The sequence below is a fragment of the Haliotis cracherodii genome, unplaced genomic scaffold (genome assembly GCF_022045235.1).
Source record: "Haliotis cracherodii isolate W230 unplaced genomic scaffold, xgHalCrac1.p SCAF_8, whole genome shotgun sequence".
In the NCBI taxonomy this organism is placed as follows: Eukaryota; Metazoa; Mollusca; class Gastropoda; order Lepetellida; family Haliotidae; genus Haliotis; species Haliotis cracherodii.
Window position 1 is genome coordinate 46862284 of NW_027266341.1, and position 56613 is coordinate 46918896.

A 56613-nucleotide genomic window follows, 5' to 3' on the forward strand; every position below is an offset into this window, starting at 1 on the left:
GTCTTTGTACTATTGATTCATGAAATTGATCGACCAGCAATTAGGGATAAATAACGTTTTTTCGCCAACCATCTTGGTCCATTTGCATCTATAAACACGTCGACCCATTACTATGAAATGTTTGGCTAATGGTTTCAGCTTCAATCCATGCGTGACATCTTTCTGTGAAGTACATCCAATTTATTAAAAAAGAATTAAAGAAGTATTAAGACACTGATCAAAGTGAAGATGCTCATTTTTTTGTCACGGGTTCCGTGTTTGAATGGAACATAATCCCGAAAAGCATTGTTTATCAAAACTGTATAAACTACCAGTGCATTCTAAAGTATTTACAAATACTGACTTTCTCCATGTGCACCATTTCTTAAGTAAAAATCGGTCTCCAGATGTAACAACCACATCGTTCTTGAATAAAGAAAGTATTTTCAAGTCATCGCAGGCTTTAGGTATTAATGAAGGCATTAGCTTGTCATACGTTTTTAATTTTATCGGCGGTAGGTTTAACGAAAGCTCTTCTTTTACCAGCGGTTTCCGAGGACAGAAGGTTTACAGACGACACTAACAACGAAGCATGCCGGACAAGCAAGCGATGACATACGTTCAGTTGACAAGCCAAATAGATTAGTGTTAATTTGAACATAAAAATACAAATGTTAGTTGTTAAATCGAACTACGAATGTGTTTAAAGATATTTGATAGGGTGGTGTTCGCGAGAGCTGTCTTGTTCCCTCAGACGACCGAGCTCGACCGATCTCTATTTACGATCGTCTGTGTCGCACGTGGCAAACAAAAAACGGGGTGGCACGCCATGCATGGGCCATGTCCGGAGCTGATTTGAAATCAAATCAATTACCCGTGTACACCAGATATTTCGAGGATCATTGCTTGTTCGTGGAACCACCCTCGAAATATATCGTGATACCGTGCACGCTTGGTGTTGTAACTGGCGGGCAGTGTTCAAAATGATGGCATTCGGAGGCATTGACCGTAGGTTAAACGCCGATTGCTTGTTTGATGATATATGGTTAGAATTGTTGATAAAATTATTGCATGATGGAGAAGATACGGGCATTTGTTATGTAAAATAGTATTTTTGTGAAATTTATGTACTCCAAAAGTGAATTTCAAGAATGTGTAGTCCAAGTTGAAATAATATATTTAGTGTATTTACAAATGATGAAGTCAACAACATTGAGATTATAAGATGCAGTATTATGAGTGAGTGAATGAGTTGGGTTTAACGCCGCTTTTAACAGTATTCCAGATATATCACGGCGTGTCAGTTTAATGTGGGTGGAAAGCCCGAAGTGATGCAGGTCTCAGACGTTTACCACTTCGGTGAAACCCGCGAGCACGGGTATGGTGCTGACAAACCTAGAAACATAATTGGGATGAACCGGGATTCGAACCCACAATCATAGGTTTCTGGCGTGCCAAAGGGGCGCAACTCTGCACAGCGAATCGCGGCGCCTTAGACGACTGGGCTACCCGTGCCGCCGGCAGTATTATGAAGTGAATGTTGATGTACAAGGTGATAATGGAGTAGAAAGAATATACCTACTTAAACACTGTACCTTGCTGACACTCGTATTGAATTTGTGTGACGACAAAGTGATGTCACCACGGGGTGGTATACTCGAGGGAGTATAGTTACATGATAGATACCTCACTCTGCGTGCGGCATGACCCAACAGAATCTGTTCGATTATCTGCTAATCACAGTTTGTTACACATTAGTTGTATTGTCTACTATACATTGACTTGTATCTGAAGGATACATATCCTATAACACCCGCGACGATCCGGGTAGAGAATAGGTCTTTAGCAACCCATACTTGCCGGAAGAGGCGACTACGCGTGTCTTAAGAGGCGACTTATGGGATTGTGTGGTCAGACTTGGTTGATGCATGTCATCATATTCCATCTCCGTAGATCGATGCTCGTGATGTCTAACACCAAATTGACAGGGTCGTGATCTATAAAGGTATATTTAAAAAGTCTAACAATATATGTACATCTTGTAACCTTAATGTTGTAGAAAATGAGTATCATTTTATTCTTGTGTGTTAACTCTATCGTCAATTAAGAAACAAGTATATTCCAAAGAAGTTTATAACTTACCCAAATATTAATTTGTTTTGCATACTCATGTCAACTTCAAATAGTACTTTATTACAAAATATTGCATTGTACATACATCATGCATTGTTAGTTAGAAGAAACACCCATACCTTGTAAATACGTTGAACTATGGGCCTCTTGCCTTTCAGTTTGCAATGAATAAAACAATTTTGAAGAATATTGAATATTGTCTGGTCAAGACTTGATAAGTTACATATAGCTGGAAGCTGCTTTATGTCATCAGAAAAAAGGATGAAATGTGAAATTAATACACACAAAAGGCCACTTCTCTGGACTCAAATAACTCAGTCTTGATAAGTACCTATAAGATAAGCTGACTTCAGCAGTTTCTGAGAAAACTTCTTACCATTGCAGACACTAATGTTATATGGCAGGAATTTTGGATTTTATCCTTGATTGTAGCTGTACATATGTTGCATTGCGTCTGTTGAGATTTGGTAGACGCTCATTGCATTGTCCTTTGGACAAATAGAAACACAAATACCAAGGTTACAGTGTCATATTATGAAAGTTACATACGATATACAGTAGTAAATATGATATACTGGCATGCATGACAAGGTTCCATATGACTATCCCATTGTATTGTTATGCTTTTGTCATATTCAAATGAAATGTTAAATTCCCAGGAGTTTTTAGTTAATAATAGCCGTATGGCCCTTTTATAGGCAAACGTGGTTTATAAGTGCAACCGCCTCACCTAATCATGATGATCTTAATTACTTATGTTAGTTTCAATGTTAAATTTACTCTTGGTGATACTCCTAAACCGAACATCAGTTTGAACGGCCGCGTCGGTTTCCCGACGGAATTTTAAAGACAAGAGTCGCTGTCCAGCTGTGCATACAGAAGATTGTTATGTAACAGGTGGTTTGATCTATGTCCATTGTCTATTAGACTGGCGTCGTGGCAACTTATACCTTTGTAGACTAGTGATACCCTCTGCGTATTTAAATGGGAACATCTGTACAATACAAATGACTAGTTATTATCAGTGAGGGGCAAGGGTATCCCTGTCGTTGCGCCATGAACCTATGATCGTGGGTTCGAATTCCGATTCGCCCTAATTATGTTTCCATGTTTACCATCACCATATCCTTGTTCGTGGGTTTCACTAAAGTTGTGAACGTCTGAGACCTGCACCACTTCGGGCTTTCCTCCCACTATCCCTATGATATATCACAACGCTTTATGTTGTTGTTACGAAAAGCATAGTCGCCTTTTACAGCAAGCATGGGTTACTGAAGACATTTTCTTACCCGGATCCCCAAGTGCGTATCCCTTCTCATCAGTCAAACATTGCAAGTGATTCATACTTCAGTGCAAGATAGATTTTGATGTTATGCAAATCGCATTAAACTATTATTGGATTGCTAGTGTTTAATCAGTACTAATAATCAGTTACAAATTTTCTCAAACTAGTTTTTAGTACACCTGTGATTGTTAGTGATAGGTACTGCCCTTTGACAACAGCCTTTTAAATATTACTATTTTAAACTTCTTCATGTCACATTATGTGATCTGGTGTCCCCCGCCGTGATATTGCTGGAATAATGCTAAAAGCGGCGTAAAACCATATTCACTCACTCACATTATGTGACGTACCTTTTTAACTAACTCACTAACGCACTTATGACATAGTTGGGCGAGTTGGGTTTTGCGCCACTTTACAAATATTCATGGCGAGGTACACATGAAATAGGCTTGTACCTTAGTGGGGAATCGAACCCGGGCATTCGGAACACATTCACCACCAGGTCACCCTGCCCCGTAATGACTAAACGACAGTGTCACACGAAACGTACTCATGAGAACTGAAACCTTGGCTGAAGCTGGTATCATTCAGTTGAGTAAAGTCCCGTTTAACTAAGACACACATGAACCAGGCGTCTGATATATACTGCACAACTTGTCAAACCTGTAACGCTTTTCTAAACAACCATTTGCATGCCTAAAAACTTTATACTGTTCCTGATAAACGGCGCAGATGTATTGGTTAAGTTAGACTTGTTATAACTCTTAGTGCAAATAGTTGTATTTAGTTATTTGTTTCCTGCATATATACTCCCACTTTTGATTGAATCATGATACAGCAAATATATTCTTGTAGATTGTCTTTATTACAGTATTATTCTTGATACTTTAGGGACTAGTAGGATGGATACGTTTCACGTTTTGTCGACGATCACGCAATTTCGCGAAGATAGTCAAACCAAGAATGATGAGGAATTCCGCAAGCTCTGTGAGAGTTAGGATGCTGGCTCCGAGACAAATGCCCATCTGACCCCCAAGGTTACCTGGCAACACAACAGGAAGGTCAAGGTGACACATTCACATCTATTGTATGTAGATGTTTCAGCGGACATAATATTTTTTCTGGAGGAATGAAATAATTCCTTTCACGAAAATGAAGTTGTTATTAATGTGAACTTAACTTCAGTATGATGTCTCTCTTAATTGCACATTATGGATATATAATATGGTCCATATTATGGGTGCATACGTATTCGTCTATGAATCATATAGTATACTGGGGTAGACATTGAACTGCTCACCTATGATGGTCTCTATTGTATACTGTGGAGTTTGCACTGTTGACTGAACAATCAGATCTTCATAGAATACCTTTATTTCGAGATAATTGCTTCTGAAATTAAACAGATTGTAGAAGTATGTATTGTATTTTGTGCTGAAACAAAGATTGTCTAAATAAATACATGTAAAGTCACTGATCAGAACACTAGAAACGGACTTGGCATATTTTACGTGACGTGTGAACACTTTAACCATGGGACCAGCCCCGTCGTATTCATGCCATAAAAGCAATGGCAAGAAACTTGATGTTGTAGGTAGATGTTAAACTGAAAATCGCAGACGTTTGGGTGACGTGGAAACATGTTATAATAATGAATTAAGAAAGTCCGAAGAGATGCAAGTCTCAGCGACGGAGTCATCTATTGTTAAAGACCATCTTCGAATTTGACTGGACCAGAAGTGGGCGTTAAACTCATTAATGACCGACTGGTACAGCATAACTTAACGGTCGATCAGACATGTGTGGGTAGATCAGAAAATATGTATTTCCCCATGGTGGTAATGGAGTAAATAATCAAAACCATTTGTTATCCATCATAAAAGGACATGTATACTTGCCTGACATATTCCTTGTCTGGAGACATGGTTTCGTTCATTATCATGTCTACTGAAACATCTGAGGGGTAACTGGCTGATGACACTTTAACAGTATATTTCTCGAACGAACATGGTAGCTGGCAACCACACGATTTATGAATCGTCGCATTCATCATCGACTGTACTGAAATATAAGGGAAATATAAGGTACATTTTCTGTATCGTTGCACCTTGGATGTTTTGGCAACCTTTCCATCGTGAGGTCATGAGGTGACGCACACTATAGACACAAAAGGAGTTAACAAATGGTATGAAAATGAGTCATAATGATATTAATATATGTGTGAGAAAATGATATTTACTAAAAGTTGTGTTTGTCTGTCAGCTCAACGGCAGGGATTCGTGATTATTATGTTGACTATCCACAAAAAGTAGGACATGTTTTGTTTTAAGGTGAAACAAGAGGGGAAATAAAACGATGTCTGGCAATGAAAACAAGTGATGCATGTGACAAGAACTTATCTGAAGAAATCAAGCTTCCAAACGCAACATTTTGACAGTCATGAATCACGTGACCTCGAACAGCACCTTCAAGGGGCGGTGTGCCAGATAACCGCTGCCATGACGACTTCAGCTCTGTTGTGAGCAGACGCATATTGTTTACTGGGAACCAAACGCCCAAAGACACTTTACTGAACTCATTTAATCATAACGGAAGTATCAACATTAATCATAAGACGTTTGCAATGTGCGGAACGTTTACGTGTCACAGGCATGTTGCATATGGGCACACGTTAGGATATTGCTCCACAAACTCTGCTTGATTCTTAATCTGTCATCGGCAGATTGTGGGAACGATATAAAAAAACACATCACATTCGAACTAAAGCAAGAAGTTTACATTTATTCAAGTCAAATAATGGCAGTCTGAAACGGAGTATAGAAATATGCCCACGTGACTCCGTTATGATAATAATAATAATAATAATAATAATAATAATAATAATAATAATAATGATAATAATAATGTAGTCTTCATAAAACATCTGATCCACACACAAATGGCATCATGGAGGTATAGGGGTGGTCTCAAAAACAAAACTGGGACGTAAAAGGATATCAGACAGCTTTGATACAGGACGATTAGGCGTACAGTGTACAAGCTTTATCAGCAGTAGGTAACCCTGACTTGTATTTAATATTTGAGAGGAATTAAAGATACAATTAATGTTAACTGCACTAACTATTGCCCTCCAAGAGATGGATTTCGATACACTGCGCCTGGCGATGACCGAGCACGTTTCAGGGGAAAATATTCCATCCTGTCTATGAGGTCACATTATCTCCGAACCTTTCATACTTATCACAGTCAGGGCGTCCAGATAATGTACCTTGATGAATTATTCCACTGACTACATGTGACTATCGGCAGATGGACAAAAAGTACCCACAGACCATCAGGTAAAGGTAATCGTGTCCTTGTTTTGCACGCTGCAACCCATGATATGGGGCTTATTGATGGATGTGTGCTAATTTTCGAGGCGAAAAAGAAAACTGGTGATTTTCATCACGAAATTATAGGAGATGATGTGTTCATAGACAGGTTGGAACTTCAGCTATTGCCCATTTTAAACACCGTGAATGTCAATGTCATAGATAACGCCAGTTAAAATAACGTCCGGGAATCAGATACTGTCACCCAAACCATGAGTAGTCTGAAGGCGACCATGCAGAAATATATGACATTGTCGACTTCAGACCATACGAATGGAAAGTAGGCTGAATAAGAACCCTGTAAAGTACAGGACATATGTGCGTTGTCTTACGTACACCAGTCAGACATTGTGAGCCCATCTTGACTAAGTGTAAAGGGTTGGTGGCAAGACAACACAACATACAAAAGTACAGAATCATATCAGCGGAGATAAATGCTACCTCAAGAAATCATCTGTAGAACAACAAATACTTCTGGATTCCAAAATTCCTTCCAATGCTCATCCCGTTTCGTAGCTCTTAACTATTCTATCATGTTTCCAAGCAAATATAATGCAGTACGTATATCCTAAATTGCTACCCCATCAACGCATGTCAGTTAAGTACAATAACAGCAATATTTTGAGACCAACTCGGTGACATTTGCACCTGTGAGAATGCACGGGGCAGTGTGAGGTCATCACCTGGGGGCAGGTGTTAGGTAACTACCTCAGGTTATAGGCCATTTTATACATGCATGACAAGACACGAATATTGATCATCATTTTACCTGTAAAAGTACATTTTAAGGGTAATCACAGTGTCAGTTCGGACAGGCTAGATTATGGCAATTTGCGTTATTTTGATATATGCTCTTTTTATAGTCCTATGTTTCGTATTTATTAAATGAAGCAAGAAAACCAGTGTTCCAGTATTTGCGACAGTACTTTAGTCAAAACAACGGTATTAGGAAATCGGTTGCAAACTATCAGACAGATAAAGGACCGGTTCATAGAGTACATGCCAAGGCGGTGATAAATTCTTTGCACAGATTGCAAGTGACCCATCAAGTGAATCATTTATAAGTTTTGAAAGGCTATTAATGTTTATACTAAATAAAGTGACAGATACAATACTGCCCTGTGGGACACCCTGATCCTGATTATAATGGTAGATAGTGTTTGACCCACACGAACTTGAAAACTGTCGGCCTGTTAAAAACTTGGTTACCAACTGAGGCAAACGACCCCTCGGTTACATGTCCTGTGTGGGGCAGGACCGAAGCCCTAGAAACTCAGGAGCCAAGCTTTCGAACATGGTCACCCATCCGACGTTGCTCAACTGCAACAGATTTGTGACCTGCGAGCTGTGCACGTGCCACCACGTCAGTTTAATGTTACAACATCAGCTTATTCCACAATTGGATTAGGTCACAACATGGATTTGTTCAACACTAAGCTTAATGCTCCGACATCGGCTTATTCGTTTGTTAGCTTGAACATGCATAACTCAACAACGATGCATATTAAATTACATTGTAACATAAATTATGAGGTATCCTGAACCATATCATGTCACATTCATATTAATTAAGTGTAGTGTATAAATGTATCCAAATGAAGTTTACAAAAGTCTATAAACATACAGCTCGGCGTTATTGAAGGATAGCTACGAACACTTTGTGGATAGTACTTTACTCCGCATTCGGCAATACAACGGCTTTGTCATGTAATCAATGGAGTCTAAGACGGTTGGAAGTGCCGCTTCAGGAAAAAATAACATAAATTGAATGATAGTTCAGACAAACGTAACCTTGTCCATGCAATTATGGACGATTCATTTTGCCGCGGGTACGTGTTTCGAATTAGAGAAGTGTTGCAGACAGTTTCATTTATCGAATTTGTGTGGATATATTTCATATCGCCTTTCTGAATTCACGGTTTTGACAAAATGTGAAACAGACAAACATTAACAAATACACTGCAAACACGAAAACGTCGTTTTTTTCCGTATATGGTCATTGGACGGAAAAACGACGTTATTTGGACGTTTTCAAACCATCGTTTTTCCGTCCAAATAACGTCGTTATTTGACATCGGAATTTACTGGGAGAGGACGATAGCAATAAGCTCCTCCCTTTCTTGATTGACATTGTCAATCAAGCAACAGCGTCTACCGGTATTTCTACTTCTCAGTTTTCATTGGTCAGTCCCCGCGTGTTAGATTACAGGCCCGCGTTTGACGCTGCACTCGAAGCGCCTAGCGGAAGTACTGAAATCAATCGTTCTGCGCATGCGGATTACTTAATGCCTTGACCAAATTTTCCGTTCTGTGCATGCGCGATTTCGCGTATTGTTTCCTAGATTTAATGTCACCACTATTTGACAATGGTTCATAAACACAGACACGTGAAGATTCGGAATCGTAACGAGTAACTCCATTTAAATTGAAGAGTATCCCCAGTGATATGGGAGATTCCAAGATGAAACTATTCTATGGCTATCTAGGCTGCCACCCAAACCGATCTAAACGGGAACCGATAGCTTATTGTATGCTATATAGTCATATGGAAGTGGACAAGAACTATACATTGTATTCCGGCCGATTGTTCTTGCATTTACTTATAAGTCAGGAAAATGGACTTAAAAGGGGAGTTGTTGAATGTAATTATTTTAATTATTAAATGTTGCCTATACACTAATCTGGACGAACTTCTCATTGTTCTGTTTATGTCATCCTATATACTATTAGTATGTTACCGTTCTAACGTCAACCTCTCACATAACATTATATTGTTCATAGTATCAAAGTTTAATCAACAATATCAAGAGCAGCGATTTAAACCACTGAAACACCCAAACACAAGGACCACCTCCGTGGTCTAGAGGTAGAGCGTCCGCCCGGAGAGTGGAAGGTCCAGGGTTCGATACCGGGCCGCGTCATACAAAAAGACGTTAAAAGATTGTACTTGTTGTTACCCTGTCTGGCGCTCGGCATTAAGGGGCAAGGACTGGTCGGCTCGGAGTCAGTATACTGTGTCTGAGTGGGGTATTCATGTTAAACTGCGGCATGGTATCTCAGTGAGCTAGCACTATAAATCGGCATCAGTCCGGACTAGTACAAGCAGCCACACACACACATACACGTGCATGCACGTCGCTATATAAGTACAATAATCTTGGACGCGACGTTAAACCCAATTTCACCTCACCTCACACCAAACACAAGGCTGTTATCAAGCGCTAGTGCAGACGTGATGCATCGTAAAAACTGTATCGTGATGTCTTCAGAAATTCAATTATACTACGAGATAGTACGGCTAACGCTGACTCACCGGTGGAACAATGACAATATCGCTAATACAGATATAACGTATTTGAATGTTAATACTAAAGACAAACGATCATTATTTTTGCAGTGACGATATAACACGTATACACGTTTATTGTTAACTTTCATCAGTTTTGCTCTTCATTTTAATAACTTTGTTTTCACATATATATGTAGCAATACCCGACAAGCATGTCATACATAATTATGGGGCAGTTTTCTATCTTGTACTGACTTACTCTGGTGTTAATGAGCGAAGTTTATTGGCTTGTGTGTAAAACCCCGTTTTTCTGGTAATCCTATTATTACTTAATGACACCCTGTACTCTGGATCATGGCTCCGTGACTATCAATAACAATTAAGATGAACATTCAGTTCAAGTAAATGAATGAGTTTGTTTTGACGCTACAGTCAGTCGAAAAACCAATGCTGTGAGGTTTGATAACACACTTCTACCAGGTCGAACATCGTGGATCCTCATTTTCTGCCTAAAGAGAATCATAGTTCATATGCTAATCCATCTGCGAATACCCTCCCACTCAAGATGACCTTACTTGTTGCTATATCTATCATCTATCCCCCCAATCTCACCCCCCACGCCCCCCCCCCCCCACCCCCCACCCACCCCGCACGCACGCACGCACGCAAACACGCACAAACGCACACACGCACACGCACACACATAAACAACTGACCTAAATAACCTGGACAGGAAATACTGCTGATAGCCTCTGGTCAACTCAGCCGCGCCACCGCAGAATGTTCGTCCAACTCTGCAGGGGGCATTCTCAGTGGCTTCAAACGCGCTGAAATGTTTTCGCCTTGCATCCAAGATGGTGGACAAGTGAAATCGTATGAAATTTGGTTATTATGTCCTATCTCTTTTTTGATTACCCAATAAAGTCAATTCATAGTTACACGGTTGTGAAGAAGCTTACAACTTTATAAGACTTATTCATCTCATTCCAAAAAAGCTACTCGCGCTCACATAAAGTTGTAGTTATTATGTCACTCTTTTATTTCTTTAAAAATATATTACATGTTCAACAATAACAATTAAGATGAACATTCAATTTCCGATATAAGTAAATGAATAAGTGTGTTTTACGCCACAATCAGTCAAAGACCAACGTTGTCCGGTCTGATGACACACAATCTACCAGGTAACACATTGTGTACACCCTATCCCCATTGAAGTCTCCACTGTGGGTATTCCTGGGGACGAAAAGGCCCCATGTACCTAGGAATTTCATCAATACATTCATGCGCGGCATTCTCTGCCTAAAGAAGATCATATAGTTAACATGCTAATCCAACTCGAACTACCATCCCGCTCAAGATGAATGTTTTATGTAACATCCAACAGGCCCACTTTTACGCACGCACGCGCACACACACATTTTGATTTACCAATCCCTGAATTGAGAAGACGTGCGTTACGAAGCTCCTCCAAGTCATCATCAATATCCGTATATGTCTGTGATATCATTACCCATCCAAAGCCGAATATACATTTATTGTGTTTTCTTGACAACAAATGTTATAATTGGGATAACACTTTCTGAGTAAAGTACAGATTCTCGTACTTTCTTGGGTTGAGTCCCGTCCGGGATTTGAACCAACACTGTGAGTGAGGCACCCAATCGCCGGAACACAAAGTTGGCGATCTAACCCAGCCACCGAACCAAAAATGTTAGTCCAGATGACGTATACTTTGTGTAATCCTCTGACAAGAGAAAAATGGCACGGCTTCTATGACCAAAAACTTTGAACCAACAATGCCCTTAAGAAAGTGGTCAACAGTAACACACATTATATTTGGATACCACTTTCTCAGTAAACTACATGTTTTTAGGGTGGAGATAATAGACGTTGATGGTTGATTATCAATGGACAAATTAAAGCCAAAACTTAACTTATGAATGATTGGTAATGGGAAATGGACAATGGGCAAACGGGAGGCGGGGTAATCAGCGCCATGCCAGTTATCTGTTGGCTTCCCTTGTTGCGTTCCCTTCTTTGCTATCTTTTTACTTTTGTTGTTCTTACAGGTACAAATATATGTTCTCTGCCTCATAGCATTTAATAATATGCACCTGATGAAGGAGAAAGTATATATTCCGAAACGCAGTGTTCCTCCGTTGACATCCATAAATATTTTTCCTTGTGTGTATCAGTTCTTAATGCCCTTCAAAGACTCAACCAGCTTTGTTTTTAAATGTGGTGATATTTGCGTAGAATATAATATGGTCATGCCTATATACATTTGGGTCTTTGTCTACATAAGCATTTAGACATACAATTTAAAGCTAAGGACATTGCTAATTCTGCAGGCATGAAGTACACGTCATAGCAAGCTGTGATCTTTATTCATACTTTAGATATTCGTAATGGAGATCTGTAACTGAAGTTTACCGTAATCTTCCGCAACTCTCACCTCCTGACCAGTTGAACGTCTTAGTGCATTCAGATGCCATTGTAAAATTCCAGGCTGCCCCTTTTTCTGTGATGTTTTGACGGATGAAATCTATTGCGTTATAATAATCTCTGTTTGCTGATATATAATATGTACATGTTGTAAAATATTTACGATATTTTAAACTTGTAATTCGATGCATATGCAATGCAATGTGAACATAAGTGCGGATGCACGAAGGCGGTTATAGTCATAGTTATACTGCGATGGATGTAGGGGAATGGTACGGGGGTGTATGTATGTATGAAAGCACGAATACCGATACATGAGGGCGGATATAGTTATAGTTCGATGGATGTTGGGGAATGGTAGGAGGATGGATTATGTATGAAAGCATGCGCATGGATCCATGATGGCTGACGTAGACATAATGCTGGGGAAAGAAGAAAGTTGTTTGTGTGTGTGTGTGTGTGTGTGCGCGTGCGTGCGTGCGTGCGTGCGTGCGTGCGTGCGTGCGTGCATGCGTGCATGCGTGCATGCGTTGTGATACGAGGGTTGGCGAACATGTTGTCAGATGATTGTGTGAGTAAGTTAAGTGGTTGAGGATGTGGCAGGTATGAGTATTGGTACATGCAGACTTGGGGTTGGGGGACTGGGTGTGCCTGTACTGAGTTTTTTTGTTTCACTAACTTATAGTGTTTTCTTTCACTCAAATACTGTTTTACGCATTTGAATGACTGAAACTGTAGTGACTCAAAGGACATACTGGCCGGGCATTCAACATATCTACCCCAACTACATACGTAGCCATTTTTATGGTGTACAAATCTTCTTCTACCTCACACACACACACACACACACACACACACACACACACACACACACACACGCATTAATTGTTTTATTAAATGTATCTTCGAGAGTCAGTAAGAAACTAGAAATAACTGCCTTTGTTCTGTAAACCTCACCAAGTTTCAGCTTTTGCCTCCTCCTTTGTGGACTGAGGTTTCACATTTGTAAAATGATCTCTCTTATCTGTCTGTACCATCAACTTAACTGCCCTCACCCCCTGCAGTTTTCCCGTCCCATATTGCCAAGCAGGTGACCCACAAGGAGTAATACCGCCCTCCCTCAGTCCAGTGATACTGTGCCTAGCACAATATGTTGGGGATACGTAACCTTGCTGTGGGCAAACATTTTGTAACAATTTGGCAAACTTTGATATGTAAACAGCAAATATTATTCAGTTTTATTTCAACAAAAACGGAAAAAATCGGATCCTACTTATTTTGTGGATACCATAACAATAAATCAAGCCAATAGATCGTTTGAGCTGGCATGAATATAAAAAATAATTAGCAAGTCAATAGTCATAATTCCCTCTGTTGGTCCCACGTGAAATGTTCTTTATGAATAGAATAGATGGCTGATAGACGTTCGACCGAATAATATCATTTGCTAACTTCAACTGTTCATCTAATTTCCATGAATGTATGTTACATAGTTCATATGTTCATGGGCTTCTTCACTGAATGTATAGTGTGGAGGACTACTTCACTTGAGGATAAGTAACATAAATAATGATGATAATTATGATAGTATTGCCATTATTATTCCTTCAGATTATCAAAAAAAAAGTTATTATGTTTACATAGAGAGAGAGAGGTATGGAGATTGTGAGATTATTTTTAGCATCGGAATTGTTAACATAATTCTTAAAGATATTATGTTTTGTTTGTTTGTTGTTAAACCAACTGCACCATTGCGACAACATCAGGAGCATGTTTCATGATTCATCATAATAAATGATATCATTGGATGCTCGCAAAAACGCGAGCTCATTCCGATCCACTAGTGGCACCCGCCACAAACACATCCAAAGGCAAGCCAATTGTTCACCCGAAAAGGCAGAGAATTGCATCTGACATCATTTTTGTCATTGATACGTCAAACCTGGAAATGCCGTCAACACGTCCAACACAAAGCCCAAGCCAGGACCCAAATCCTTCAAACCCGGCCAAAGTTCTGTTAATTACATACATTTCCCCCTATTCTTAAATAATCTATACTAGTTCTGAAGTAAATCGTATTTACTCGTATGAATCGTCTTATGTTATTTATTGCTGATAAACAGAATATGGACACTTTCTGAAAGTACTGTGTGATAAGTCACGCACCAAACATATACTCTCGATATACATGCTACTCTTACTTAAAAAAGAATATTGGGTTAACAAGATACGTATATTAAAGTACCATGCTTTCCTGATGTGCTCTCATTCTAATTTGAAATAATGGCATAAATAGCTACCACTCATCTTTCAATATTTTTCAAGGTTGGGTTAATCACGAACATATTTGAATATGTACAACATCTATACTTACTTATCTTTATACTTAAAGGCATCAGGTTTGTCTGTCATAAGACCCCGAAACAAATATGTCCAACACAGCCCAATATTTGGCTCTTGGCTCCTTGTTCTTATATTTTATAAGAATTGTTTAAACAACTGTTTTTTTCTTTAAAATATGTTCATTTCAGAAGTTAGATGTTATTCTAGCATCAGGTCTGTGGTACGTTTACTGCATCAGCATTACATTAAAACGATATTACATTATATAAATCCACACAGAGGAAATGCTTAACATTTATCTTTTAAGGAAGAGTGCAGGACGACTTGCTTTATACATATAAATGTGGACATATATGTATGGACATTTGGATGATACAGATATACCTCCTTAAAGATAGTGTTCGTAGATGACTGTAGAAAATGGAATAATTATGTGAGTAATCGGGTTAATACCACGTTCAGCAATATTTAGCCATATTGCGATATTGGTTTCCAACATACAAGACGGACCATGAAATTTTGACTTGAATTTGGACCTGGCTTTCTGGTGTGATGTAACACCCCAGAATCTCCGGTAGAAAAAGGGCTCAAAGCACGAATTAAGATCACGAGATGATACTGATGTATGCATCTGGACATATATTTGCGTAGTATTACTACCTTAATTCATCAGTATATATGTATTTTGCATAAAAGGATATTATAGGATCGACGCTGACATGCGCATATAACCTATTCACCAGTGCTGTAATATTTCATTTCTTCTGACACATATCGACCCGAGAAATTATATTTAAATTTAAAAAGAGCCCAAGTGGGATAGAAATTTGAGTCTGAACCTGTTGAACAAGGCTTGTTTCATTTTGGGCTATGGCATTGCCGCAAGGCCTGGGCGGAAGGGAACACCTGTTTGCACCCATCAGATACCAAACACATCTTCTCTCTCCAAACGAAAACAAAATTATCCATCTACTTATACACACTTATTATGGACATATACAGAATTTCATTGTACCTTATTATTTAAAAAAATACCCGTGAAGATCCGGGTTAGAATAGGAATTCAACAACCCATGCTTGTACGAAGGCGACTTGGCTCGCTAACTTGGTTGATGCATGTCATCGTATCCCAAAATGCGTAGATCGGTGCTCTTGATGATAATGACTAAATTGTTTGGTCCAGACTGGATTATTTACGAACCACCGTCATATAGCTGGTATATTGCTGAGTGCGGCGTTAAACAACAAACAATCAAACAAAATCTATATAATTATTAAACACCTTCCAACAATGAGAAATTAAACTTATATTTTCTATATATTCTGTTATATTTATAACATAATTTGATTCATAATTTAATTATTGCGATGCTTTCTTCCCGGTCATTCAATGTGCATGTTCATTTTTCATAAATGGCTACGTTAGTGCGTTGCCTAGATCTCTCGTTACCTATTCACAAGAATAGATTAAAATAATTTGTTTTACTATCATATTTCTGTTTATCTAATTCATAATACGAAATTGTTAATTCATTTATAATAGTATAGATCATATTCGTGTATATCACTATCTGATGCTAAGGTTTTATTTCAGAAAATATAATTAATTCAAAATGTAGAAAGATACACAATTTGCCATTATTTGACTTTTAAACTGTACAAAGTATGATATAATGATCAAAATGCCTGTAACGGGTAGTATTTAAGAAAGAAATATTTGTCGAGAAGTCCCATTTTTCAGATATGCCCTTCAGTAGTATTATTACATATCTCCAGAGAGAGGTTTACATTGTAGTTCTCATTATTTGTGGATAATTCAAAAAGCAACATAGAAAATATATATGCTACCATGACGAAAGAATACAGAGTATACATAACTCGCAATTCTATATATTCAGCAAACAGCCCAAAACCGAAACTCCACAACATATCCGATTACGCTGATTAAGGCTGTCCCAGTTCTCCATGCGATACCGACGCCCGTTCGTCTCCCAGACCATACAGAATAATACATTTAAAAGGAATCCAGCTCAAGTCTAGAACGATTTGGCAAGCCTAGATTGCCTTAATTCTATCCATGAAAGTAAGCATTAATAAAAAAATATTGTTCTTGTCTGCTTCAGATTATATTTTGTAGATACTTATATAACTAGGAAAATTGTACTGACACCGGCGCTGTCCCCTATTGAAGCTATCCACAAGAATTTCGAATTGCCGCCCATTGTTCGATGTCAATACATCGATGACAAGTGAGGATATCATAAAGTAATCCTTGATGCCGCGCTACACTTTGATAAAAATTATAATCAAGTTGACCGGTGTGTACATTACTACAGTGAACATGTACATGATCATGCCCTAATAATCAAATGCCGTAATGTCAAATACTAATTTATTATTGTGTGATGAATTTAACTGGATCAGTGGTAACATGTGATATTAATATTCCATCAATTTCTTTCCTGGTTGGTCCATCCATGTCTACAAAATGAACATAATACAATTAAAATGGAGCATAGAACAATTCTTAGTTTCAGGCTAGGGCTGTGGAAATCTAGACTTTCCCAATCATTATAGACTTGAGTTGGTCTCATGTTTTACATTATTCTCTTGGGTCAACGTCACAGCTCATACCATACACTAACAAGACCAGCTTGCCCCCCGCCGGAGCTCCCGGATTTTGGTTATATCATCTAACATGGCCAACTCTGCTCTTAAGTAAACAAGAACCTAATCAGCGAGGGGTCCTTTATCATCCCTATGTGGCTGCTTATAAAAATCTGATATCTTTTCCCAAAGACCTGGTTAATAATATATTTTCTGCTGAATATTCGAAACAAATAGAGTGAGTTGGTACTACATGTACATATGTATACGGTTCTATTTTAAATGACTGCAGCGCTCCATTATGAAAACAATTTGTTTTAACGCCGCTCTCAGCAGTATTCCAGTGATATATGACGGCGGTCTGTTGTATATGAAATATATGCAAATTGAATCTTGAATCTTGAAAGTTGCAAATAAGTATCACATGCAGTATACAGTATATCAACTGCAATATACTGTATACATCAGTATACAGTGTGTGGCGAGCTCTGCGCGGGGCTGGAGCACACATTTCCTACACCTCTCCCTTCGGCAAACACATCACGAGGGTTGCAACGAGGTCACAGGTCAGGCGTGCACTCGTCAGTTGTCTAATACGGTAAAGAGCAAGATCTTCCGGAAGACCACTGCACTGGAGGTATGTGGATTATTGAGGAGGTACTACGTGTTTGGAACTGGGAGTTGAACACTAAGCACTTTTAGAGAAGAGCTCACAATAAAACGTTATGGACTCGCGGACGGACTTTTGTTTTCATTTCAAGACGTACATTTATCAGGTTGAACTTCCTAACTGTAACAATAACTGAACTTTACGCCTTTTATACACATTTGTGATGGGGCGACAATGCGACAACGAGACATATTTTGACCTTGAAAATGTCGCGTTACGGCATCGTCGCCCTTTTGTAAAATAAAGAAAAGGATTATCAAAGAGCGACAATGCGAACACGCGACAATGCGACAAATGGCCAATTGTCGCGCTTTTGTTAATTTTGACACGTTTTGCTTGTTTTTGTAAAGGCGTCAATGCGACAACGAGACAATGTCCCTTCCATAGTAATCCGTGCAAATAAAACTGAGTAATGAAATAGAAGTCTGACATGACAGTTAAAAGATAGAGTGTTGCAGCTTCTGATTTCATAGATCTTCAAGAAGGGTTATCAATAATGGGATGGGTGATGAGTTCAACTGCATACGCTGTGATTAACAATAATGCTCCGAGTCAATACATTTTGTCAAATGTATGACATGTATTACGTGAATGAACATATTGTTTATACTCGTCCATGTTTTTGACGGACAAAATAATTTACATGCTCGGTAAAACTGAGGACGGGCATCATTATGTGTTTCCGTGCTTTGTTCAGGTGAACAATTGACTTGTCCTTGCATGTGTTTGTGACGGGTGCCACTTGTGTGGCAGGATACGCTCACCTTTTCCCGAACACCCATTGGATGACCTGAACCACTTCGGATTTTTATCCCACATCAGTCTGATACACCATGATATAACTGAAATACTGAAATACTGTACAGTTGAAAATGATGTTTAATGCGATTACCGTAGTGTGTTACTGCAACTGTTCATATTTTGTGCAGTGATGTTATGTAATATGTAAAAGAAAGCATATTCAATTATCCAATTGATTTGAATAGAATATACTTGCGTCAGTGTATTTTATTAACGCCCCAAATCGTAATTTAAACACATAAAATAACAGATCACGCATGGTGCCTTGACTTACTACTAGATTTAATGGGCCACCCCGGAATAAAATAGTTCCCCCCAAAGCGAGGAACATATGTTTTAGTATGTTTACAAGACATATATTCCAAACAATATCCTCATTAGATGAGAAGATCGTTTACAGAATTACCTCAGTAAGTCAATCACAATGACAGAGCGTCGTAATACATTTACATCAAGTACAATACGTCAAAATGGCCGACACGATAAACGTAACGGGAGATATTTTCGAAGTTGTTAATTAACCTGTGGCTATTTCAAGCCTTTTGCATCACTGATCAATTGGCCGATCATTGAAAGGTGATTGTGAAGATGTGTCAAATGGATACTAAGGTAAATTCATAGATTTCTGTAAATGGTCACTGCGATAGTGTGGATTTTTTTTCGTATTTTTTCTCTCTGGGATGGGTTGTAGCGAGGGTATCCTTAAATGGGCTTGCAACCACGCTTCTGTATGAATTCGTACCAGGGAATTCCAAGGGTTTTCCCCAGGAATGTGGAAGTAGTCAGTGTTTACGCCTTTTCAAGAATACAGTCACGTGAAGAACGTCATGTGACCGACCTCGCGTCCAAGTCGTATATCTTGTAAACTTCACATTAAAAAATTAGTTATTGTTATAACCAAATGAAACACAACCCATTATCCGATAGGGGTAACTGTACATAGCCGTTACCACAATAAACTTAGTAACATTGTTTGGTTTGACTTCTTGGCGCGTGTCTGAATTCCATTAACATGTAACATATCCTAAAACTAGCTTATCAGCAACTAGCTTATTGGCCGTTAACAGTTGTACAAGGCGGAGCAAAAAGCATCGTTTTTCCGTCCATTTTACGCTTGAAAAACTCGACCCTTTTCTGGACACTTTCTAGACGCTGACCAATTAATCAATTTTAATGATTTTTTAGTCGTTTTTCCGTCCAATAACCATATACGGAAAAAAACGACGTTTTCGTGTTTGCAGTGATATGCGAATGAAATGTGTGAAATGCCCCGTGTGTCTACACTTCTGAAAGTACAACATGTGTTGTCAGTCCATCTTTAAGGAGGTCATTCTGAGACGATGTCGTATTGGCCAATCCCGTAATACTCATACTCATAATATTTGTTGAAAGGTGAGGATCCTCCGTTTTGTATCTGTTGTGAAACAGTATCACGGTCAAGCAGGTCCTGCTTGACTGTATTGATTTTTCCATCACAAAGGATAAATATTTCAGTGTACAAACAGCCAGGGGCCTTTTTCATTCATGTTAGTTCCCATTTAATATTACGATTTTTAAAAGAAATATAATAATATTAATTCATAAATATTGATGTACAAAGTGTGTTATTTTATGAATATGAATGCGAGCGTGCGCGTGCGTGTGCGTGTGTGTGTGTGTGTGTGTGTGTGTGTTTTGGAGGGTTGGGTTGAATTAGCATACCATTATTCTCCCCGTAAGAGGGTATGTAATTTCCGCGTCATACAAAGAACTTTTTTATGCATGTAAGAATTTTAAAATTAGTATATTTGTCATGTGACATTGATGGCTTAAATTGCATATAATCGCCAGCACCTGAAAGCAGGGAGGAATTCCTGCTGGGGAAACATGCAGGTCGCAGGAGTACTGTAAGTCCCCTAGGTCCCTTTATGGTGGCCGAGCTTTGGGAGTTCGCGATCTATAGCCCCCTTTCATATTTTCCTCTTAGTTGATAGTTTATTCTTTTACTCGCTGTTTTAAAATCTTGGGATAATCTACTTATTGAGTTGTCCTTGAACAACATCCTTTTATAAAATCTAAATATATTTTTTTATAAATGTATGATTTTGTCTTGTCACGGCATAACTGAGATATTGCCGGTGTGGCGTTAATGTTTCACTCACTCGCTCTCTGTCTCCTACTTTTTGGCAAAGCATCTTTTGTTGGAAAAGGTAACAGAGAACAATGGTATCCCCTACTTACCAATTATTGGTGTGAAGCATGTGACGTGGTCTCGAATAGAACAGACTTTTCCCATAGTTTCTGTAAATAGCGAACATGTAATAACTTATTGAAGCTAAATATATATATATCTAATTTAACAATTGTAGGGAGACCATTCTAGTTTATGTAAATACATTATGACGTCACAGTTGTAATTTATGACGTCATCATAAGTATGACGTCATTCATATGTCATTGTCAGTTACAATGAAGAGCTGTCACGAGACAGTAAAAGTACTATGTCTGAAACTGATATGTTGGACTAACGTGGACTTTATTATTTTATTATATATTACATGTACACCGAGTGTACATTACATTGTACACATGTATTTTGGAATAATAGGAATATTTAAACTGCGAGTCTGTGCAAGCAAGCCAGGGCATGCTGTCAACGTCATAAATATTGTTAAGGATTGACTGAGTATTTTTTTACGGTTCATTGAGGTATGAATCGAAAATGCGATGTGCAAACTGTATGAATCCGCGTAGCGGATTCTTACAAAAGTTTGCACATCGGTTTTTCGATTCATACCTCATTGAATCGAAAAAAATATACAGTCAATACTTATAATTAAATTCGACAACTTAAAACATGTTTTATCTACAATAGTTTAACCCAAAACAGTTGCAAACATCAAAACAGACAAAAATGACGACACTGATAAACATTCCAGGTGTAGGAATACATACAGTGGCGTGACATGAATCAGGTGATCGTTTAATTTATGCACATAACTTGACACGCCTACGCCTTGAAAATATACTGAGTCAAATTAAAAACTTCACATTTTAAAAAGTAATCCCATATATGATATAAAACGGACAAATGTATCAGAGAAGGTAATTTTTAATCATTAATGTTCAAAGAAGGATCTTAATTAACGGTGGTAACCATAATTTGTTCCAAGCACCTACGGTATTCGGTAATAACATGAACAGTTTAAATCATAAGTCCCAAGCACGAGAATCTGATGGCACACAAGTCCAGTAGCGTGTATGGCCACCATGTGCGTTGACAACTGCCACACAACGCCTCCGCATGGACTTTGTGATGCTTGTAAACACATGATTGGGAAGACGACGCCATTGTTGCTGCAAAATGGTGCCAAGATCTTGCAAATTCTGTGGTTGGTTCTGGAGAGTGTGGAGACTTCTGCCAAGAGCATCCCAGACGTGTTCGATGGGATTGAGGTCGGGAGACCTTGACGGCCAGTCCATGACGTTGACTCCCGCATTCTGAAGGAAATTCCTTGTCAAAATTGCTGTTTGGGGTCTGTCAGTGTCGTGTTGGAAGATCAAACCCGGTCCGGCAAAAGTTCTGGTGCCAGTACCTGGTCGCGGTAAGCAGCAGCGTTAAGGTTGCCACGGATGACAAGAAGCCTGGAACGTGCATTGCCACAGAAAGCACCCCACACCATGACACTTCCGCTTCGAAATCTGTCAACTTCCTGTACACAACACTGTGCGTAACGTTAATGACGGCGCCTCCACACCCTCGCCCTACCACCAGCAAATCGAAGATTAAATCGGGATTCATCTCTGAAGACGACTTGATTCGAATTCCATCGTAAGTGTCGCTGTGCCCACAATTGACGTTGACGTCTGTGTAATTGAGTCAGAATCGACCCGCAGTATTGCCGTCGTGCTTGAAGGTGAGCAGTTCTCAGACGGTTTCGAACAGTTTGCGCACTCAGTCTACCCCTAAACAGTTCATTTCTGGTTGATGTAGCCGTCAAAAATCGCTTACGGAGGTGACGTAAGACAATCTGACGATCCTCTGCATGTGACGTCACACGTTGTCGACCTGGTACCCGTTTACCCGGTGGTACCCGTTTTCTGTAGACGCGTTTGTAAATCATAAACAGTCCGTCAACTACAACCCATCGTCCTTGCGACTTCAGCTACGGACGTTCCCGTCTGCAACATGCCGATGGCACGTTCACGTTGCACATTTGAAAGGCGTGGCATGACAAATGGCCGTAAAGACTTTTCTTCTCTTGTGTTTTTTCTTTTTTTGTTAATGACTGCTAACAAGTATGGCTGAAAACACATGCGGTATTATGGCCACGTGACCAGTTGCACGTGAAAAACCACTTTTGCCACTTTTGTGCTGTGCACTTGATTTTGATCGATTCACCTGCACAAAAACGGGTATTATCTGAAGACAATACGTGGCCATTACTGTTTAAATACGCAATAAGGGCCCACAATGATAACTGTTCAAAATGTTAAAATTTTAGGATTGTGAAGTTTTTAATTTGGTTCAGTATATAAAGTCAAATTCTTTGTTAGCGCTGCCGTATTATAACAAGCTTTACCTCAATACTTGTTTGTGTTTTTCAGAACAACCAGGGCAACCTGTACCAGGATGTTGTAACACTTGACTAAATACCCTCATATCGTTAAAGGGACCAGGTGCACTTTACACAAGACAGTAAATATAATGATAACAACACCTTTCACATATGATATTTGCATACTTGTGGATAAGAATAACACATTCAAAAAATTATTTACAGTTGAATGATAGATAAGCTTACCATCATCGCCCAATGACACACACTGACATTGGCGGTATGCTATCAATGCAAAACACTCCCTCAGGCAGTTTTCGTATGTGTATATGTCGAAGTACTTCAGGGTGTTGTTAAATGAGGGCGAGGACGTGTCCACACATGTTCGGTTCTTGAAGGCCTGGTAGGGCGGTGGCAAGTACTGGTACTGTTAAAAAGCGACAAGACATCTAATACGATAATTGAAGAGATTATGTATTGACCACTGTAACAAGAAAACGTGTCTGCAATTACTTTCAAATTTATTAAGCAACCTCCACGCTATCATTTCTCAAAGGGCCCAGATACACGACATAGCACCACACATTTCCAGAATGATGCATAAACATTATATATGTCGCATTGCAGCCAGGAATTAATTTCCATTGTAACGACAATATTCCTAATCTGTTGCAAGAAACACATGCTGAGAGAAGTAAAACAAAGTTAACCAGTGCATAATATGTCTTAATTTACAGGCTACATTGATAAGAAAGTTATGACCACATCGCTTGCATCACATATATATATATATATCAATGGTATTGTGTGGATAACTCGTGACCAATGCGAACAAATACAAACCAGAAAGCGCCGTACCTTTAGCTACCTGAGTAAGAATGCTGCACGTACTTTCCGTGTAATTTACGTGACCATCAATTTCACACACTCACTCACTCACTCACTCACTGCTGGGTTTCACCAAAGGAAGCCTACATCGCTTCAGGCTTTCCTCCCACATCAAACTGACTCGCCGTGATGTAACTGGAATACCGTTTTTACAAGCGCCATTAAACCTAACTTACTCATTCACTTCACGCCTCGTTTTATCGTTGCTATAATGCATTAACCGTGTTTCACTTTGAGAGGTAATCTCACCTGCAATATCAGTTGCAAGTATATAAATACCATGTCAGTCTTATTTCAATCCCTGTACCTTTTGTCCATTAACGTCGTACACGTATTTTATTTACATCTATCTGTTAATTAGATTATTTACATCGTTCTATTCATCAGATGGTGTTAAACCGGTACAGAAAGATGTAAGGAATGGAAAAAAGGCAATGGGAAGTTGGACGTTTACGTACTCGCATATCGTGCATGAGTCTTCATTGTGACACTAACAAGTGACGTACCGTTGATCTTTGAACGACCGCGTGTGTTGATGTCCCTGGAGCTGCCAGGAAGGAGGATGCCACTAAATCTGGGTGAATACGGGGATCATGCAGGGTCACCTGCAATCAATGACTCGTATAAAGGGTTGTGATATACCTTGTATTAGAGTTATATGATGTCTTCATTGCATAATACATTAAATTACGCAAAACGCGTTTCCTGTATTTATTCTTCACACCCATGTTTGTCATGAGAAGCGACTAACAGGATCAGTTGTGATTGCGATACTCATGACAACTGGATTCTCTGGACCAGATTCCATTATGTAATGGCCGCCGTCATATACAGTTAACTACGGTTATAACGAACATGCTAATAACGAACTGGCAGATGCCCTACCACCAGACAACGGAGGCGGTCCTGGTGTCTTTCTAATTGTTTCAGTGATATCATAGCGTGTCACCTTAATACAGAAGTAAATCCCTCTTTGGTACATAGTGCTGACGATCTGTGGATAAAAGCCAACAGTTCGGGAAAAGGAACTGCGTTGCCTTGGACTACAGGATTACACATAGAAAACACAGGGCGGCGTGGGAGGCCTTGTGGTAAAGGCGGTCACACGTCACACCGAAGCCTCAGGATCGATGTATCACATTGTTATAATGTGCGAAACCCATTTCTAGTGTCCCTGTGAGGATATGGCTGGCATATTGCTTATAAACATTGTAAATGTTATTGATAAATAACCTGGGTACTAACTGGTTGTTCAAATTCGTTACAGTTTTTAGTGTGACATAAAGACATCGATTAGGCATAGTTTATGTGAGATGAAATAAACGTGGCGATCAAAAAGGACCTTCATTTCGAGAGTGACATAGACATAGTATAGCTCCGCCAAGAAGTACGGTCAGTTCATGTAGCTGCTTCATATCAAGCAATATAAGGTATGTATATGTTGGCTTATCAGACAAATGGACTCTTTAACGAGAACTGTTTTCGAATTAGACACATGTCTATCACTGCGATACAGTCATACCTTTAATCCAGCTGCAAGTTCGCGTATGAGGACATAGTTACCCTGATCAATTCTGGCATACATAACTAGATTTGTATTTGATCCAGTCACTCGCACTTTAGCTACATCAGAAGCATTCCAGTTGAACGTTGCACAAAAGCCAGAGCCTGTATAAATAGGCTTCATTGATAATGCGCATGACACGTACTGAACGCCATCCATCTGACACATGTAGAACATTTCCTCAGGGTTCATGCTCAAGTTTCTCCACCAATCTCGGCTCTGACTATCCTGAAACGCGGAACCGCCATATCCTGGATCCGTCCAGTTTATGGGCATTGGTAATGAACCAGTATGGCTCTGTTTTGTGAAGAACTTCTCAAGATAAGGATCAGCTGCTCTAAGTTTGCTCAGGTTGAACGGACTCATATTGCAGAAGGTGACAGCTGGGAAAGGTAGTTCCTCGAGCACCTCCACCTTCGTGTTGGTGATGACTGGGTATCTGTAGTAGTTCATCAGCTCCTTGGTTACAGAATAGGACATGTACGCTGACATCACCAGGACTGCAACTGCCCATGTCGCACTGTAATGTCAAAAGCTGTCTGTTTTGATACATGATGAGTTTTGTATCGACGTATAAGTAACAAACTGCATTTATTAGTTTCCATTAAAAAGGAAATCTTGTGTATTCCTGATACAGGAGATGTACCACCCAAAACTCACAAGCTTGATAACGTTATTATTTACACAAGACAATTACAAGAGAATTTAATCAATGTTGAAACAACATTATTGTTTTGGAAAATATTAAGGCAAAAGCAGGAAAGCGATGAACCTTTACCTGACAGTGAATTGTTATTTTATTTCTTCAAAAACATAAACGGGTAATCGGCAGGCGATGATTCTGTTCTGATTCCCGATAAGAATATAACGACGAAGAAAGCAAAGTACTTAACAATGCGATAACAAGAGACGAAATAAAGGATTTTGGGTCCACTTTTAGAAGAAAGTACAACAAACTGTTCAAACACGTGGCAATACCCTATGACGTAATTTGTAGTGTTTTGTTGCCAGTCACACCGGCGAAACAATGCCCTGGTGACGTCAGGGGAAATCAAGTGTGCATTAGCTGTTCACAGGGATCTATCATATCGGCACGCAATGTCAATGAATACGCCCAGCGATGTTGAGAGTTTGGAATGTTTGTTTACTAAATAGCGCCTGTGGCGGCGCATTTTATATAGCAAGCACAAGTTTTCAAAGCACTTGTATTTTCAATGTATTATTTTTTCCGTTTTTTTTTTGTAATTCAAGTGGCTTAAATGATTATAAATGGGAACTAGTATACATATATTATTTTTTCGATTTATTAACTTTCATTATTATGCACAGGAATGCAGTTTATTAGGTTTATTATATTGGCACTGAACACATCCAAATGTCGTCGGTGTCGCGACGAACTCTATCCTTAGTCCTTGGATCCCCTTTACGATCAATTACGATCATTAGGATCATTAGGTGCAGGTTCCCGTTTAATGGCTATTAGATTACCAGAACTCTATCATTAGCACTACCCTAGCTTTACGATCATTGGGGTTAGGTACCCGTTTAGTGGTTATTATAGATTATGTAGCGGCTCCTAATATTCTTCAAACATAAACGTCGAGAAAAAAGGATGAAATGGCTTAATGTCGAATATTTTGGCTTCGGGAAACTGTCCTGGAACATTCACACAAGCCAATTTCACCCTCTACATTTATTCAGTTCTAATTCAAAAGCGAACTCACCCTTGCGTCGTCAAGAGCCATGCTTACGCCTCCCTCGTTCCTCCCTCGTCTGACGCCTGACGCCAAGAGTCGCTTTCGGTTCGCGCCATATACCGGTTGAATCCTCACCACTCGGTGATGATTACGGAATGGGACTAAAGTCACGAGACACCGTGCCTACCTGTGACCCGTGTAAATGTCCCTCACCTATTCGACCCTTTTCGTTCAGTTCCGTAACGGCTTAGGCATGACCTGGTAAATTTGAACTTGGTTTTACAGTCTTGACGTAGCTCAGTCGGTTAGCTAACAATCCGAAGGTCGCATCACCTGACCTACGGCAGAGATCGTCCTCACGAGAAGTTGTGGTTCTGTATTCTTAAGGTGCTCCGGAATTTGTCCTTAACGCCCCGGTCACACATTCACGGATCGTCTTGCCGGATCCACTACGGATGGAAACTCATGGATGACCCCGGAAAAGACTATATCAGTGGTCCGCTACGGATGCACCACGGTTTGACTACGGGTTTTTATGGATCAACCAAGGATAATGCAGAAAATGGGCAACTTGACAACGGGGAGTGATACGGATTGCTACGATTCGGTAAGGTTTGGTACGGTTTAGTACGGAATGACACGTTTCACGGCTTATGCACTGCGGATTAACAACGGTTCGCTAAGATTGTAGTACGGGTTACCACGAATTAGAACGGTCTGGCACGGATAAGTACAGACCTGCCACGATAAGCAATCCGTATACATGAATTCCCGCGCTCGCGTGTTCATTCCACAACTTCAAAATGCCACCACGAAAGAGAGGAGCAATGTTTTTTTTCCAATTTTTATTGTTCAAAAATATATTATGTTTCAAATTCACAAAGCGAAAAATAAAGACAGAAATAAAAGGTTGATATAAACATTTGTAAATGATGTTAGTGTATGTTTTTTATGTAAGTACAAATAAAAACATATTCCAAAGTCCAATGATTTTAATAAAACATGATCTGTAAATATCCAAAACAATTCGACCGTTCTGAAGAATGATCTTTTATACCATCCTATTCTGCCATGGCACCGCCCCGACAGGTGAATTGGCATAGTGTCTAAGGTACAGCCTCTGCTGCCTCGCTTCCAAGGTGTCTAAGTTGCCACCCCTGGTGTTCTGCACATCGTCCATGCAAACACCCTCTCTCCAGGCTCCAGGGATGACTTTGTGGTTAACATCCTCTTGATCAATGAGAGGGTTCTGTTCACCAGGATATCTGACCCTCATGATGTTTGTGAAGGCACACACAGGCGAGGACTATGGTATATACTGTATGAGGGTCCTGCAACATGACGGAGAGCAAACACTGGAATCTGTTTGCAAGGATACAAATGAATTTTCGGAAACTCGTCTGGTCCTCGAGAGGCGGTAGTTGAAGATCCTCTCGTCATTGGCAAGACCCCGTCTGGAGAAGGGCTTCATGAGCCAGGTATTCATGCCATATGCATCGTCTGCAATGATATAGTAAGACATCGGTCTGTCATCACCGGGAAGGGGAGCTGCTGGTGGGATGCCGATTACACCCCTTTCAATGTTTTTTTCAGCTCACACTGGTTCCAAATCTGAGCGTCGGAGCAACCACCTTGTGCACCAATATTCGCCCACCGTAAGGCCATCAGAACCACTAGGGCCATCAGAACAATTGAGTGATATCCTTTATAGTTGCAGTATAGGGAGCCACCGTTCTTAGGACACCTTGTGGCAACATGTTTGCCATCTAGAGCTCCGAGAGCATGTGGGAATTGCCATTTTGCAGAAAACTGGTCGACTATTGCCTGTCACTGTTCAGGCTCAGTAGGGGTGTCGATAACATCCCCAGCCTATGTTGCAATTATGGTCTCGCATATGTCCCGAACAATACCGGAGATGGTATTGTGCGCCACCCTGAAATCCATACATCAAGTTCCGGTAGTTGTCCCCCGTAGCCAGGTATCGCAGGGTGACTGCTAGCCTCACTCCAGGTTCGATGGACTGTCTGTACCAGGCAATCTTCTTCATAATCATGCGACCCACTACTTGTAACAGTTCTTGGAACATCTGTAGGTCTATTCTCACAATGTTCTTGAAAGCAGATGGATTTTCCACATGAGTGCTTCATACTGGCCGTAGATGGGTCGTCGGAGGAGCAAGTCCTTGGTCCACCATCTCTTCTGCCTCCGGTCACCTCTCAGTCTGTCCTCAAGCAGCTCCACCATGGCCCTGGCTTTTTGTGCCATATCAATGTCCTGGTCCAGCCAGTTAACTGCCAGCCTCAGTTGTTGGTTGTTCATGTTGGTTGTTGTTAGATGTAGACTTCTTGATGAAACAGATGTGAAGTAGGGCCCTATAACTGGAAGTCTGGTGACAGAACGGGTGTGACATAATCCGTAATAAACTGTAGTGGACCGCAGTAAGCCGTATTATGCCGTGATGTCACGTAGTAACCCGTAGGAATCCTTGAGAAACCTTGGTAATCCCTACCTTTCCCTAATAGAACGTAGTGCGATCGTGCTGATCCGTGACAAATCCGTAACAAACCGTATTGTATCCTTGGCTAATCCGTAGTGTAACCGTACGTAGTTCATCGTAACTAACCTTACCAATCCTTGGCGACTTGAGTTCGGGGATGTACTACGAATAAGTATGGTTTATTACGGACTGCAACAGATAAGTACGTTCTAATATGGATCAGTAAGGATGTACTACGGTTGTCTGATCCGTGGGAAATTTTTGAACATGCTCAAAAATTGTCACGGATATACAAGTACTACTACGATTGACCCAGGATACAATACGGATATCTGGCAAATGCTTCAAAGTTATTCATAACATTTATCAGATTATAAAATCATGTAATGATTTGTAATGAAAATTTTATGAAATTCTTCCCGTCAAAATCAGGTTTAAGGCAAGTAGAAAACTATTTTGTTTGCATTGTATCTGGATAACCTTGAAACATCACTCTTGCAAAGGTGGGGAGTTAAAATCCAATGAATTTTATGAACGAATAGAAGATGTTGCAGTAATGTTGCCGTCAACTGCGAAGAAGTTGCAAAATACGTCAAACTGGAGAGTTAATATGAATATTTCCAACACCAAAGTAGTGAGCTTTGGCGGATCGAAAATAGATTACAAAAACGGTTTCAATGTAGGTGAATATAGTTTAGGAAAAGTGGAATCCTGTCAATAACTAGTGTTATCGTGCAAAAGAATCGCAAATTTACTGGTACGAAGCAAAAGTTAACAGAACAAGGCACTAAATTTAAAAGCAATGTATTATAGCCTATGCCATTGGCGGAAAATGTATTTGTAAATTGGACGTCCACTGGATCACAATGTAGCAAAATACGGGAATTTGAAAATCTTTCTATTACATAAACTACTCACCCTCGTTTTATTAAACACCTTACTTCACTACGAAAGAGTACTGTATCTTATGATATATGGCGAACTTGGAAGATCTCATCTCTCATATTAAAATGATATCTTTTTTGGACAAGAAGGCTATCTCGGAAAACATTTAAATTATCTTTAATAATGTATAAATTATTTTTAATGATAATTCAAGGGGAACCTTGATTAACTTTTTTGTGATATATTGATATAACACAATATTCAAAGTCAAGTCTATCTGAAAACATATTGTTAAAGATAAGTTATGTAAAATAATCATGATAAAGTTCAAACCTTGAAATACTATTTCATAAATATGTACACACACACACACACACACACACACACACACACACACGTGTCACATTGGGAATCTGAGGCAACCTACTTACCATCGGACTCTGTAGTGTCCTGGTCTGAGTTTGTTGACACCGTGAATCCCTGTGTTGTTTGTGAATTCAGTCCACAGATCTACAATGTCATGATCAGTAGATGGATGATCTTTTTTCCAAGCTGTTTTCCTCCCCGCGGGTATCACTGTTGCAGGCATTTTTATGGAAGTTATATACATGGAATCACTGCGTTCTTGCTCTAATAGGGCAGGCAGGCCATTAGTTATCACGGCACATTACTCAAACGCATTATATTGGGTGACTGTATTGGATCCAAGATAAATGTAAGTGGCTTATATAACTTGTTAACGGTTAATCACCCATTGTAATCATTCAGTGTATAAAGACATTGCATAGTCCATTATAAATGACGCTGTTTAGGTATCCATATCCACAGGACATTGTCTATTTGTTTTCCAATGTGCAGTGTGCTTGATCTATTCACAGTATACTGATCAAATTGTACTTTAATAATGTTTCATTTACAGATCAATTAATTCTGGAGACAATAGTGCAGTTGTTGATTAGTTCTAGTGCTTAAACCCATTGTTGTACAATAGATGCTTCTAGTCATCTTACTTCAGTGAAGCCGTATGGAATACACTGCCGATGTGGCCGAGGGGCCTGAGAGCCCAATTCTCAAATAATGAAATCGGCAATGTCACATAGTAAACACGACTTCCCAGCAGTATGGGTCGATGAAATCATACTCTGTCCATGCTTGAAACATGCTCAGATTAATGTTGCTAATATTTTGTATTTTGGCCTTTATGGAATATACTACTACTGGTGTCCGCCAAACAGGTGGGCTCCGATTACAGGAGTTGCCCTGTCAAGGTTTCATTTAATGTATTTATCTTTCGTATTTCGTTGGTATTCATTATATTTTCATATCAAATAAATTCAGGAAAGATACAATAAAAATAATATGAGTCAGTTTAAGAAAGAGACTCTTCATATAACCGCTTGAAATTGAGAGTAATTGGCTAGTTGTGTTGCTTGCAGCACGATTATTTGAAGTATGGTTAGATTAAATCAGTGTATCTTGAATATGAAAGATATATTTCTCCCCAGTGTTTATTTTTGTTTGTTCGGAGGCCACATTCCTTACTGTGTAGGAGGACGTTTGCATTCATAAAGCCAAGTGGAAATTGATTGTTAACTTTAAGATTATCTATTACCGATATACATCTCTCAGTGATACAAATCGACTGTGATATTCTTCTACTTCCCACTGAATATCATCATGTAATCCCCCTTGTATTGTAGGTACGTCTGCTGTATGCACTAACACATTTTACGATACACATCAGTACACACCACACAATTATTCCTTTATAAACTGACGTCTAAAAGAAACTTTACCAACTAAAAATATAAATTTCAGAAAAAGTATTTTTTTTTTTTCGATGAAGTCTATCTAAAACACATAAACCTAAATACAACAATAGTGTATGCTAAAAATGTTAATCGTCTGTTACATGTTTGCGAGATAACACGCGAAAAATTGAAAAACACCAGCACCACTGACAACTGCAAATGCACGTGCGGGTAAGGGTATAAAACGATTGCAACGGCAAATCAGACATCCACTGTGATAAAAAAAACACACAAAAGAAATGCTGTACGACGTTGGCAACGACGTGACTGGCAGAGGGTTGTCTTCACTGACGAAAGTCGATTCTGTACGTTTAGGGCTGATGGAAGACAACGTGTTTACCGCCGAAGGGGTGAACGAACGGCGGCGTGTTGCGTGCAGGAGGTCGTACCATATGGTGGAGGGAGTGTCATGGTGTGGGGAGGGATCTGTGTGCAGGAGAGGACACCGCTGGTCATCGTTGACGGAAACTTGACAGCTCAACGTTACATGGATAATATTCTTCGTCGAATTGTCCTACCATTTCTCCAACAGCAGCCACGTGGTGTCATCATAATACTACGCCATCGACCATACTGCGTATGTTTGTCAACAGCCAAGGGGGGAGTTCTCTAAACCAGACTTCCTGTTACACTCTAGCCACAACAGCACTCAATATTGTATGAGCGTTTAGCCATTTGCAGCCTCTGATAAAGACTACTTATAATTATACCTACAATAATATATACTGCAACATAACACTAATTAGTGCATGTATAAGATACCTAATGTATTACACGGCTACTATTCCAGCCATACTGTAGCGGTGTTAATGCGGAGGTTCAATAAACATTTAGTGCCGATTGAAATCAATCAGAATGTAATCATTAGTAGTGAATGATATTTAATGATGCTCATTGATTACCGTTACAGCAGGATTCTATAAGGCTGTATGTAGGTAGGACCTAACTGTGAGAAACAGTTTAACATTTATGTATTTAAATGTGATACATCGGGGCGTATTTTATGATTATATAACAAAGCATTGCCACCGCGGTATATGACAGTGCTAGTCACAACGTGTCTCTGTTAGGCGAGCCATCACTTGTTCACTCCCTTTTGTCGAACATATGTTCATGAACTGCTTATCGCATGGACTGTCGAAGCTATAGACTCAAATGTATTGTGAAAAATGTATTGGCAATAATGGCAAGGAGAAAATATTTAATAAAAAATATTAACTCGTTAATCAGTCTACAGTCAAGACACAACATACATTGTAACACACACTGATGATATAGACAGTAATTAGCATTTTGTGTTTGACCACCATATTTCAAAATAGCCATTGCAGCAAAATTACACGCGATATAGGTAGCATGATTATCAGATAGTGACAAATTGCTACATTAAGTCGATGTATGAAACTAGGAATAACTATATTACTCACCCCACGAGGTCACACATTCATATCTATGCAAGGTTATTTGTGTTACGCTTACTTTCCCTTTATGTGTAATAGTAACCTACCCCATGATTATTCAGGTATATCCCTTATATGTGCTGGGGAACCATTCTAACAGGTTTCTATGTGTGGTAGAACTAACAGAGTTTTGGGGAAACGAGCCTTATAAGGAACCTCAATTAGCTGTACAGAGTTGCGTCCCTTGTGTGTACCGGAAACAATGTCTGTGGGTTCGAATATAAAGTCGATTAAGTTTCATGGTTTGATTGGTATTGGGTGTGCAAACAAATAACTCCGGACAATCTGATACGATTTCCAAGGTTCCAAGACAATAATCGAGGTACATTTCGTCGTTTAATTTAACAGGGCATGGTTGTGTAAACAAGTTGGTTATTGATCAATTCTCACTTGCTCGAACTGACCATTTCATCAGGTCACACGGTGTATCCTCTCTGTGCAGACAGTGGTAGGTGGGATTACAAAGGGACTTGCTTAGTCACACATAGCGTTGAGACTCAGTGTACACCGCAAACAAGACTTGCGGAATACTATTCACAAATGAACTATGAATCGTTCTTGCTTGTCTGTTGGATTTATAGGCATTGAACCAACAGCTCAAAGAGAACATTGTTTTGATCATATTCACGATAAGTTCATAAACTCAAACGGTTAACACAAACTTGTACGGGAAGGAGAGTTAAAATGATATTGTCACACCGTGACTGTTAACAAATGAATAGATATGACAGGAACCAAACGTTGTAAAACTCATCTGTAATTATAATTTAGCATAGTTGCCATGTATTGTTTTGTAATGCCCTTGATAAGGCTTCCAAAATGTCCATTGTCACTCTCTCCACACACACTCGTTCTTCCATATGTCACGGGTGGCTCAGTCGTCTAAGGCGCCGTGATTTGCTGTGCAGAGTTGCGTCCCATGGGCACGCCAGAAACCTATGGTTGTGGGTTCGAATCCCGGTTCGCCCCGATTATGTTTCTAGGTTTGTCAGCACCATATCAGTGCTCTTGGGTTTCACCGAAGTGGTAAATGTCTGAGACTTGCATCACTTCGGGTTTTCCTCCCACATTAAGCTGACACGCCACGATATAACTCGTTAAACCCAACTCACTTACTCACTCTTCCATATATGAACAATCTCAATGTGTGACTTGCACTACTTGATCCCGGCACTCATGAAGAGCAACCTCCTCATGGTGAGTGCTGGGTAACGGCAATCGATCTTCCCCCGTGTGGAAGCGGGGTAGAATGTGTCCTGAGAACCGCATTGCTGGTCGGACCTGTGAAGATTCTGGGGTAGAATAGGTCTTCAGCAACCCATGCTTGCCGTAAAAGGTGACTATGCTTGTCGTAAAAGGCGACTAGCGGGATCGGGTGGTCAGGCTCGCTGACTTGGTTAATGCATGTCAATTGCATGGATCGATGATCATGATATCAATCACTGGATTGTCTGGTCCAGACTGATTAGTTACAGACCGCCGTCATATAGCTGGAATATTGCTGAGTGCGGCGTTAAACAACAAACAAACAAACAACCAACCATTGATGGTCGTAAAAGGCGACAAAATTGGGCAACCTGTTTGCCGTTGGTTGCGCCCCTGTGTCGGTGGAGGACGAGATTTTGGTGGTCGAGGGCATTGGAGCCAAGAACAGGTGTTCGTTTTGCCCAACACACCACTTCGAACCTTACTTCACCTAGACCGGTGGTAGAATTAGACCGTTTCTATCAATCGGCTGGTCATGCCCTAGCATGGAATACATGGCGATATTAATCAAAATATGATTTCACACTAGACTTTGTGATCAAAACAATTATTTGCTCAAGTTTGCCTGGGGTTTTATGCCAGAAGACGGTGGCTCTTGGGCCAATCTGGAGATAGAGACCTCTGAATTCTGTGTTTCTTAGGAACATTGTTATGGGCCGAACCAGTCTGACACTTATTCTTTATCTCACAGCTTTCCAAGTCTATATTTTCTGGAGTATGACACTTGGCTTTCACTGCGACACCGTCCTTGATGACACTCGATGGCGGGTGGGGAGCAGGGATGCTGAGTAATAAAATAACACCATGGCTCACAACAAATCAGCTGGTTCTTTCAAAACAAATAAACGTCGTCATGTCGATTCTATATCGTTCTTGTCCACGATTCATTGTCACATCATCTGGCAATCCTTTAAAACTAAATCCTTTCGCCATCTCGAAAGGCTTTCAAAGTGTTTGTGGATAGATAACCAATATTACACGTCTTCATTTTGGTTCCACCCTTGTGGAATGTGCACGGAGACAGCAATCTGTCAATCTGCTGGGTCTACAACAGTTTGTTAACACCCAGGTTGTTGTTTCGGTGCACCGGACCCTGAATTCTAGCAGAGGCATTGTCAGAGACCGCGCTCGCTGTCTTTCTGACATGACAGAAGTAGAGATTGCTTCTGAAATGAAAATTCAAGGGGTCACCACTGTTTAATCAGAAGATGGAGTCTTTATCCCAACAAGTACTAATCTTTTCCCTTTTTGCCTTGCCAAAATTCTAAAATCTTTCACAGTCGGTTACTTTAACATCGGATTGGTGGTTTATGTTCCAAACCCACTCCGGTGTTACAAGTGTCAACAGTTTGGACACGGGACCAAAACTGGCACTCGCAAGGCTAGGAGCTTCCGTTGCAGTGGAACTCATAAGGGTTCAGAGAGTACACATGAGATCAACTGCGACGAGGAGCATGTGGTCTCGTCCAAATCTTGTCCTAAGTGATTTCTGAATCAAAAATATTAAAAATAAAGCATACACAAAATATTTCTTAGTCTGATGCCAAACAATAAGTACACATTCCATCTAAATCCCCCTCCAATAAAACCTATCCAGCTGCAGTCTCTTCCTCAACTCCAGTTGTCACAGTCACTACAACTTCTGCTCAGCTCAGAAATATCACACTATGAAATCTGCTTCTTCTTCCCAGACAAAACATCTTACATCATCACCACCTCAGATTCCGCAATCTCAGAACCAGGCAGTGTAAAATACACCCAAAACATCCAGGGCGAAGCGCACCTGACTAAAAAAGAAAAAAAAGAAATTAAAAAAGGTAAGGGCTCTCCAGCACTTGGAGTTGCCTTCTGTAGATGCCACCACTGTAGAGGTTCATAATCCATTTGAGACTCTAGCGATGGAGGTCAGTCAACCACTCTCGGTTCGTGGGAGTGGACCTTCCTCTTGTTCCAGATCTCCAGTTGAACCTCCATGAACGGTTCCAATTATATTATTCAGTGGAATTGCAGAGGGCTAAAGGATAATATTAGTGATTTACAGTTACTTATACAGGATTTTAAGCCATCAGCATTTTGTTTACACGAAACATTTTTTAAAAATAATGCTCAAATCAATTTGAGACAATATAATTCATATAACTAGACCCATTTCATTGACCAGTTGCGTTTGCAAAACCATGGAACGCAGAGTCAACAACAGATTAAAATAGATTACTTGGAATCTAATAGTTTAATTACTAACATTCAGTGTGGATTTCGGAAAAATCGAAGTACTGTTGAATATTTAGTTCGGTTAGTGTCATTTGTGAAAAATGCAATAATTAATAACCGGCATGCAGTGTTTTCGATTTAGAAAAGGCATATGACACTACCTGGAAGCATGGGATTTTAAAAGATTTACATGATGTTGGATTGAGAGGCCGCTTGCCTCAATTTATATCCAAGTTTTTAACTGACAGACAATTTCAAGTCCGTGTGGGTTCCACCTTGTCTGATCATTATAATCAGGATCAGGCAGTATTTTGTCTGTTAAATTATTAAGCATAAAGATAAATAGTTTTTCAATAGTTTTAACTGATTCGATTGACGGATCACTTTTTGTGGATGATTTTAACATTTCCTGTCGTGGTGAAAATATGCGGACTATTGAAAGGCAACTTCAATTATGTTTAAATAAAATTCATAAATGGTCTCTGGAAAATGGTTTTAAGTTTTCAAAAGTCAAGACAAACTGCATTCATTTTTGTAGAAAGAAATAGCCGCATAAGGACCCTGATATATTTTTGGATGGTGCTCCTACCAAAGTTGTAAAAGAAAGTTTCTTGGTATTATTTTTGACCATTACATTACCTTTCTGTCACACATACATTGTTTAAAGACTAAATGCTTAAATGCCTGAATAAAAAAAACTTGATTCTATTCATCATCAGGGCCTGAGGCTTTGCATTGGAGCCTTTAGAACATCTCCGTTTTATAGCCAGGTATCTGGAGGCTGATTAACCATCACTTAAACAACGTCGCATAAAGTTATCTTTACAGTACATTTCTAAATTGCATTCTAATAACTCCAATCCAGCCTTCTGTGGAGTTTTTAACCCCCTCTATGAAGAACTCTACAATAAAAAATCATCTCTTACTCCACCCCTTGGAATCAGAAAAAACTAATATTTCTGTTGCTAAAATATTTCCCGAAAATGTAGCCCCCACAGAAGTTTTGTCTTCTCAGACGTGGCAATTGGTAACGCCAGAGGTGGATCTATCATTAACTAAATTAAAGAAATCTGCAACAAAACAACTTATTTATCAACAAGAATATAATGAATTAAGAAAGAAAGATGATACTTATAAAAATAAGTTTGCAGATGGATCTAAGGACCAGTTTTGGATCCAGGACAATATCTTTGAGACTTCTAGATAACTGTTCCATTTTTACGGCCGAATCCAAGGCCATATTAACAACATTAGAGTACATAAGTAAACAATCCAAACATAAGCAATATATGTTATTTTTAGACTCTCTTTCATGTCTTCAGGCAATTAAAAACAGACAAAAACATCCACTTGTAATTGAAATTATTGAATTATTAATTTTCTTGTTACTGGCCAATGCAACATCGTTTTTTGTTGATTACACAGCCATGTAGGTATCATTGGGAACACAATGGCTGATGCTGCTGCAAAAGCAGCACTCAACAAATCTGTGACCCCACCTTGTATCCCATACAGCCATATCAAACCTGTAATTAGGTGTAAGATCAGAGATCTAATGCAAAAGAAGTGGGACGCCCAGGTAGGTATAAATAAATTACATGAAATTAAACCAAATATCGGTTACACCTACTTGGGCTGTCAGGCCAGATTTGAAGTGGTCATTATGCAACGATCCCGTATTGGCCATAGCAGGTATACAAATGAATATTTATTGAAAGGTGAGGATCCTCCGTTTTGTATCCTTTGTGATGAGAGAATCACGGTCCAGCATGTCCTGCTTGACTGTATTGATTTTCCACCACAAGGGATCAACCTTTCAAAGTTTCATCATTCAAGGATCTTTTTAACATAAACTATCATTCAATTCTTGGATTTTTAAAAGAAATTGAATTAATTGAAAACTTTCGATTTAGAAAGTGATATATTTTATAAATTGGTAGTATATGATTACGAACTGCGATTGTTAGTGGGTACGTAAGCCCACTTCATTCAAAGTATTTTATATATACCAGGTTTTTAATCGTAGATTATTTGTTTGTTTTAATTTTGGCTAAACTCCATAATCACAAGTAACTGAAGGGATGGTGTAGATCCTGCCGAGGTCCATGCAGGTAGCAAAGATACTGTAAGTCTCCATGGTCCCCGGCATGGTGGCCTAACTTTAGGTTGATGGCGATATAAAGCCCAATTTTACGTTGTATTGTGTTGTATTGTATTGTATGAATAATCAAGTTTTATGATATTTTTACTAGTTTTAAACCTACATCTGTGATAATCTTGTTCTTTTACTGTCCTTTGTCGAAAGGTTTGTATTCTAAATTGATGTATTGCATAATTTGATATAGTCACTTTATGGCTGAAATATTGCCGATGTGACTTTAAGTATTAACCTCACACACTCACTCATGACTCTCGCAATACGTATATCATCTCATATTCGCTTCCCATCAATTATTGCTACTGTAATCTGCCGTTATATGTCAGACAAAAAAATGAGAAGTTACATCAGTCCTTTTATACTTATTTATAAATAACGTCATAATATGGGACTGAGCAGAGGCTGAGTTCGATCTTGTTTCCCACCACATACGCCAGAAGCCCTAATTTGTAGTCAAAGGGAAATCTCATGCCATAGGTATTTCAGGAATGATCAGCAAGATTCAAGGTTCATCACAACTGATATCTTGTTTAAAACCAGTATGAGCAAACATCGGTTGTTAAAAGAAGCATGAGGCAAAGAAGTCCTATTCTTTATTAATTCATGAAAGTCGAAAATTTATGCATGTAACTGATGAAAATGTACATCATTTAAGTAATATGTTGAATTATTGCAAGTCGACGAGGCAAATACTCAATCTTAGAAAGGATGCAGTGTGTATATAGTTATGATATACGTGTGCATGTATATACACTTGGGCTTGCAATTGTAGGCAAAACTCTTAATTTGCAAACTTTGTTCTTCAGAAATTACCTGCGCACCTATTCGTTGGATCATCACAATGACGAATAGTTATTGTAATATGGCAATGGTATGTTTCTTCGAAGATAAGGATTGACAATGGACTGCAACACAATAAATGTCACCTTGATCCCTTCAGAAAATGTACAGTCACGTTATCTAAAACTTCTATTGCCAGTCTTGAAAAAAATACACCTTTCCAAATGTTATATGGAGTATCGAGGATGTCTCCTTTATATATTGACATCACAAACTACATACTACACATTGAGTTCTTGGTCCAAACTTGCACGAAGTAAATCTAATAAGTTGGCTAATATTGTATATAAAATGGTGAAATTAAATTAAGAATCTGAACATTATAAACATGAATTGAGTGACTTTGTGAAAAATTACCCGAATAATTTGGGTTTCAGTAATATATGGCAATCCCAAAATGGTTTTACTACGTTCTGGACAAATAATGTTATATTATTTCCTCAAGATTTCATGATTGATATCTACAAGTATTGAGAAACGAAATAGAAATTACTATAAAATTTACTACATACAAAGTATTAATCATTTTTTAATATTCCTATTTTTATGCATATCTTCACATTTTGGATAATTAATATATAATACCTGAACGGAACTGAACTGTGTTTACACTACGGCCGCTATCAGCGGCATCAGAGGTACAACATTATTTCAACAGCATAATACATATACATAAAAATATAGAATATATACAGAAATATCTTGGCCGAGCATGCATGCATATTTATACAGAATTACTATGACCAATAGGTCTTTTTCGAACTTCAAATCATTGACTTCCATTTGAAAAATGCAGATGGAACAAATTACAATTAACAAATAGATTCCGTCCATTATGTGATACAAGAGATATCGGTGATAAGTTTCATTATCAATTAATCTGCCCGTTCCTTAAAGAAGGGAGGAATATCTGTATCCCATTATATTATCGTTAATATCCCAACATTCCGAATTTGCCTTGCAATTTGTCACTAACAGTGCAGAGTAACTTGTGTAAAGTTTTAATGCAAAGATTTAGATAGCATTCTAATATATATCTTGAACTATTATTTACTATGTTGCAAAACTGCGTGTACTTTGAAGTCTGTACTTGTACTGTATATGTATATGTTCTTTTAATGGAACACGGTCTAAAAGTAATAAAGTTCAGTTCAGTTCAGCAATCAAACCCTAAGCTCCATCCTTTGTCATCATTTGTGCCTTTGTTGTTATGGGTCATCTCTAAGTATATATGTAATCTTAGCTTGCCGGTACCAACACTTGAACCGAAACATCGCATTGAAAGAATAAAGGAGTTGCAAGTCAACCCGGTCCGGTCCTCAAGGATATCGTCTAAATGCCACGTATTGTATTTTTTCAGTGTTGAGTAGGTTTGATATGCTTGATTTCGCCCCCATATTTACATCTTCTGAAGAGGGTCAAACAAAGAATGAGGAGGAACTCTCCCAGTTCTGTGAGAGTCAGGATGCTCGCTCCGAGACAGATGCCCATCTGACCTCCCAGGTTACCTGGCAGCACAAAAAAATATCAAGGTAAAGGACTCCTTGCATGATAAGTACGACACTTGCTTATGAATATCTAACATAAACGAATGGACATATTGCGCCTATATTGGTTTACAAGCTGTCTCAACACAGGTACCTCATTTATAGCATATACCATGTACTGGATCATGCCATTGATATATTCCGTTATCGTTGTACTTCCCAGTGCTCACGTGACTGATGTAACTTAGTAATACTGGTAGCAGCACTAAATATGTCGTATGTATACTTACCAATGATAGTCTCAGTTGTGTACTGGGGAGTTTGCTCTGTCGAATGAACCATCAGGTTCTCATAGAAAATCCTAATTTCAAGATAGTTTTCTCTGAAATTATATAATAATTATGTTGGTGATAAAAATAGATAGATTTATCGTAAAACGCTTACGATATATCGTAATCACTTGATACTGGTCTGTCATCTTGGATGTCCAAACGGGCACATAACGTGTCAACTGAAGAGTTGTGGGTCAAAGATGTTCAGTTCACCAGTTTAGATTTGCTCGGTTATTGTTTAACGCCGCACCTTTCAAGATTCCAGCTATATGACGACGGAAAAGGAAGCTGCAGTGAGTTATACAAAACAAATTGACGGATTCCAGATGGCTGGTCAATCTTGTAACACGTTTAAGATGCCTTTCGAAACTCGGCACAGGCGCAAGATTCAATCGATTCAGGCACTCTCAATCATTGCACTGTTAATTACAATGTCAACGTACAGTTATCTCCTAAAACAGACGTTGATGACGGAGTCGACTTGCAAGGTTAAATGGGGTAACGGAAGTTACAGGACGTAATCTATTGTATATCTGCAAGTATCACACGGATATATCTATACTGCCCAACAAAAGTTCATGTGACATTGAATAAGATTTAATGCAAAGTTATGGGTTTTTTTTACAAAATCTGAAACAATTTCGGTTTGCAACAGATAAAAGATTCCTGTAAGTGTTCAAATGGTTTAATTTGCCTTCCTGACTTCAGAAAATGCGTGATTTGATAAAAAATCATGAACATGCCAAAATGTAATTTACAAATCAACAGCGTGTGTGTCCACCTCCTTCGTCTCATGGAATGGACCAGGCGTCGCACAAAGTCCTGTGTGATATCTGTCCTTATCTGCTGGAGCATGTTTAGAAGTTCCTGGAGTGTATGTGGAACACGTGGTTGACGTCGAAGGCGCCGATCAATCTCATCCCACATGTGCTCGATTGGTGAGAGATCAGGGGAGCGAGTCGGCCAGTTGATGACATTCACGTTGTTTAGTTGAAGAGATTCCTGAACAAGTCGAGCAATATGAGATGCGTTGTCAAATTGAAAGGTAATACCTCGGTCATGACGACGCAAAAACGGTAGAACAACAGGGCCGATGATCTCGTCGCGGTAGCGCTGTCCATTGAGATTTCCCTCTACCACTATCAAACGGGTCCTCTCTCTTGCTGTAAACCCACCCCATACCATAACGCTGCCGCACCGATCTTCTTCCATGACACAATGATTGACGTAACGTTCACCTCGACGTCGGTACACTCGAATCCGTCCATCGCTGTGGCTGAGGTGAAAACAAGACTCGTCAGAGAATAGAACTTGTCCCCACTTCATGGCCGTCCAGCGTAGAAGCTATCTGCATCACTGTAGACGTGCTTGATGGTGGTTTCCTGTCAAAATGGGACGTCTGGCGGGTCTTCTGGCGACAATCCCTGCACATCTGAGGCGACGACGTACGGTTTGTGAAGATATTCGTCGAAGGCCAGGGATGCTTCTTGCAGTGATTGTTGCTGGCTGGAATCGATTTCGTAGGTGTGTTGTTCGAATCCAGTTGTCTTGTCGATTATTGGTTACGCGTGGTCTGCAACTCCGATGATGATCTCTGACTGCAATCGTCTGTTGCCAACGTTGCCATAAACACCAAATGGTGTTTCTGTGGACGTTAAGTTGTCTTGCAACATCACGTTGACTCGATCCTGCTTCAAGCATACCCATGGCTCGCAGACGCTCATTTTCGGACAGGCGTGGCATTTTGTAATGTTGAATAATTGCGTAATTTTGTTGTTTTTCTGAGTGATTGTTGTCAGGAAGATGCACATGTTTTTGTACCCATTCTTGGGTAGTGAAATGCATGGGGCTTGCATAAAAGTCAACTTTTGCATGGAATGCATGCTTTTCTGTAGCAGTTGCGTTTTTGTGACGTTTTGAAAAATACACTAAAATATTGGTGTCACAGGAACTTTTGTTGTTGAGTATATTTCAGTATGTGAAGGCAACAGGCTTTTGTATACATGCATATGGCAATGTACAAACGAGTATGCACTACATTCATGTAACAGATGGACATTACACATATAACATATTGAGAATTGTATTTCAGATTTCTTTATAAACTAAAGATATAAGATTTTTCCACATTTTCATTCTACAAACACGTTGCTGTGAAATATAACTAACCATATTTGGGCTTGGAGATGATAACAGTATGCCAAACCTCTTTATATTTGGGTATATATAATATATTTGATTTGAGGTACATTTGTTGAACATAGGCTCGACATATTAGCAAGTAGTGGAATTCATCGTTCTATATAAGTTGCATGCCTTACATTTTCTATATTCCCGCGGAATATTAAACTGCCGTCCACGCGCTGTCCACAATTCCTAAATTGTGACAGCTCAGCCGAAATCGTGTAAGTACAATGTTCACCTTGCATGATTAGAAAGTTTGTAGATAATCTTCACATTCTCTGTTGACTACGTCGCCTGATTAGACCCGGGGTCGAATAGGTCTCAGCAACCCATGCTGCCGTAAAAGGCGACTATGCATGTCGTAAGAGGCGCCTAACGGGATCAGGTGGTCAGGCTCGCTGACTTGGTTGATGCATGTCCTCGAATCCCAATTGCGTGTGTCGATGGTCATGATATCAATCACTGAATTGTCTGGTCCAGACTCGATTATGGACAGACCGCCGTCATATAGCAGGAATATTGCCGAGTGCGGCGTTAAACAACAAACAAACAAAACGTCGCCACATTAAGAGGCTTGACATAAGTTCCTGCTTCTTTGTATAGTCGAGTTTTAGGGTCGTGATCATGTAAAGGTATAATTAGAAATAATTGCTGATATTATCGGTATCGCTTCTTTCTAGCGCATTATCATTTGCAGAAGCATGAGGGATTGTGCTAATGATAGTGACCTGGAAAAAAACGTTACCCTTGTAATATAAGGGTTTATGAGAGAAAGTTAAGAATCGGGATGTAAGGCGACGATCCTCAGATCCTGACCACACGTGCCTTAGTCAAGTAATAGCCTGAAAGCACGTAGCGGCTGAAATGCAGAACGATAGTTATGTACGTTATATTTAAAAATACGAAATAACTGTGAATTATATGTTCTTAATGAGTGAATTTGTGGTGTGTTTGTTCATGTTTACAAAATTAAACTCTCCACCGACATATTTTGGGGAATATGAGTGACGATTCTAAAGTTGCCATTCCTACCAGCACAATTATAGTTCTTTCATACCGAAAGCTTCTTAGATCTTCAGAAACAAAGGTTTATATTTCCGCGGAAGGAGTTATATCCCCCTTGACCAACACAATGCAGTCGAGTCACGATGGCACACCATCAATCAGGTTATCGATTGTCGCCTATTCATTCAAATAAAACAAATGGTTGGTTACCGTACTATTTTGTCAACTCACTTGATATACACAGCAATATCCGAAAAGTGACGTTGACTAGCGACGTATAGGATGAGAATTTCCAGTGATTGTTTCCCTGTTCTCTGCAAGTATTCTGCTGACATCTGTTAAGCATCTCTTGTGATTAAGATTGAAATTTTGGATTTAAAACAACAGTGATCGGATCCTGGGCAACGTTCCATAGCAAAAGCAACATAATTCATTACTGAATTGCACGTGAAATAATTACCTGATATATGCCTCATCTGGAGCAATTTTAAGATACAGGAGCATGTTCACAGAGACATCTGATGGGTATTTTGAAGCTGATACCTTAACATCATAAGTCGCGAATGAGCAGGGAAGTTGACAAGCACATTCTTTCCGAATCGTCGCATTCCTCATCACAAATCCTGAAATGTGAGGAGTAATACCTTAATGCTTTCTTCATCTTTGACAAGATAATAACGATTATGATCCTGTGATGCAATATGGCAGTAGTGATTCACAGAATGCCAGTGTATATCAATGCATGGTACAACATTAAAAAGTAAATATATACACGCACACACACAAACGTACATACATACATACATACATACATACATACATACATACATACATACATACATACATACATACATACATACATACATACATACATACATACATACATACATACATACGAAACAGATCCTCCTTTCCCATGCCCATTTCAGTAACATACGTGGCAGATAAATGTATGAAATAGGATATACGGTTTCGTACTTACCATAAACTGGATTATAGCAGTTCGTCAAGTTATAAATAGAACAATATTGTCCAATAGTTCCTGCAAATAAAGACAAGCACGATTGAAAATCTCACAAATATCACATTTTACATATGTCATACGAACACAGTGTTTAAGTGGAATCCCTTACACAGTAATATGCATGCAGGCAAGACATGCTGAAAGTGTATTTCAGTGGAACACGAGGAAATAGTCAAATAGTGTTTACCTTTTTAGCCTTCAAGTACTAAAAGTCATATCCGTTTTACTTATAACAACTGGAAAGGATGATAATTCCAGAAAAAATGCATAACAAATATAGAGATAATAACGTCATCGAAGAAAACTCTCTTTTATCTAAATACATTCTTATTTGTATTTTGCATGATTTATGAACTTGCCATTATCGGCAAATGCGATACAGCCACATATGCCGTATGTTATCTTTGTCATACACTCTCGTAGACAGTTTTCATATGTGTAGGTGTCGAAGTACTGCAGGGTGTTGTTAAATGAAGGAGCCAGTGTGTCCACACATGTTCGGTTCTTGAAGGCCTGGTAGGGCGGAGGTAGGTACTGGTACTGTAACAGAACATGACATGTCATTTACGAGGTTTGGTATAAAATGAACTATTTGTGTTCAATCAGCTTGTTCAACTAGTTTTATTAGTATACCAATCAGTTTGTTCAATCCTTTTCAATCCTTACTGAATATCTGGCTTATTTACCTGCGTACTGTTATTCTGACTGTATACCTGATTTCTTCCAATTATCTTTGTGCTACTTGTTATCCAATAATTGTTAATGTTAATCTGCTGCTAATCACATCGTAACTTGGTTGAAGCACTCCAGCCTGCTAACGATTATAAATCGACATCGAAACGTCGCTAAATGCAATAAACCAGAAGTTGTTATTTACTAGGTTGTATGACTTGTTATTTTCTGTGCTGAATTGTAAGTTCTGCTACCTTATTGAAATAAAGGGTTGAGGTTCAAATTCAAGTTTTATACTGCTGATTATCACTGATTATCACACTCCACCGTTACCGTGTCTTGTGTATGGGAACCGGTAGGTCAACATATTTTCAAGCCAGTCCATCGTGTGAAACAATGTGATGGTGAGGACATCCAGGCAACCTTCTACTAACGGGAACTCCGAAGGTGGATGTGAGAGAGAATGAGAGAATGGATATTCTTGTTGTGTAATTTATACTTAATGTTGTAACAAAGTCCCAAACACTGTTTATTCTATTTTGTAGGAAATTCAAAATGAAGGTAAATGGTGGGCGCAGACGCTATCAGTTACCTCGTTACATCACTCCAGGCCACACATATTCCCTCTGACATCACCAGCACGTGGAAGTAGGTCTTGAAAGGCTACCTTATCCTCTATAGAATTAACATAGGCCGGAAGTGGTCTGGTGCTGTCCACAACTATTCTATCTATGGCATGATTACATATTCTTTGCGTATTTAAATATATTCTGTGATGATGACATTTAATTTGTTATTATTTTCAATTCGCACAATATCGCACAAGCAAAAGTAATATGAAATCATATAATTGATGTCGTCCTTATTCATGATATGCAGGCTACACTAACAATAATTAATTAATAAAGCATGTATAGATTTTTTATAAAATATAACCAGCGTAGGATAAGGATTTATGATTGAATGAAATCTTTACAAATCCCAAGACATATCTTGTGTAGTAATATGTTAATAATTAACTACCAGATGAATGAAGATAATTTATTATTCATGTGATTACATAAACACCAATTATGAATACAGGAGAAATATATGTCAGTAATTTATCCAAGCTCAAGTTGTTATATCAATTCTCAATACTTCATCAAATTTCAAACGAAATCTTCATTTGTAACTCATTTGAAGGTCTATCTTTCCTTTAATCTATGAGATATGTCATATTGTTCCCGAACCAAGTAGATACGTCGTGATCGAACTGAAATACTGTATATAGCGGCGTTAAACAGTTACTCACAACAGCGAGAGAAATATATATTAATAAGACCACGTCAAAGACAGATGAAAGTTGAAATGTTAATACAATAAGCAGCATTCCAAGACTACCTGCTAATATTCGAGTCAGAACAGGCCAACATGTGGTCAACAGCCGTGAGAGCACGATTACACCCACCCATGGAGGTAACACTATCAACCAATTCACCATTTCTGGCAAGCTTTTACCAGAATCATAAACACTGGATTTAACATTCTGCGAACTACGATTCAAATGACGTACCGTTGATCTCTGAACAACAGCATTAGTTGTTGAACCTGGAGCTGCCAGGAAAGAGGTACCCGCAACATCGGGATGGATACGCGGATCGTGCAGGATAACCTTTAATAATTGAAAAATAGTTACTGACTATACACAAAATACCTTATAACGATTACGATCCAAATATAGTATGTATGTAGTGGGAAATAATGTTCAAAATCTCAACAAACCCATGTTATTCACAGTTAAGGAATTCATACTCAGTGTTTGTTCATTACTCGTTCTTTCGTCAGTCTACACACGATTTCCTGTTCAATGTTTAAATGTAATGTTTGAAAAAATATCCGTTGAATACAAACTTTTTTTCTGTGCCTTGTCATGTATCCTATAACGCACCTTTATCCCAGATGAAAGTTGATGACCAAGCGCATAGTTTGACTGATCAACTTTGACATAAAGAAGAAGATTGTTTTCTGATCCAGTTACTCGCACGTTAGTTACATCAGAAGCATTCCAGTTGAAAGTGGAACAGTAGCCTAAAGTGGTGAACACAGGTTTCATCGACGACCAACATGGCCAATATGGAACATTATTCATCAAACACATGTACAACATTTCTTCTGGGCTCATGTGAATGTTTTTCCACCAGTCAAGGGTCTGACTCTCTCGATAAATAGGCCGATCAAATCCAGGTTCGCTCCAGTTTAAGGGTCCTGTAAATTGGCCCAACAAACTGACTTTATTGACGTATGTCTCAAGATGAGGATCAGCTGCTCTAACCTTGCTCAGGTTGAACGGACTCTGATTGCAGAAGGTGACAGCTGGGAAAGGCAGTTCCTCGAGCACCTCCACCTTCGTATTGGTGATCACTGGGTATCTGTAGTAGTTCATCAGCTCCTTCGTTACAGAATAGGACATGTACGCTGACATCACCAGGACTGCAAATGTCCATGTAACACTGTAATGTCAAAGTTGTGTACGTAGAAAAATAATGAGTTTGATTCGGCGTACGAGTAACAAACTCCCTGTATTAGTTTCCATGAGAATTCCTGACACAGGATATTTACCATTCCAAAATATACAAGCGTGGTAATGTCTTTATGATAAGTCATTCGTAAGTTCTGTCAGTAAAATAATCATTTTGTCTCTCACAAACGGCATCTAAACATTGAACATTTTCCTGCAATGTGCATATTAATTTATTGCGTCACCATCTCGTTGAGCGGTAAGTCGGATATTAAAAACAGTCAATACAGTTCCAACCGAAACCTTCCTTTTAGACAGTGGCGTAACTAGTATCTAGATAAAAAGACAATTACCAACAGATAACTTTATAAGTTTGTTAGTGATCTCCTTTCGCGACAATCCATCTTGCTTTTTTATAAACGGGAAGCTACACTACAATACGAAACGTCACGTTTGTTTCGTCAAGGGATTACTAAAAGCAAACAGATGTCCTTCACAGCGACAAGGCAAATCTGTGATGCGAATTAAGTATGCGTTACATCAAATGATGCATGTACTTCACTTTATGTGAAATCTCAACTTTATCACAGCGTTAAACAGTTTGGATTGTCTTTCTATTTTGTACCGATTTGGGGTATGAAACCATTGACGATCCATTGTTAGCCATCAAGTCAATTACTCAGAAGTGACTAGAATATACCCGAAGGTTCGACAACGTGTTTGCATTACACGCGAAAGGGACTACTTATAATTGAGTTTCCATAAAATACGGTTATCTCAGAATGTACATATTCAATACACATTCCATGATATCTGTATGCATTAAAAGTAGGGTTTAGATGATTCATCACATTGTAACCTGTAATTTCATGCCATGATTTTGCACATTGATTAGGACCAAAACTGATGGCAGCAAGACAGCTACTCTTACCACTACAATAAACTGACACGCCAGTGATCCATGTTGTGTCCAATGTATTCACATGTTGTCTCTACACTTGGGACATGTAATATACTCTACTCACCATCTTAGTCTGTAGTTATGTCCAGGTGTGAGTTTATTGATTCCATGGAATCCTGCATTCTGTGTGAAATCAGTCCAAAGACTTCCAATGTTGTCAATAGATGAAGATTTATCTGTCCCTCCTACTCCCCTGTCCGAGGATGCAACCTTGGCTGACATTGTTACAACATGGTGCTGTAGACTTCCACCGGTCGGCTGTCAGATCACTAGTGTGGTCAAAATGGTTCTGTCACTATTGTTATAGATCTAGCAATCGATACATCTTTGTTTACCCTTACTTTGTGTTCTTGAAACTGGTTAATGGGATTTTTTCCATATGGCCTGATGGCGGATTCAGCTGCTGGTTATGATGGTATAGTCTAGGTATTCTTTAAGAGCACAGCAAGAAAATGTTTGTCATGAAACTCAAGTAGAGTATAGAGTTGCGTATTATAACTATTGTTTGTAACAGAATATATGTCTTCTTTTTTTTAACTTAATCATGGAAGGGAAATATTTTCGTCTGCTCAACCAAATGTTACAATTTTAAATACCAACCTAATAGATAATGGCTACCATCACTGCATAGTGTGGCTTAGTTACAAACGTGGCGCTGATTTTCACATCTAGACACTGGTGACATAGGTCTCTTTATAGTTAAACCATAAAACTTATCAGTCGCTCTATTAATTATTTAATGAGCTTTGCTCAACTTGATTCTACAGTTTTATTAGATTTTGCAAAAGTGGCAATAAAGTGATATCGTTACTCTAGATAACACTTTGCGTAATATATAAGTGTACCTGTGTTCTGTGGGAGTAGATTTAATTCTAAGTAGTAATGTGGATAATTAGTGGCAGTAAAAATGAGTGGATCAAAAAATCTCTAGCTCGTAAATTCAAGTGTCATCCCATTGTTGTGGTTGTTAGCTCCTACCAAGCGGACACAAACGATAAACAATCGTTACACACTATTACTATGTATAAGTCATTAAACAATTTCACGAAACAAATTCATATCTAGTATTAAATACACATTAAATATCACCACAACCATTGAATGTATTGTCAGTTTGATATTAATAAATTTGCGTTGCATCCAATGAATGAATCGATCTAACAGCGATCTAACAACCCATGCTCATTGTGTCCAATCTTGTATCAATCAAGTTGGTAACTCAAATGTAAAGCCTGACACGCATTAAGTAAGAAACATTTCAAACATAATTCCCCGATGTTTGTGGCTGCACATTAGAACGTTTCCGAACTGATTCATAAACGCTTCCTTTAGTAACCATGGTTTTAACGTGAGGTCACCGCTCAGACACAATATGCTCTCACCCAAACTATTCTTTCTTTCAGCCCCTTAATGAAGAGGACTGATGCCGATTTATAGTGCTAGCCCACTGCGATACCATGCCGCAGGTTAACATGAATACCCCACTCAGACACAGTTTACGGACTCCGAGACGACCAGTCCTTGTTTTAGCCCCCTAAATGCCGAGCGCCAGGCAGGGTAACAACAAGTACCATCTTATTACGTCTTTTGGTATGACGCGGGCGGGAATTGATCCTCGAAGCTCCCGCTCTCTGGGAAGACACCACTAGAACACGCTGGCGGTCCATACGCGTAAGACGATCACACATAACTATTGCTTTCACTTTCGAACTACGTTATTATATCCACACCCTACCAATGATATGTGGTAGTATCAGTATTACATGGTGATAGATCTGCATGTGAACGTCCCTTTAATTGCCACCCATAATTATAAGTACACTCTTCAAAAAGAAAAAAAAGAAACACACAGGTAGATTTTTAGTAAATTGATTGTACCTAATAAAGTCGTTATATCTAATTTAGTATCATAGATACAAATATGACATTTTGGAGCTTGATAGTCACATTGTACAAAGGCATTGCAAAATGTTCATTGTCATGTCACATAGGGCCACGAGGTTGTGCTATACTCAGTATCTTGTGTGACCGCCCCGGGCAGCCAATGACCACTCTGCATCTCCTCGGCACTGACTGGATTTGTGTAAGAATTCTGACGTACACGTCTATCAAGATCATCCCAGAGGTTCTCGATTGGGTTGAGATCTGGAGATTTCGACGGCCAGCGCAAATCGTTGATGTTGGCATTATGGAGGTATCTTACCATGACACGAGATGTGTGTGGTGGAGCGTTGTCCATTGAGCTCCCTTTTGCGGTCAATGATTTGAAGAAGGTGAGGCTGAAGAATTTGATCCATGTAGCGATTTGCTGTCACATTTCCCCGAACCACAACCAAGTCAAATCTTATGGTGTAGGATATGCCCCCCCCCCCCCCCCCCCCCAACATCATGACACTACCGCCACTGAATTTGTCCAATTTACGTACACAATGTGGTGCCAAACGCTCCTTTCGACGACGATAAACACGTTGTCTTCCATCTCGCTGGTGAAGAAAGAAATCGTGATATATCGCTAAACGACACGCGTCTCCAGTTTCTCAAATTCCAAGGCTTTCGACGATAATTGTCTTTTGGGTCGGATTCCTGCCTCGCGAAGATGGTTCAGGTCAGATACCCTCCCCAAACCAGGGATGCGCCCTGCAGTCTCTGTAGCTGTGGCATTGCGATGACGTAGGTGGAACAGTCGAATGTAGCGATCCTGTGCAGGGGTGGTAACTCTTGGTCGGCCGGCTATCGGACGGTCTGCCTAGGAATTGAACTGTGTGTATCGGTCACAAAGGCGGCAAATGGTGCTGTGGTGGATTTTGGAATGACGTGCAACAGAAGACTGCGATTCCCCTCTTTGGATACGTCCAATGGCGATGTTCCGATCGGCAGCGCTGCGTTCGGCATTTTCGAACTTGAAAAATGTTGAAAATTGAATGACAAATTATTGGCTTATGCTTGCCTTTTCATAGCCACTACCAAGAGTTACGAATGCCATAACCTGCACGTGCATTTTGCTTTACTGTTTTCCTCCATGACATTTTTGAACAGGTGTGAAAACAATGCCGTTAAATAAATGTCTGTGTAGTCAGATTCGATGAACGACAGAGCTATGCGTTTCTTTTGTTGAAGAGTGTAGATTCATTTCATTTTGACACGGATGGTTCCGAAGGAAATCGTTAAGCAACGAATACTCAATAACACCCGCAAATCAGAATGTTTATCTCCCAATTAGAGCTACCTTAATGTTTTCTGAGTCCCTTTAGACACTTTCAAGTACATTTTTGCATAATGTTACTGTCATAGCGACTGATTCACGACTATTGTTTGAATGAACATTTAATTCCAAAGGCTAATTACCCTGGAGCAATGACATCTATATGCTTGAAAAACTTAATTGCTGTTATTCATAAGATGTAATTCCCAATTGTTAATCCCCATTGTATTGTACATCGACTGTCTGCCATCATGAATGAGATGTACATGTATGTCACTGATGAATTACTGTTGTTTATATTTATGACTTACTAAATGTGAGGTGACCTTGGCTATACAAGCCTTGGTCCAGAGATGAAACTCAGAGGGAGAGAGGCAGAGGGAGAAAGAGAGAGAAGAAAGGTCTTACCCTTATCTAAGCTAGGGTTATGCTGGGTGCTCCGGGGCACAAAGACTACCACTTTTGTATGTATATATCTACATGCATAAAGTAAAATTGTAAATACCGGAAGCCATCGTCTCCAAGTTGTCACTTCCTACACTTATCCCTAGCATATACGAGTATGCAAACTATTAATTAGCAACGTCACGTGTGTCTGCAACATGTAGTTGTTATAAAATTACTAAAGAGGAAATAGGAAATAATTTAGTTTGTGATCATTTCTGTCTGGCTGCAGTTGTTCATTCCTCAGTTCACACACCCCGTGCTGGATAAGTAGAACTCAAGACGGATATATTTTTTTTTTGCGCCATAACTCTCCACCTGACAGTCGACTGAATTGTTTATCCTCTGAGGGAGGGCAACCACCATGTGAATAGATTATACGTTAGTGGTAGTCAAGGTGAGATTACAAAAACACTGGCTCGGTATACATTACTGTCAGATAATTTGTGTACTCCTCAAACAATTTAGGCTTTACACAAGTCTTTGATGAACATTGATCCGTTTTTGTCAATATATTGATGTGGAAGCACAAAACACAGAACTCAGAGAACATTGCTCGGATCATATTCATTACATTGCTGTTCATTAACGTTAACGTACGGCGAAAACATGCGAATAAAGTGGAGTTGACACAAAACAAGGGAACAATCGTATGACTCTTGTACAGTCTAGTATTCCATATTTTCCATCTATTGTTGTGTAATACCACCAATAAAACTTTTTATTATTTATCATTATGTATGTCTCATATTAATACTGACAAGTGCTTTCGTCGAGAACAATCTCGGATTTCACTTCACAACTTGATCAATATAGTGTCGTGTTGAAAATCTAAAATTGTAGTTTCTGATGTATGTTGGGTGCATTTGGAACATATTGCTGCAGTTGAATGCCGCACGGTGAGTCAATAGTAGAGACAAAGGTACGACAGTTATATACACAAAGAAAAAGGTTAATCACCCCCTATTTCTGAACCATGACAAATGGCAAAAATCATGGCATGGTTTGACTGACCACATGAGCTGGGCGATGCCAATGTCATCGGATAGAATTACACACATTTGACAACAAGATATTGGTGAGTTGTGATTGACAAAAACATCAATGATAACGCAGGTACTGTTTTTGACCTTAGACAATACCTCAAAAAGGTATCGAGCTGCAGGATTAAGTAAAGGAGTGACGTTTGATGTTTCATGTGAAAATGTTCCTTAAAGTCTCCACTTGACATGACACGTGAAACAGATCAGTGGCGGGTATAACCGCTACGTGCCCGGATGACGCATTCCACCCTACGTCCCATGCCTCCAGTCAGACGTTGGATTTGTTCATGGGTCAACAACAACTCTTGATGCAATGCTGCTTATAAATGGCGTAAATCTTGTATGGGAGGATATCGTGTCTGTATGCGCCGCGCCAGAATATCCCAAACATGTTCATCACCGTTCTGATCATGTTTCTCGACTAAACAGCTTACGACAGTGTGATTATACCCCAAATTCCGACCAATGGCATTGCAAGACATGCCTGCGTTATTCATGCCGATTATTTGCCATCTTGATAATCGCCTTCGTGCCATGGTCACACAACGTCATGGAATAACTGTTTAAAACCGAGCTAATATACCTTTTGATATACTGTTTTTAGAGATACTCGAGGGTAGCATGCTGCACGGGCATACAATACATGGCACGTGAGCTTTCGTCACGCATGACAGTTTACATCATCTCGAGAAAACATTATTCTTCCCCTAATTATATCTTTCATGACTCTTGCAAATATTGGGACCAAACAATAATGAAATATATTAGGGTGTGCTTAACTTTTTTTTCTTTGTGTATATTAATAATGAGAGCATCTAATCAAAATATAATCAACCTGTCCTCAATCCTGTGTGACATATAATGATGCACACGTTAAAGGAAGAAAGATGAGGACGTTCAAGTTTTTCAGCCGGGAACGTGTGAAAACCCAACGGACTTAAAGCGAAAGCTAACACTGGTTAAGTTCCTTTGACCGAATAATTGTCTCGTTGCATAATTCAAAAATGATCAACAATAC

At 39.3% G+C, this 56613-nt stretch overlaps 2 protein-coding genes across 2 annotated transcripts; both read right to left on the minus strand.

Moving 5' to 3' along the window:
- Window positions 1–4284: 4284 nt before the first annotated feature.
- Window positions 4285–31584, minus strand: LOC139451014 (acid-sensing ion channel 4-A-like). The gene is made up of 8 exons (XM_071232832.1): window positions 31427–31584; window positions 25875–26436; window positions 24859–24957; window positions 23711–23891; window positions 21147–21206; window positions 5296–5458; window positions 4698–4789; window positions 4285–4439 (listed from the first exon to the last, which is right to left on the minus strand). The coding sequence occupies exons 1-8, from the start codon at window positions 31582–31584 to the stop codon at window positions 4285–4287; spliced, it is 1470 nt and encodes a 489-aa protein (XP_071088933.1).
- A 10513-nt stretch (window positions 31585–42097) lies between these two features.
- On the minus strand, window positions 42098–51128 carry LOC139451015 (epithelial sodium channel subunit beta-like). The gene is made up of 8 exons (XM_071232833.1): window positions 50971–51128; window positions 49376–49937; window positions 49001–49099; window positions 47133–47313; window positions 46732–46791; window positions 46210–46372; window positions 42519–42610; window positions 42098–42249 (listed from the first exon to the last, which is right to left on the minus strand). The coding sequence occupies exons 1-8, from the start codon at window positions 51126–51128 to the stop codon at window positions 42098–42100; spliced, it is 1467 nt and encodes a 488-aa protein (XP_071088934.1).
- Window positions 51129–56613: the final 5485 nt, after the last annotated feature.

What these genes read in the sequence shown, in the direction of transcription:
- LOC139451015 (XM_071232833.1), bottom strand. Translation starts at nt 51,128, where the DNA reads ATGTCAGCCAAGGTTGCATCCTCGGACAGGGGAGTAGGAGGGACAGAT. An exon ending in TATCGCATTTGCCGATAATG is followed by an intron (nt 46,792 to 47,132) that starts GCAAGTTCATAA and finishes CTTTATTTGCAG; the next exon opens with GAACTATTGGACAATATTGT. An exon ending in CTGCTATAATCCAGTTTATG is followed by an intron (nt 46,373 to 46,731) that starts GTAAGTACGAAA and finishes CTCACATTTCAG; the next exon opens with GATTTGTGATGAGGAATGCG.
- LOC139451014 (XM_071232832.1), bottom strand. Translation starts at nt 31,584, where the DNA reads ATGCCTGCAACAGTGATACCCGCGGGGAGGAAAACAGCTTGGAAAAAA. An exon ending in GGACACTACAGAGTCCGATG is followed by an intron (nt 26,437 to 31,426) that starts GTAAGTAGGTTG and finishes TTGACATTACAG; the next exon opens with TGCGACATGGGCAGTTGCAG. An exon ending in CGGTCGTTCAAAGATCAACG is followed by an intron (nt 23,892 to 24,858) that starts GTACGTCACTTG and finishes GCTTTTTAACAG; the next exon opens with TACCAGTACTTGCCACCGCC.